Source organism: Trichoplusia ni, chromosome 26 (genome assembly GCF_003590095.1).
Source record: "Trichoplusia ni isolate ovarian cell line Hi5 chromosome 26, tn1, whole genome shotgun sequence".
NCBI classification, from domain to species: Eukaryota; Metazoa; Arthropoda; class Insecta; order Lepidoptera; family Noctuidae; genus Trichoplusia; species Trichoplusia ni.
This window is the reverse complement of record NC_039503.1, coordinates 4,380,946-4,442,344: the sequence shown is the minus strand read 5'-3', so window position 1 is coordinate 4,442,344 and position 61,399 is coordinate 4,380,946. Positions and strand designations below refer to the sequence as shown.

Here is a 61,399-nt window from a genome sequence, read left to right as displayed (position 1 = left end):
TATTTAAATAGTTAATCTAAGATTGTAGTTTTGTTGATTGTGAATACATTTCAATTTATTTTACTTTGCAGGTGATTCCGGATATGCCCAGAGGGAATACATGATGATACCTGTAGTAGATGCTCATCAAGGGTCCCCTGAGGAATTCACCAAGCTACACTGCACTGCACAGAATACCGTAGAACGTACTATTGGTGTCCGCAAAAACAGGTGCTCCTGATGTAGCAGCCAAAATAATTAATGCTTGTTGTGTTTTACACAACATATGTATTAATAGGATATATTTTGATCTAGATGAGAATACAGCAGAATCTGGGAATGATTACCCAACTGTAACTTCTCAAGAATCAACTAGCAGCACAGCTGCTGAACTAAGACAAGGCATCGAAAAGCGAAATGTTTTATACGTAGACCAATATTCTTCAATGTTCTTAATACGAGCTTCGATGTATCCCTTTGTTAAGCGTTGTTTCGGACATTTCTTGAGATTTAATTGGGTTTTTGCTAATAACATAGCCGTATCTTCTAACACATTTAACAATTGTTCCACTGAATTTGCCATATTTGTTGCAATACGCCTTCTTTTCGTTAAAAGCAGAACGTTTTAAAACTTATTACACCAATTTTATATTTATTTAATTTAAATTGTATTTTTTCACTAAATTCTTTTTTTTTCGAAAATTGTTCGACGTTCGATTGCCTCTTGTTTTGCGTTCGGTGCTTGAACGTCGTAAGTCGCACGAAGATATCCGGCTCGTTTGGACCATTGAAGAATATTGGTCTACGTATAAAAGCGCACATGTGGAACTAGTGAAATGTGTTCCTAAACCAAAACGACAGGACATTCCATACTTTGTTAATGAAGAATACTTTGTGCAGGAAGACTTATATACTTGTTTACTAGCCGATCTGAATGACTTATTGAGTGGTTTATCAAACACCACGTCGTTGCCCGTTTCTATGCAAGCTGCCCGTAACAACAGTGTTTCTATGGATATACAAGTCAAATTACCGAGAATTCAACTACCAACTTTCTCAGGTATTTACGATGAGTGGCCCGCTTATCAGGATCTTTATACATCATTAGTTCATGACAATCCAACATTGAGTAAAGTACAAAAGTTACATTATTTGAAAAGTAGTCTAACGGGAGAAGCCCTGTCGCTATTGAAGCACGTGCAAGTTACCGAGGATAAAGGGCATAAACTGCGTTACGCGTGCCTCTCACGTGTCCATACAAAAACGACCCGCGCGTGCCCATGCGCGTGCACACGCTCGTGAGCCCGTCGCGTGATACTTCCGTGCTATGGGGCACGCATGCACGCGACGTGATCACGCATCACGTTGGACGGGTCCACGCGCGAAGCCCGCTAGCGGGTGCACGCGCGTGCTTGTTCAGTTGACAGCGCTATCTCGAACCGACCGCACGCGCGTGCCCGGCCCATAACAAAAAATGACAAATTTTGATACAGAAAGGGTAATTGTTGAAGTTCAGTGTCGTCCTGCCATATGGGACCAGTCAAGCGAAATATTTAAAGACCGGGACGCTAAATCAAAAGCATGGCTAGACATTTGTAAAGTACTGTTTGAAAATTATGATGACTGGAGTGAAGCAGAAAAAAACATACAAGGTAAGTACCTACACTCTTTATTTATTTTATAATAACGTAGGTTAGGTAAACTATTCTTTGCGCCAAATTTTTATTTTTAATAATCTATGCAATTAGTTATATATAATTAGTTATTTCAATTTTATTTGTGTCAATTAAATGTTTTCAACAATTAATCCAACTATAAAATTAAAACTGGGAATATTTACCTATGTAAATATAAAATCATGCTTATATTCAAAAGTAGTGCACAGATACTGCGTATTTCTGAACATTGTGAAATTCGTGTGAACAATGTCCCATAATATTGGTATGGTTTATATTGAAAGAAAGAAAGAAAATATATTTATTTGTGCTAAAAAAGTGACGCATACACACAAAAACAAATAAATTACAATAGAAAATAGAAGGGGGAAAATATGCGTCATATTAACACAAAAACGATAGATTCCAAAGTTCTTGCTTTCGGCCACGCGGTCGCCGCCATTTTGCGCGTCACGTGACAACCAGTATGTTCACGACTGCGAGCTTCACACTACTTTACACTATCGGTGTATTTAGGGTTCAAAATCATTGTAGGGCAGAAACAGTGGATCGGTAGGTAAATAAATAAAACAATTATCACTAAAATATTTATTATATTGGTTTTAGAATTGGGCCAGTAACTTTGTAAAAATAAGCGTGCGTTTTGTAGTTTTGTAGGTTTTTCTTTGACATCTCTCACTTTAGTTTACAACAATCTAAGTTATTTTGGTTACATCCGATGAATTTAACAAATAAAATCATTAGGTATATTATTAAAATATGCCTGCTATGTTATAAAAAATGTGTGGTAAAAAACCGTGAAAATTCAATTATTGAATGTACATAAATTATAAAAAGCCAACTATCTTCAATAAATACTGCGATCTTGCCATGACAGCTGTCCGTCTGCAACGAAATAATCTGCGAAGTTATCGCGTAATGTATACGAATCTCTGTGGGTATTTCCAATTAACCCCGAACTGAACGTATATGGTCTGGTATAATGACAATATCATGAAAGTCATTAATTTGACTTCTTGATCTTATAAAATTATGCAAAATACAAATTGTTTTAAGAAAACAAATTGCTTTGTCTTTTCCAACGTTCAATGGACGATGGAGTATGCGAAATTTATTAGCCATGATACCAAATGTACACTCAATATAGCGTCCGCGCTCTCGTTAACCTATAATTGAATATTTTTTTTTTTGTAGTTTAAATCGAGAGCTCGAGCATATGGCCGCATGACATGGCTAGATAACCCAAATGCTTCATCTCCTACAATAATATAGGGCAAAGCTGCGGTTGCAGCAATGTTGGTTGGTTTATCATTGTGTATTAGGGGCAATGCTTTGGCAGGAGGAATATATATTAAGTCATTGTTGATTTGTTCGTACAATCGGCTTTGGTGTGAAAATTGCGGAGTCAGATTCTTTTACCCTGCACTCCCACGTTTATATAGGTAAACTCATAGTTGGCGTTACACATTGCAAGCAGTACAATAGAATAGTAATGCTTATAGTTGTAATAGAGGGAACCACTATGTGGAGGTCTTATAATGCGTATATGTTTTCCGTCTATTGCACCTATGCAGTTAGGAAACTGGGCTTGCGTTAAAAAACCTTTTTCAGTCTCTTCCCATAGCGCACGGGAAAATTTTGGTATACATTCTTCCTTTAACCTTTCAATTATAATTTGACAAACTTCTGTTACTATTTTTCTGACCGTGGTTAGTCCTGTATGATACGCCAGATGAATATCGACGAAGGTATGTCCACTAACTAAATATCTGTAATAAAATAAAATACCTGTGTTATTGTTTCAGTGAAAAAGCTGCAGCAAAGATGGAAAACTGCAAGAGACACTTATACATATAAGAGTGAGGTCTACTAAAAAAAACTTAAATCAGGCTCCGGTTCCAGGGCAAATAAAACATACATTTACTATGACATGCTGTCATTTTTAGATTCAACTCGAATACTCAAGGAGAAGAATCGGCAGACAACTTTAATCAGTCAGTAGAGCAAAACGCGTCACCGAGAACTTCACAAAATAATACGATTATTGAAGAAGATTTGATTAATGTACCTAGCACCAGCTCCAGCTTTACAAAGAAACACGATCTTCCAGAAACGTAAGTGCGAATCGCCAACTGATTTCGAATTAGAGTTGTTAAATTGCGTGAAGAATAACACTGCAGATACTATGGACGAAGACTTGAATTTTTTTAAGTCATTATTACCAACTGTAAAAAAATTGAGTTGCTTTAAAAAAATATTATTTCGTACGAAAGTATTAGAAGCTTTGATTGATATAGAAAAAGAAATGATTATTACCATTGATGACCTTTCATTAACGCAAAATACGGTAAAGAATGATTTAGAATCCTTAAATGTAAGATCAGATACGAACAATGAATAAATAGGTAACAAGAAAGACTGAAGATTTGATTAAGACTGTTTAATTATTAAGAACAAAAGAAAGAGAAGAACATGAAGAACTATTTAAGTTAGTAAAAAGCGCAATTTTTATTTATATTTTTCTGGTCTCATGTGCAATTATTATGATATGCAAGGGCATTCGACAAGCCTTGAGGTGTAATGTTCATAAGGAAAGAAACGGGGTCGATTCGGACACTTTTATCTTAAACCCTATTTTGGGGTCAAATAAAAAAGTGTATCAATAGACCCCTTTTTTACTTAATGGACCTTTTTCTTGAACCTACTCATAACATTGCTCCTTCATATGTCCTCTTCTTAAATTTAATCTTTTATGTAATAAACTGTGATTATGATTGTGATGATAAATAAGAATTTAAAATAATATTAGTACCCGATCTAGTAATAGAAGGGAAATAATTAATAAGGGAAATATTCATATGTAAAAACTTGCAATCAATATGCGTCATTATAATTAATACTTTGTAAGGTAGGTATATTAATATAATTAAGACATTTTGACTTATTGTACTGTTTTAACTGTTATTGTGTTTTTTTATTTTAAACTTGAACCTGTGATTTTATTAGTGTATTTCAAATGATTAATCAAAAACTAATTGTAACGTAGCGTTTATGCAAGACACTGTGATGACTGATGTGATTAAGTATATAAAAAATTAGTGAATAAGTAGGTATAGATAAAAAAAAAACGAAAACGATAAAACTGTGTAATTTAGAAATAACAAAATATAATTAATAAATGTAAGAAACTGTGATTAATATGATGATTAATAAGTGTGCGGTTATGTGTTTCGGTCCTAAGAACAGAGTGAACCACATCAAGAAAAACATTTTAAGCCATATTCAGGTGTCACTGCCGAAACAATAAGAACTTCTTCTTCTTTCTTGCTTGATGTGGCTAAACAGTAATGTGACTTACATAAATTGGCAAAAAAATATGAGTGTTCTAAACTTTTGTTAAATAATGACTGTTTTTTTACATGAATAAAGATGATTATTAATATCGAAATGTCTTTACTTACCGCAATGTCATTGCAAATCGTTCCATTGGTGATACGATTGACGTAGATTTCAATCGTAGATTGTTAGTCCTCAAATAGGGCTCCAGTTTTGAATATAATTCATCATAGACTTGTAATGAAACTTTAAAATATTTGAAAAAAAAACCTTTCATTTTCTCTTAATATACCAAACTTCACCACGAATTCCCCGCACAGTAACCTAGATTCAACGTACGGGCTTACTGGCTGGCGTCCATTTTTGGCAATTCGTCGTCGCCGTCGTCTTGATAAATAATACAACATTAATTTATCCATAATTACTCGACTGTACACCTCCAACGTCAAAATTGTACTGAGAAAACTGCGTTACGCGGATGCACGCGCCCGATGCCCGCGCATAAGCACGCGAACGTGCTCACGTGCGTGCACCAGAAGCGTGGCCCGCGACGTGCTCACGTGCGTACACACGCGTAACGCAGTTTATGCCCAAAGGCGCGGGCCCACCGCGGCGCATGCTGTGCACGGGCACGCGGCGCATTTTAGCTGCGTGTATTAATTTGTTTGACAACGTGGGTCTACGTTTCCACTGGAGTACATGAATATGACCCACGACTATGTATAGCGTGGCACGGCGCACGGAGAGGCTACGCACGTGCCACTGCAATCCACGGACACGGGCGTCACTGCGGGAGGTGTGGGGAGGTGGGACGGGCGGGAAAGCGAGCGACGCCTGCGCCATTTTGCCAATTGCTAGGTTTCGTGGCGCGTGCGTGCATTTGATGACCACGACAGGCGGCTTTATTTTTATTTAGTCAATAATATTTGGTTTAATTATGGAGTTGTTTATTGAAAAAGTAAAGCTACACCCCTGTTTATGGAAAACGAGCGATATATCGTACAGAGACATCGGTAAAAAGGATTTGGCTTGGGACAAGATTGCGAGGGAATGCGAAATGGCGAACGGTGAGTAAATACTTGTTATTTTTTTGTTGCTAATTTAATGTTATAAAAATGTTACTTTTAAATCTACAAACTTAATATTTATTTATTACACACAATGATATTATATAAATAAAAAGAGGTAGATATGGCACTAGCGTGCAAAAATTGTTGCGAACGAATTCTGACAATTGTCGTAATTACTACAAATAGCTATCGCTTTCTGTACCATACGTTCCGTATTATCTATCGCAGTCGTAGTTGAAAATGACTAAACTACATGTAAGTACAGTAGCGTCCAAAAGTCCATAGGCAAACTCACAAAGCAATAGCTTGACGTTTATTTTGACATACGACCTTTTATTGTCGAGAAAGAAAGAACTACTAATTGTATAATAGTTTATAATTTTAACATTGTAATTTAAGTTTAGATGGCGTAGCGGTTAAGCGCGTTTTATTATATATGCATTATATTCGATTTCAATAACCTCTGACAAAACCAGATTACCATGGTCTCGCTTTGTATGATCTTAACGCACATTCAACGGTCAGTTTATACTGGTTTTGTATAGCTTGATGTGTAGCCGTGTGTACTGTTTAAATTGTGCAATAACTGGCATATTAAATCGAGAAGTTTATTCCATTTTAATACTGAAATCGTTACTAATACGTAGCTGAATTGTACATCACTATATTTAAAAAAAAAAAACAGTGGTGCCAACCTTACGAAAAAAAAATTGACACTTTGTAAAAAAAAGTTCCCGCTTTTCGTCTAAATCCATTTTTCTATGGTGGCTATATATATGCCACTATCAACTTGTAACTACCTACATGGTGGCAATATAATGTACACTGCCAGTTAGAGGTAAAGTATTTTTGTCTTTCGTATTCTTTTAGATAATCTACAATGAGCCGGAATAAACCCATATCAGATGATCTTATTGCCCAGGAGTTGGAAGAAATGTTCGGAATTCCAGATGGTATGATTTCTGAAGATGATTTGGAAGAATCGGATTCAGAACAAGGTGCAGAAGAAGATTTGGTAAGGGTACTAACAGGTGATGATGTTCTACTTAGTTCAACGGCAATATCGTCTCCATCCTCATCAACTTGTCAAAGTCCTTCACTCCCCAGACTCCAAAGCGCTTCAAGATCTACACCAGCAGTCCCACATCAAAGTCCTTCAGCTTCAAGACTTCAAAGTGCTTCAAGATCTGCACCACTACCTCCACAACAACAAAGCCCTTCAGTCGCAAGACTCCAGAGTGACGCAGCACCAATAGCATCACCATATCCGCCAGATAGGATTGATGGAGTGAGTGAATTATCGGATTTTTCGTCTTCAGATTCAGATTCGGACATAGATGAGACTGATTGGAAAAAACAAGAATGGACCCAGAATCCAGATCTCAGCTATTTCGATACTCCGCACATTCAGTCTTCAAAACAACTTCCAAACAGAACGAAACCTCTGACCTACTTTGGTTTATTTTTTAGTGATGATGTACTACAGATGATTGTAGACCAAACTAATTTATACGCTTCGCAAGTAGGTAACAGGAATTGGACACCAACCACTGTTGAAGAAATCAAGGCTTTTCTTGGCGTTCTCATTCAAATGGGTATTCATGTTTTGCCGAGTATTGAGGACTATTGGTCAAGTGACCCTGTACTACAAGTGCCAGAAATAGCTGAAACAATGACTCTAAAGAGATTTCAGCACATCATGAAGCATTTGCACCTCAACGATAATTCGCAGATGCCGGCCAGAGATAGTGATGATTATGATAAACTCTACAAGATAAGGCCTCTGCTTGAAAAATTGAATGAGAAGTGCCAAGAAAGTGCTATAACAACAAATTCTCAATCAATAGACGAGTGCATGATCAAATTCAAAGGCCGTAGTAGCCTAAAACAATACATGCCTATGAAGCCGGTGAAGCGTGGCTATAAGGTTTGGGTTAGGGCAGACAGCTCTACAGGTTACGTTTACATGTTTCGTATTTATACTGGAAAGACTGATACGACGGAGACAGGATTGGGAAGCAATGTGATCAAGTCATTGTGTGAGCCTTTGATCAGAGCAAATTATCGTGGTCATTTAGCATTTGATAACTTTTTTTCGAGTACTGATTTGTTACAGTATTTGTTCGATCATGAAATATATTCAACAGCAACGGTAAGAAGTGACAGGCAAGATTTACCTCTTTTAGTAAAGAAGCCGAAACTTACTGGAGACAAGGAGGCAGACAGCAAAACTGCAGAGGCTTCTAAAAGACAAAATGCACGGGTGAAAAAGATGAAGAGGGGTAAATGGAAGTGGAGAGTGAAAAGGAATGTTGCGTTTGCTGTATGGAGAGACACGAAACAAGTAACTGTTTTGAGTACTGCTTTTCACCCAAAACAAAGAAGGACTTGCTCGCGCACCCAAAAAGATGGGACAAAGAAAGCTTATAATTGTCCTCAAATGATACCTGAGTACACGAAGCGGATGGGTGGTGTGGACAGGTTTGATCAGAAAAGGACTCCTTATGCTGTGGGAAGGAAAAGTAAAAAATGGTGGAAGAGAATATTCTACTTTCTTATTGATCTCGCGATCACAAATGCTTATATACTATATAAGAGTAATTCACGAGTACATAACGTAATGACCCAAAAGTATTTCCGGATTGCACTATCAAAAGAACTGATCAATAACCTGTCATTTCGAAAGAGAAGCTTTCATTCAATGCCCAAATACAACATCAAGAAAAGTAAGCAGAGTAATGAGAGACAGAAAACAGTGCACAGTGTTCCAGATGGACTGAGGACTGAACAGTTGGGAGAACATTGGCCAGTGGAAATAGAAACATACAAACGTTGTAGATTATGCAGCACTAAGACAAATAACAAGAGATCAAAAATAATATGTGAAAGATGCGAAGTTCCTTTATGTATAAGTCCCTGTTTTCGACAATTTCATTTTGATTGAGTTGACTGATTGTAATTTTGCAGACTGATAATTTTTAGATTGATTTTGTAACTAAGATGTTATTATTACTAAGACTAATTTTTGATGTTCAAGCTAGTAATGTCCACTGATTATGCAGACTGATAATATTTAGATTGATTTTGTACCTACGATTTTATTATTACTAAGACAATTTTTTCTATTTATTGTTACTAAGACTAATTTTTGATGCCCAAGCTGGTAATGTCCAAGCCAGCAGTGGCAACCATATTGCCACCATGTTTTTTTTATAGTAAATGTTATTTTTTTTTAATTTTTTTTTTGTACTTAATTAAAGCTTAATTTTGGTAAACCATACCCCAAATTTTATTTTCCTGCTACACTTGGATCCTTCTGCTGGTAAAAGGGTTAAGTCAAAAAGTTGGTTCTCAACTGGAGTTGCTGCTATATCTTCATTTGTCACAGAATTGTAGTTGAGACTATGTTCCATTAAATAATTATGTAGCACACAAGTTGCCTTCACTATTTTTATGGCTGTATCTACTTTGCACTCAAAAGGTCGTTTGTAAACTCTCCAACGGACACTCAGAATTCCAAACGCATTTTCGACCACTCGTCTTGCTCGACAAAGACGATAATTATAAATTCTTTTATTTTGTGTAATGTTGTTTTCTCTGGGAAATGGTCTCATCAAATTACATAATAAAGGGAATGCTTCATCCCCGATAAAGACATATGGAACCTCGATGCCACCTTCTACAAGTGCTTCATCAGGCGGAAGATTTAGATTACCAGCAAATAACTTCTGACCAAAGTTGCTTTCTCGTAATATTCCCCCATCACTAAATTTGCCTTTTGATCCAATATCTATCATTATAATTTTTTTTTTACTATCAGTAACCGCTAAAAGCACTATTGAGTGATCTTTAAGATAGTTGAAATAATCTGATCCACAGTTTGGAGGTGCTTTTATTGTGACATGCTTGCCGTCAATAGCTCCAACGCAATGAGGGAAGTCACATGAAGTTTTAAAATTTTCAGCAATATTTCTCCACTTATGTTCATCTTTAATTTCTTCTAAATATAGAGGCGCTAAGCAATCCCATATAGCATCGGCAACTTCATCGATTATCCTTGCTACAGAGGTTTTTCCTACTCTATAACTGTAAGCTATGGTGTGGTATGAATCTCCTGTTGCCATATATCTGTAACATACAATTATTATGTTTTTTTTTTGTTCTAGGTAAGGAAGCTAAATCTCATTGGAAAAAATTAAGAGATAGTCATAGAGAAGCTCTTCGAAGACGTAAGACTTACTACAGGACAGGCAGCACAAAATATGAAACCGTGGAAATATGAGAATTTAATGGAATTTTTACTGCCACACAGAGAAAATAACGAGACTTTTTCAAATTTTTCGAATCCTACACAAGGACACGACACTGAAAACACATCTGATACAATAATTACGGATATTGATATTGTTGGATCACCTCCCCCACCGGCTGAATATTCACTCTCAACAACATCTACAATTCAATCTGGGAAGAAGAACAGCAAGCAACTGGAAATTACTGAGATTATTCAGCGCCGAGAGAAAAATCGAGAGCAAAGACGAGCTGAAAGAGATGAAATAAGAAAGCATATTACTGATGCTAATCGACCACAAGATGCATTATCTCATTTATTTGAAAGTTTCTGTCAAAAGACACGTGATCTACCAAAGTACTTACAACTACGAGTCCAAAGAGAAATTTTTGAAACAATTACTCGTGCTGAAGAAGAAGCATTGTCCTATGACTCAATGAATACTTACTACTCCTCCACACCTTCCAATTCGTCTTCTTATGGCTATAGAAGCGCCACAAATTATCAAACCAGCCCTTTGCTTGATGCCAGCCCCTTGCCTGATTGCAACCCCCTGCCTGATGTGAGACCCGTGCTTGACGCCAGCCCCTTGCCTGGTTGCAGCCCCCTGCCTGGTTGCAGCCCCCTGCCTGATGTGAGACCCGTGTCTGACGCCAACCCCTTGCCTCAACCTCGAGATACATTTCCAGCTGTTTGAATCTCGAACCATTCAAAAATAATTAATAAAAAAAACATACCTAATGGCGATGGCGAGTCTTTCAGCAGAACTTATAGATTCCCGATAATTAGTATTCCTTTTTTCTATTTTACTTTTAATCATTTCATGAATAATCTGGAAGTCTTTTCGTGATAGTCGATAGTAATTTTCAAACTTTTCATCACTTAATGTCATAAATAATGTTTTGTATTCTCCATGTTTATTTCTGAATTTAATATGATTTTCAATCCAGAACCGGTGTTTTCTTTTCTTTTGCAATTCACCCAAGACTAGATCATCAATCTCACTTTCGGATTCATCGTCAGAAGAACTGTCTAGCAAAGTCAGTGTCAATGCCATTCTATCAGTACCTCGATACGATTTATACGAGAAACATGAAATGCGTCCGTTCCACAAGGTGTATGACTGAAAACTGCGCTGCGATAAGCAAGCTGTACATAGTCGTGGGTCATATTCGTGTACTCCAGTGGAAACGTAGACCCACGTTGACAGCGTTGAGCTATGTAACCGCCTATTCGAGCAAGCCACGCATGTATCAATGACGTCAATTCATGCGTAGCCTCTCCGTGGGTTGCAGTGGACACAACCACATACATTTTCTTACAAAGCGAAGCTTAATACACGTGCGTAGCCTCTCCGTGCGCCGCGGTGGGCCCGCGCCTTAACTACAACGACGCATTTGCTATGCTAAAGGCACGTTTTGGTAACAAACGCATTATTGCCAACTCAATATTGAAACGATTGTTTACACAAAAGAAGATAACCTTGCAAACGGCTAGTAACATCAAAGCGATATTGGATACGACGACTGAATGTCTGAACGCACTGACAAACCTAAAACTGTCAACCAGCTCACTGGATCCACTCGCACACTCTCTCATTGTATTTTTAGTCGTTCATAAATTGGATCCAGAGACGCATCGTGAATGGGAAGAAGTTGCGTATGATGCCACTAACGACGAGTTACCTAAATGGGACGCATTGAGCAAGTTTCTACAGTCAAAGTTCCGCACGCTCGAGCTTATTACATCTGCAAGTAAAGAAAAGCCTTCATCTAGAGGAAAAGAATACGCTGTGCACGTGTCTACGTCAAGTACATCAAAACCGAGATGCTGCGTTATGTGTGAAAAGGATCACACGTTATGCCATTGTGAGGAGTTCATAAAACTGAGTCCAGCAGAGAGATGTGAGTACCTAAAACAAAACAAACTATGCTACAATTGTCTGGCCCCAGGACATTCCGCATACAAATGTCGCCTGCGGATGTTCTGCCGAAAATGTCACAAACGTCATCACACGCTCACGCATCAATCAATACCAATGACGTCACTAAATCAACCAGACAACATGAATCAACAAGACAAGTTTGAAACCCATCAAGATTCTGCAAAACCAAATAAAACAGTATGGAGAAATCACGTCTTTTTCTTACCATCGAACTCCTACAAGCAAATCTGAACTTTAAAATCTGATCAGCAGTTGTGGGCAAGCAGAAGGTAACTTAAAACTTTATAAGGTACAATGTGATAAAATACACATCACAGTAAAACAGCAGGCAGTGCTTAATTTTAAATTACTTACAAAAGGTGAAACAATACGGTATGCAGCTCAATGTCTACCGCTAAATTTGCATTTACCTTCAGATTCTTACGTTTTTAGAGCTCTTTTTATAAATACAAAAGATTAAGTAGAAAGCTAAGTAGGTAGGTATATAACATGTTATTATAGCTGTAAAAGTATTGTTTCATACTATTTTTGCAAGGTAGTATTAAAATAAAATTAGATTAAAATATTACTATACACGGTGATATTATAGTCGTCTTACAAAAGCAGCCTAGTTCATGTATCCAATGACTAGAAAACATTCATAATAAAAAAAATGTTATTTATGAGGTTTGGATAAATTTACAATGCAATTTTTATTCAATATTATAACGCAAGGCGTACTTTTCGAAACACTGTTGCCAGCGCGGTCCAAGCCGTAACAATGGAGAGGGGCGCGGGCGGCGGCAAGCGGCCGCGAGCGGCTTCTTTATCACAGTTCATTAGCCCTAGCGCAGAATAGTTATTCTTTCTTATCATTGTAATCTTGATTTTCTCTCTAACATACGTAGGAGGCAGCAGTAGATACTTACAGTGCCGAAAGTCTAGCAGCAACCGTACTATACCCTATTCAACGAGCCATGAGCCAAAAGGTAAACAAACTATAAAAAGGGTTCTTTATATGTCACGATTGATGTACTGAACTTAATTTATAAAAATAACTACAGAAGCATACACAGACAACATAAGAAATTATATTTTAGTACGAAGTCTATAAAACGTTTGTAATCCGTTCAGACTTATTTGAAATCAAATATCATAAATGCCTTAAATTATTTTCTTAATTTTAATTAATTATGAATTAAATAGTTTACACGTAAAAGAACCTAAAAAAAAGACTATTCTCAAACTTGGAACGCATTTTAATACGACTAAATGAAGACCACAGATACTGCGAACATTTTACATCAAAATGTGACGTTTTTTCATCGGTCGGGTCATATCCGCCATCTTTACTATCGAACAACTTGTTGATGTGAGAAATCCCACTGCAGACATTTTCGTTAAATTCATGTTATTTCGTTGTTACTTTTATTGTTTTCATTAGGTTTATTATTTTGTTACGTTTAAAGTTATTTGTTAATTGTTTTGTTTTAGTTATAATGACGTTTTCGTGTAATAACATAAGTGAACCTGAACCTGGGCTAAGCAATGTTTGTACTTTTTCTTAGATTTTTTTTCTTATTTTTTATTATCCTCATAGTTGAGTACCTCCTAACAAAACTTGAGCATTTATTTGAACATGTGAACTATGTAAGATAAACTGAAACATAAATAAAATCATATAGAGATTGTTAAATTAAAATAAAAACTAAAATAAAAGTTTGGGGAACATTGATTTCTTTGTTTACACTTTGGCTCAAGCCCCGATGAATAGGGTATAGGTACAATGACGCGGGTGTAGTTCGAAGTAATACGTTCTCTTCGAGACCAGCTGGGCTGCGAAACTTGTTGTGACCAAGCAGCTGTTGCGTTGCTGCTGAAATTGCTGGCAGTTCTGGCATTTGCGGGTGGATCACTCCTCAGTTGTGTAAAATTTCGAGATGGTTAGGAGCAGAGTACCTATAATCTTTGTGCTTCGCGTAAATTGTCACCACTTTTTGCGTATATACATTTGAGAAGCGATAGTTCCTTGATCACTTATTAGTAGGTAGGTTCACTCGGCGCGTCACTAAATATCAATCGCGGACAACGCTTGACAACCGAAAGCGCGCGCGCACTTCCGCTTTCGGTGTTTGGACACAACTAAGATACTTCACCTTTTTTTTTTTTTTTTTTTTTCCGGGGTGACACGCTAATGTCTTCAACCCACGTCGAGGGCACGGCGTGGGGATATGTCGGACTTCCACCGACTAAAAACACCCCGAGCTCCTTCTACTGCTTTAGCCAGAGTCACGGGATCGCTCGCGCATACTCTGCGCGACTCTGGCTGGCTCTAGTCCTTTGGACTCCTTCTCAAGGGATGGGTGTAAAAAGCCCACCCCTCACTTCTCATAAAAACGGGTGCGCAGGACGACGCGCCCGTCTCCTTCTTGGCCTGCTGGCTGATCGAGTGTCAGGGTGCCCTCCCTGCCACCCGCAGGCCAAGATACTTCACCTAGTTCAAGTAAAAGGGGCGGGGCGTCGCGTGCGCCGAGAAGGAATATTAATAGCGTTAGGCAATCTGATTGGGCAACAGTCCACGTGGACTGTGCTAGATTGGTTTATTTGGTTTGCAATATTTTGTCAAGTAAAAAATGGAGATGGAATGATCTGCTCGACTCGTTCGGTGCGTAGGTATACTCTACAGTTTGAAACGTAAACATTTTTAACAGCATGTTTCAGATTTCTCGCGTATTATTATTTTTTCTTCGTACCTATTAGCTTAGTTGATGATAAAAATATAATAATAGCGCCTAGGGGTATTTTATGTCGGATAAATGACCTGGGCTGCTTTTGTAAGACGACTAAAAAATCACCGTGTATATGCATAATTAATAATAACACTAATTATATTTCCGTAGTGGCTTCTTTTCATAAAAAATGAAATTTGTTTGCAAAACATGGGTCATGTTTCTGTATGAGGATTTCTCTGCCTAACAAAAAAGAATGGATCACCTTTCTGTAAAATCATAATTTGAATAGTACAGTTTTCCTGTTTTACAATAGCAACATAATGAAAATGCAAAGTTGTCACAAGGTTGGTTTTATATAATTTTGCATTTCTCTTTCCACACTACCGTATACCGTACAACATAGTTAGCTCGTTTTAACATTATAGTGGTTTTTGCTGCATGGTAATATTATATATATGTATTCCAGCAACTGTTCAACAAGTTGCAACTGGTGAGGAACTTGCACACTGCAGGAGAAACATGGTGGGTGTCCTTTACTAAGTGTTATTTCCATTCATTAGTAATAGCCCATATATGACAATGCTGATATTATTGAATATTATTTAATTGAACTTGACTGTACTTCATATACAATGTTTATATAATAATGCCAAACTTACCTTGTTTGCTAATAGCTTTATTTTATTTTTAGGTTCAAACTCTACTGAAAGAGTAGTTAAAAATATAAAAATGAATAAAAAGGAGCATCAGTTGTATGAAAAATTGATAAAAATGCGAGTAAAACTTTCAAAGTGCAGAAATAGAGCGCAGAAGCAATTATTGCAATTGAAAGCAGCCAAAAATTTTATGAACAATAGCAGCTTTATAGCTACTGTAAACAATTTGCCAAGTGCTGCAAAAATTTTGACCTTGTTGCAGTTCAGAGAACACAAAAAAAAACAAAAAGACAGAAAATTTTTAACCCACGAAAAAATATTAGCGTTGGCAATGTGAAAACAAAGCCCGAAAGGTTATCGCTTTCTACGAAGAATGTTAGTTTTGCCCTCACAGCAAATACCGACATTTTTTTTAAATCAGGCTAATGTATAACCTGCGATCAATCCTTATATATTTAGTCAGCTAAAAACAAGAGCAAATAAAATGAAACCAGCTGACTGACAAACTCTGCATATTACTGTTTGACGAAATGTCTTTAAAACTGAACATTACATACAATGAAAGAAATGTATGTAACTTAGAAGATAATATGGCAAGGTGTGTTAGACTACAACATCCAGAAACGTTAAAAAAGGCTTTAGAAATAACGTTAGAAGAGGAAAATTTCCAGCAACAATATCGTGCAAGGAATACAACATATTGTAAATATATTCCTAAACGGCCTCAACAAACAATTAATCAAAATTATCGGTATAAAAATTACAACAATCGTACAAACGAAGATAAATCAAATCTTCCTAATAATAATTATAATAAATTATTATCAAATATATAAAATTCCCGTGTCACGATGTTAGTTACCGTACTCCTCCGAAACGGTTCGACCGATTTTTATGAAATTTTGTATACATATTGGGTAGGTCTGAGAATAGAACAACATCTATTTTTCGTACCCCTAAGAGCGCTTGTAGACGTCCGTTTTTTTCACCGGATAACGGACCGTGTTTTTTGCCGGATTCGCGGTGGTGTATGAATTATAATGAATGTGTGTACATGCACCGGACATCGGTCCGGCGAACAATTTACGCCGGATGCACCACCCCTTCCCCTCGGCGCGACGGACACCGGTCCGGTGTAAGAAATGGCGGTCATCCACGCCAGTGTATTGGTGCGTGTTGATGCTGCCGGACGTATTGTTTTCTGTTAATTGAGTGCCGTCTACCTGCGTTCTTTTAAAAATGGGTAATATTGACATGGAATTGTTAATAAGTTTGGTTGAAAATAGGCCTGTACTGTGGGACAAAACCCAAGAGTGCTATAAAAATAGACAGTCGTCTTTTGCCGCTTGGAGAGAAATTTGTCTTGCGTTAAATGAAGGTTTTGAAACGATGTCCGAGAAAGAAAAAAATGATTTTGGTAAGTAACATTTTATTTTCATTATTTTTATGCATGTTGATTTTGCCATGGTACACGCCCTACTGGTGACATGAAATACTCTGCATATTTGTTACGAATCATATTTGCTGTTACATTACCTCGTGTTGAATGGGAACGAGGCAAATGGCATAGAGTAGACACCATGTGTGAACTAGCAGTGTCAGTAGCATTATTAGCAATACCCTCTACTTTATGAATTATGTTTTGTAATAAGCAGCATGTTTTTACAATGTTAACAGCAGTATCTGTTGAAACATTTAATGGTCTATGCAAAATCCTCCATTTATTGGATAAAATACCAAATGCGCATTCGACGTAGCGTCGCGCTCTTGTGAGACGATAATTGAATTTTTTTTTTATTGAGTCAAGTTGATGCCCACCGTAAGGACGAAGTACGTGTTGATGTAAAGCGAAAGCTTCATCAGCAACAAATACATAAGGTAACTCACTGCCTGCACCTGGCAACTGCTTAGGTCGAGGAATATTTAATTTTTCGCCTACTATTCTTTTCCAAAATTCTGTTTCTTTAAATACTGCTGAATCGCATTCTTTGCCGTAGGCTCCAACATCAATAAAAACAAAATTATAGTTTGTGTCTACCACGGCCATTAATACTATTGAGAAATAGTGCTTGTAGTTGAAAAACATTGATCCACTTTCTTCTGGCTTGATGATTCTAATATGTTTTCCGTCAATGGCTCCCAAGCAATGAGGAAAATTTGCATTGGTCTCGAAATTTTTTGCTATTGTTAACCATTCGTCTTCCGATGGTAGTTTCATATAAATTGGAGAAGGGGTTTCCCACAATGCTTCAAATACTTCTTGTACAATACAGCTGATAGTTTTTATACCCATTCTGAAACTGTAATGTAGATCACTAAATGTGTTCCCTGCAGCTAAATATCTGTAACAATTTTTTCTTTTTTAGGCAAAGATATAATAAAAAAATGGAACGATGCAAGAGATAACTGGATGAAATATCACAAAAAAGTTAAGGAATGTAAATCCGGCTCTGGTGCAAAAAGTCTACGAAAATATAAATTCTACGATCAAATGCTCTTTTTGTGTAAAATTGTGACTCGCCGAACAACGGAAGCAAGTATTACATCAGAAAAAAACATCACACAATCTCACAACAAAGAAACTGACTCACAAACCAATAATGACCCTACCGCACCAGCCAATACTACCGATTTAACAAAAACAAGCAAGAAGAGAAAGACAGACTGTAGCGAAGTTGATCGACAAATGCTTGCTTTAATTAAATCAGTTGAAGATGAAGACAAGAGTAAGAGTATGTGTTTTTTCAAAGGTATTGCTCCGATTGTAGACAAGTATAGTGATGACGATTATGTTGAATTCCAATATGAAGTCATTAAAGTTATGAGAAATTTAACTCGGAGAAATCAAGCGTCCATGCAGCAGCAAAATTACAATTACAATATTAATCGAGGCTACACTACGGCTACACCCGACTACAGGATACATGAATATCAACCAACACAACCCATTCCATCGACATCCAGGATGCCCTATGAATATCAGCCAACACAACTCATTCCATCCACATCCAGGATGCCTCAAGAACTCATGCAGCAAGATGATTCCCAATCTTCAATTATTACTGAATTAAGTTCAATCACATCGCCTGATTACGATTTCGATTTTTCTAAAACTCCTTAATTTAATTTTTGAGTATAATAAAACAATTACTACCTACTAAATTTTGTTTTAATTAATACAGGTAATCAATCCCCTTTTCTATAATTTGAAATTGAACATCTCTTTAACATACCTTATCGTAACGGCTAATCTCTCTGCCGGGGAAATAGATTTACGCATGTCAGTATCCTCGTGTCTTATTTTATCATATATGGCTGTTAATAATAGTTGAAAGGTTTCTTTCTTCATCCGAAAATAATTGTAAAATTTAGTTTCATCTTCTTCCAACTGCGTAAAAAGAGTTTGAAATGCACCATATTTTTCCCTTTCCAATAATATGGGATGCACCCACGATGACCTTTTACGTTTTTCTATTTCTTTTTGTTTCTTCTTGTACAAATAGTAGGCCAATACGAGTTTTTTTTTCTTATTATTCGACATTTCACACGTGTGTAATCTCTGACTACCAGTTCAAAACTAACGCATATAGACGGCAGCCCATCCATCCGGTAAAAAAAATATGTATACAAGGATAGCCGTTTATTCACGGTCCGTTACAGCCCTTTCACACGGCAGTCCAGTTTTCTGCAGGATCCCGTTTTCTGCAGGATCCCGTTTGATCGCAAAAGAGATTATATGCTAGTGTTCACACGAGCAAACCGCATGCAGGATCCTGCAAAATGCTGATCCCGTCGATTTGTGCAGTTCGGTTTTGTCACCAGAAACTGGATCTGTCGTCCAGTAAAAAGCGGGATCCCGTTTAATGACACATATATTTCTATAGCAGTGTTCACACGGCTTCCTGCGTGCGGTTTTTTGCTGGACACTGTTTTTTGCGGGATAGTGGAGTGGTGGCAGCCCCCGCCCCGCGCCCGCCCTCCCTCCCCCGCGCCCGCTACGCGCGTGTGTAGCGCTCCGCTCGCGCTGTCTTAATTTGCGCAGCGCCGAGGAAGGTTGTGTTTTGTCGAAAAATGACGAAAACAAATATTGACCTCGAACTTCTTATTACACTAATTGAAAGTAAGCCTATAATATGGGATAAAACTCTGGAAAATTATAAAGATACCAACTTGCGAACTGCAGCATGGCGCGAAGTTTGTACTGTTTTGAGAGAAGACTTTCAAGAAATGGAGGAAAAAGAACGACAAAGCTATGGTAAGTTTTTATTTATTTCGTTTATATTACATCATCTTGCCACGGTACAGCTCCCACTTCAGAAACAAAATAATTTGTGAACTCTGTTCGTATTGTGTTAGCACAGCGTCCACCTCGCGTATTTTGCTCATTACGTACATTTTCCAGAGATATCGTTGAATCGTTGCTGTCAATGTTTGCATATGACATTTCATTGTTGTGCATGATATAGTTATGAAGCACAGCGCAAGTTTTAACTATCGAGGTAGCTGTACTGGTGTTTACGTGGAAACAGTGGACGATGAAATATTCGCCATTTATTTGCCAATATTCCGAATGCGCACTCCACATAACGTCTGGCTCTTGTTAATCGATAGTTAAATATCCTTTTATTTTTATCTAAATGAGTTCCTCCATAGGGTCTCAATAGATTGTAATGCAAACCAAATCCTTCATCACCCACTATCACAAATGGAACACGTGATTCCAAACCTGTAGAGAGAGGACGAGCTTCTGGTAAATCTAAACTGCCATCATTTAATCTTTTCCAGAAAGTACATTCTTTGAATATAGAGGAGTCACATTCTTTGCCATAAGAGCCTACGCTGATATAGATGAATCTATAGTTTGAATCCACTACCGCTAGCAATACAATGGAAAAAAAATTCTTGTAATTAATGTACATAGAACCGCTTTGATTTGATTTCTTCAATCTTATGTGCTTCCCATCAACTGCACCAATGCAATGAGGAAAATTAGCTTTAGTATTAAATGCGTCAGCAATTTGTTCCCACTCATATTTTGTGTCGGGCAACTTCATAAACTCTTGATGCAAATTATTCCAAATGACATTTGTTACTTCTACTATTATTGAGTTAATTGTTGAGACTCCCACTCGGTATGTATAATGTAATTCCATGAATGAACACCCAGATGCCAAGTACCTGCAAATTAAAAATTTATTTTATTAAAAAAAACTATGTCTATCAACTCATTACATCGGATACAACACGCTCCTTTTGGGTACAGCGTCTTCATTCCGGCTCTGAAAGTGTACATGAAAATCCTGGCAGGACGGGTTTATTCTAAAATGTCAAGATCTTGACAGTGGCCAAGATTTAGGGGACCTAAATGGCGCTGAGAAAGTATATATCAGCTGTTATTTATTTTTACGACCAGCTAAAAAAATGCGTGCGAAGCCGCGGGCAACAGCTAGTAATAAAATATAAATAATTGTTAAAATTCGAAAAAATAGCAGAACACCTATACCTACTGGAGCCTGTTGATGGTTTTTTCTCTGCCCTCATAAGGTTATTTTTTATTTATTTTTTATTTTTCAGCTAAAATAGTCGTTAAAAAGTGGAATCAAATAAGAGACAGCTGGAAGAGAAGTTTAAACGCGAAAAAGAAAACAAATAAATCTGGATCTGCTGCAGTTAATACAAAAAAATACTGTTATCACGACCAGTTGTTGTTTTTAAAAAAAGTTATAGATCCGGCTGTAACACAAGACAGTGGCGGTAAGAAAGCTACCGATATTGAAGAGGGTGATACGGAAAATCCTATCCAAAATGAAGAAGAACAGGAACCTACTATTGTACCTGAAAGTCCAGGACAAGAAAATCCCTCGGGTGATGCTAAACGACTCAAGAGAAGTGTACTACCAAGGCAGAGGCTTACGGTAATGGATCAAAAAATGGCGGCTTTTATTGATCGTAATCGTAATCGTGAAGATCGTAACTTATCATTTTTCAAAAGTTTACTTCCAACGCTAGCTTCACTCAACGACGATCAAATATTACAATTTCAAGGGGGTGTTATAAATTTGTTGCAAAATATAAAAAGCCGCAATTTAAACCAATGGTCTTCTCAACAACCATCTACTTCAAACTATTCTTATCAATCACCAGGTTATTTCACACCACATTACAGCGTTCAGTCATCGCCAGGTCAAAGTTCTGCACAATCAGTGGAATCGGAGTGCTCTGATTTTCCGGATTTCACTAATATTTAATTAATGTTAACGAATTGTGTGAAAATGTCCTACATACATAAGTCAATGTTTTTGGTAATAAATATGAAACTTTAAATATGTGCATCATTACGGTACGTTCACACGGCGTCGAGTGTTTCTCTACCGAATCGGTTTTTTGCAGGATTCGGTTTAGTGGCATAAGTATTTCAATGAAGGAGTTCACACATGCATTCGGTTTCAAGACACGACAAAAAAGCCGAATCTTGCTGAAGTTGACATCCGATTTTGCGACTACAAACCGATCCGGCGATACTGCAAAATGCAGATCCGATACAGTGGTATAGGGCATTCAATACAGGCGTTCATACGATACACGCAGGGGTAGATTCGGTTTTTTGTCGGACCTTGAAACCGAATGCGTCGCACAAGCTGGGAAGGAGGGGTGGGCGGGAGGGGCACACTGCACGTGCGCTTGCCAGTCGCCAGTTCTTTTCGCCCGCTTTGACTGACCGCTCGCTATGACGACGAAAAATATAAACGTTGAAAATTTAATTTCTCTTGTCCAAAATCGGCCAGTTTTATGGGACAAAACTCTCGAAATATACAAGGATAAAAACTTGAGAACTGCTGGCTGGCGAGAAATATGTATAAATTTAAATGAAGATTTTGAAGAAATGGAGGAGAAAAACAGGCAGGATTATGGTAAGTTTGTAATTTTTTAAAGTAAACAGGTTAAGTATTTGTACATTAGCAGTGTGTTACAAAATTAACGTTAGATTGATTCGTCTTGCCAAGGCACAGCTCCTGCTGTAGAAATAAAATAATTTGTGAATTCAGATCGTATAACATTAGCACATCGTCCACCTCGTGTACTATTTTGTTCATTGGGTGCATCTGTGAACACGTTAACCACTGATGATACATTGCTTGTTGTTTCTATGTTCGACTGTACACCTTCCATATCTATTATAAAATTATGAAGTACAGTGCAAGCCTTTACAATCGATATTGCTGTGCTGGTATCAACATCCAGTGGACGATGAAATATTCGCCACTTGTTAGCTAATATCCCAAAGGCGCACTCAACATAGCGTCGAGCTCTGGTTAATCTGTAGTTATATATTCTTTTGTTTCTATCCAAATGGTTTCCGCCGTAAGGTCTCATCAAATGTTGATGCAAGCCAAAACCTTCATCGCCTATTACTACAAACGGAATCGATAAATCGGAATCGTTTGTCAGTGGACATGCTGCCGGTAATTGCAAATCACCATCTATTAGTTTTTTCCAAAAAGTACACTCCTTGAATATTGTCGAATCGCATTCTTTTCCATACGAGCCCACACAGATGTATGTAAATTTATAATATGAATCAACCACTGCTAATAATACGATGGAAAAGAAATCTTTGTAATTCATAAACATGGAACCACTGTTGTTTGGCTTTTTTATCCTAATATGTTTACCGTCCACTGCACCAATGCAATGGGGAAAGTTTGCTCTAGTATTAAATCCATTGGCGATATATTCCCAGTCAGATATTGTGTTGGGTAATGTCATAAACTCCCCATGCAAATTGTTCCAAATAGCATTCGTTACTTCCTTAATAATGTTACTGATCGTAGACACTCCGACTCGGTAGGCGTAATGTAAATCCTTGTATGAACACCCAGAAGCCATATATCTGCAAGTAAATTTAATTATATTTTTCAGCTAAATCGATCGTAAAGAAGTGGACTAATATTAGAGACAGCTGGATGAGGAGTATTAATGAGAAAAAGAAATCAAAAAAATCAGGATCGTCTGCGACATGTCCGAGAGCCTACGTTTATCATCGTCAAATGTTGTTCTTAAAAAAAATTGTGTCGCCAGCTGACACACATGATAGTGCAACTATTGTTACACCAAACCCAGCAGACGATAGTACAGCCGCTACAGTTACATCAGATGTTACCCATGACAGTGCGATGGCTCAGGACAATTTATTCGGTGAAGATGTCGCAAATAATCAAGATGCTACAGATGAAAGTCAACAAGAAAGTAATAATGAAAATTTAGTAGGTGGTTCGAAAAGAAAAAAAAGCAGACTATCGAGGCAGAATTTAAACGTGTTTGATAAGAAAATGAGTGAGTTTATAGATTATCAAATGGAATGCAAGAAGAAAGAAGAAATGAAAGAAGACCGTAATTTGTTTTTCTTTAAAAGTCTACTTCCATCATTGGCAACGCTAAACGATAATCAAACATTAGAATTTCAATCAGGCGTCTTAAATTTATTGCAAAATATAAAGAACCGAAATGAATGGTCTCCTGCACACTCATCAACATACAACTATCAACCAAATGTGGCACAATCACAAGGCTATTTTACATCGCAGTACCAAGCATCACCAGAGTCTCAAAGTATTCAATCGAATGCTTCTGATTTACCAGACTTTCATAATATGTAGTTGGGAAACTTCAAACTGTGTACCTACCAAGCGATTGTCTATAATATCTTAATCATATTTTTAATAAATAATTTAATTATAATAAAATACAGTATTTCAATCTTACCTTATACATATCGCTAATTTTTCTTCTGGTCTAATGCTTTTCCTCATATTTGTATCACGCTTTTTCAAATCTTTTTCCACTTTTTTCAAAAGATTATCAAATGTAGGTATAGTCATTCTAAAGTAGTTAAAAAAAATTTGTGGATCATTTCTTAACTGCTGCATTAGGGCGCTTTCAATTTATGCGTTTCGTGTCGGACCGCTGCGGTGCCGAAGCAGTGCGTTTGTCGTATTGTGTACGTACGGTCGTTTGTTTTCATACAAATCGAGCGGCTCGGCAACAGTGCGGCGTCGGTACCGCGAACGCACGACAACAGGACGGCAACGTCGCAAACTACACGTGTTCATTTCGCTGTTGAATAGTGCGGTGCATAGACGTGAGAGCTAATTTAATCGAAGTGTCGTTTTTTTATTTGTTTGTTTAAAATGGACGATATAAACATGGAAGAGTTTATAAATGAAATTGAAATACGTCCTGCTATATGGAACTCTAAAAGCGACAAATATAGTAATCGCACGGAAACAAAAAATGCTTGGGAAGGTATCTGCCAAAAATTTATTGAGGATTTTCAAAATAAAACTACTAGTGAAAAAAACTCAGCAGGTAACTATTTATTTAAATCAGATTTTGTTATTTTGCCATGATAATTGTCCTTCGTTAACAAAATATTCTGCAAATTTATCGCGAACTGTTGTTGCTGGCAAATTTTGTTCATTTCGAACCACCTCATCGATCTGTCTGTCGTGAATAAATAGATCACAGTCACGTTGTAAGAAATTATGTAAAATACAGATAGCTTTAACAATGTCTGTCGCAAACGATATATCTACATTTATTGGTCGATGTAATATTCGCCATTTATTAGTCATAATTCCGAATGTACACTCTATGTATCTTCGAGCACGTGACAAGCGGTAGTTATAATTTTTTTGTTGTAAATTCAAATAATTGCCACTATAGGGGCGTTGTATGAAATTACTGATGCCGAATGCTTCATCACCGACAAAAACAAACGGTAGTGGTGAACCATTTTCTGTTATTGCCCTAGAACTTGGTATGTTTAGACTGTTGTCTTCAAGTTTCTTGAAAAAAACACTGTTTCTAAAAATTTGTGAATCTGATGCTTTGCCATATGATCCAACATCGATGAAAATGAATTTGTAATTAGAATCACAAATGGCCAATAATACAATAGAGAAAAACTTTTTATAGTTGTAATAAAGCGAACCGCTTTTAGGGGGCTTGATTATTCTTACATGTTTACCATCTACAGCTCCCAAACAATTAGGGAAGTTTGCTTTAGTTGCAAAACCTTCTGCGATTCTTAACCAATCTTCTTTCTTCAGTTCAGGCAAATAAATTTCTCGTAGAGTTTTGTAAATCTGTTTACACGTATCTTTCACAATTCCAGAAATAGTTGAGATTCCATGTTGATAAGAATGATGCAATTCAGTCATACTGCAACCAGCGGATAAGTACCTGTAATAAAAATATTTTTATTTTGATTTCAGCAATGGTACTTCAAAAAAAATTGAGACATATAAGAGATGCTTATGCAAGAGACTTGAAAAAGCAGCGAGAATCAAAAAGTGGATCCGAATCGAAAAGACAACGAAAATATGTTTATTTTGATCGGCTGCAGTTTTTGTCGGAACTGTATGAAATAAAACCAGATGCAAAAGGAAAAAATAATCAGACTCGTGACGACGCTACTGCGTCAACATCGAAAAGTAAGACTAAAAATTCATCTGCCAATGATAACGATGAAACTAACACACTTTTAAAAATACTCGCAGAAAGATTGCAAAACAAAAGAAATTCAAGTGAAGATGTGTCCGAAGATGGAGACAGATATTTTTTATTGTCTTTACTAAACGACTTTAAAAGGATCCCGGAAAGTCGTAAAATGGATGCCAAATACGATATTATTGGAATTATCCGCAAATACGCGGCACCACAATCATACACTCGGGATTATTATAACTTAGATTCGGAATTTTATGAACAACGAGGCTATTTTACTAATAAATCTCCAGGATCTGAAACACAGATTTCTAATAATCAGCTTCAGCCCACATCAGGCGAAATTGCAGCAATCTCATCCGTATCTAATTTGAGTGGAGATTCAAATGCTTCCATATATAATGAACTTTTTACAGACGATGTTCCTACATAATAAATTTTTAATTGTAATTTTCACAAAAATACAGAGTGCAAAAGTTAGTCTGACCCACACCAAAATGTTTAAGTAAGTAACAAAAATAATATTAAGAAAAATTAGGTTAATCAATATATTTTACTAATCTGTACAGTAAGTATAACCAATGAACAAAATCGAGATAATCTTTTGAAATAAACTGACCCACAGAAAACGGAAATTCATATTTTGTATCAGTAATTATACTAATTATATATTGATTAAACTAATTCTTGTTAATGTTATCTTTGTTACTAAAAGATAAAAACCAATGAAAATAATTATAATAAGTACCTAATAAACAATATTACAAATATAAAATATAAGTTGTTTTACTTACCTCAATGTTATCACAAGTCTTTCTTCAGCTGAGATTTTTGAAAATAGTTTCTTGCCTCTGAATTTTACTTTTAACTAATTCAAATAATTCGTAGAAACATTCTCTAGACATTCTTAAATAATTAAAAAATTTGCTTGGATCTTGTTTTAACCGAGGGTAAAGATTATGGAAATCACCAAAATTACATGTTAATGAAAACATCGGTGATGCTCTTTTGCGAGGGGGTCGTTTTTGTTTTTGTTTCTGTTTGATGTTTTTTAACAAGAGCAGCAACAGTAATGTTTCTTCGTCGGAGTCCATGGCTTAACTGCTGTCAGATATGTTTAAAACATCTCTAGCATACAAACGCACGGCAGTCAGAAACGCTTTCAATTTAGGCGTTTGGTGTCGGACTGCTAACGCACTGCAGCGGTCCGACAGCTGGTTATAACCAGCAGCACCGCAAACGTGCGGCAGCGGTCCGACACGAAACGCATAAATTGAAAGCGCCCTTAGAGTTGTAAAGGCACCAACTGTTGATCTTCTTTGTACTATTGGGTTTAACCACAATCTTTTTCTACGACGCTGACGGCGATAAAGGCGCGGGCCCACCGCGGCGCATGCTGTGCACGGGCACGCGGCGCATTTTAGCTGCGTGTATTAATTTGTTTGACAACGTGGGTCTACGTTTCCACTGGAGTACATGAATATGACCCACGACTATGCACGGCGCACGGAGAGGCTACGCACGTGCCACTGCAATCCACGGACACGGGCGTCACTGCGGGAGGTGTGGGGAGGTGGGACGGGCGGGAAAGCGAGCGACGCCTGCGCCATTTTGTCAATTGCTAGGTTTCGTGGCGCGTGCGTGCATTTGATGACCACGACAGGCGGCTTTATTTTTATTTAGTCAATAATATTTGGTTTAATTATGGAGTTGTTTATTGAAAAAGTAAAGCTACACCCCTGTTTATGGAAAACGAGCGATATATCGTACAGAGACATCGGTAAAAAGGATTTGGCTTGGGACAAGATTGCGAGGGAATGCGAAATGGCGAACGGTGAGTAAATACTTGTTATTTTTTTGTTGCTAATTTAATGTTATAAAAATGTTACTTTTAAATCTACAAACTTAATATTTATTTATTACACACAATGATATTATATAAATAAAAAGAGGTAGATATGGCACTAGCGTGCAAAAATTGTTGCGAACGAATTCTGACAATTGTCGTAATTACTACAAATAGCTATCGCTTTCTGTACCATACGTTCCGTATTATCTATCGCAGTCGTAGTTGAAAATGACTAAACTACATGTAAGTACAGTAGCGTCCAAAAGTCCATAGGCAAACTCACAAAGCAATAGCTTGACGTTTATTTTGACATACGACCTTTTATTGTCGAGAAAGAAAGAACTACTAATTGTATAATAGTTTATAATTTTAACATTGTAATTTAAGTTTAGATGGCGTAGCGGTTAAGCGTGTTTTATTATATATGCATTATATTCGATTTCAATAACCTCTGACAAAACCAGATTACCATGGTCTCGCTTTGTATGATCTTAACGCACATTCAACGGTCAGTTTATACTGGTTTTGTATAGCTTGATGTGTAGCCGTGTGTACTGTTTAAATTGTGACACGGGCATTTTGCCAGCTCAAAACATGCGTATGATTAAAATAATTGCAAAATTCTTCCCTGATAAAGAAACTGTCATTAGAACTTCTAAATCCCGAATGTGTTAAGTCAAAAAGTTGGTTCTCAACTGGAGTTGCTGCTATATCTTCATTTGTCACAGAATTGTAGTTGAGACTATGTTCCATTAAATAATTATGTAGCACACAAGTTGCCTTCACTATTTTTATGGCTGTATCTACTTTGCACTCAAAAGGTCGTTTGTAAACTCTCCAACGGACACTCAGAATTCCAAACGCATTTTCGACCACTCGTCTTGCTCGACAAAGACGATAATTATAAATTCTTTTATTTTGTGTAATGTTGTTTTCTCTGGGAAATGGTCTCATCAAATTACATAATAAAGGGAATGCTTCATCCCCGATAAAGACATATGGAACCTCGATGCCACCTTCTACAAGTGCTTCATCAGGCGGAAGATTTAGATTACCAGCAAATAACTTCTGACCAAAGTTGCTTTCTCGTAATATTCCCCCATCACTAAATTTGCCTTTTGATCCAATATCTATCATTATAAATTTTTTTTTACTATCAGTAACCGCTAAAAGCACTATTGAGTGATCTTTAAGATAGTTGAAATAATCTGATCCACAGTTTGGAGGTGCTTTTATTGTGACATGCTTGCCGTCAATAGCTCCAACGCAATGAGGGAAGTCACATGAAGTTTTAAAATTTTCAGCAATATTTCTCCACTTGTGTTCATCTTTAATTTCTTCTAAATATAGAGGCGCTAAGCAATCCCATATAGCATCGGCAACTTCATCGATTATCCTTGCTACAGAGGTTTTTCCTACTCTATAACTGTAAGCTATGGTGTGGTATGAATCTCCTGTTGCCATATATCTGTAACATACAATTATTATGTTTTTTTTTTGTTCTAGGTAAGGAAGCTAAATCTCATTGGAAAAAATTAAGAGATAGTCATAGAGAAGCTCTTCGAAGACGTAAGACTACTACAGGACAGGCAGCACAAAATATGAAACCGTGGAAATATGAGAATTTAATGGAATTTTTACTGCCACACAGAGAAAATAACGAGACTTTTTCAAATTTTTCGAATCCTACACAAGGACACGACACTGAAAACACATCTGATACAATAATTACGGATATTGATATTGTTGGATCACCTCCCCCACCGGCTGAATATTCACTCTCAACAACATCTACAATTCAATCTGGGAAGAAGAACAGCAAGCAACTGGAAATTACTGAGATTATTCAGCGCCGAGAGAAAAATCGAGAGCAAAGACGAGCTGAAAGAGATGAAATAAGAAAGCATATTACTGATGCTAATCGACCACAAGATGCATTATCTCATTTATTTGAAAGTTTCTGTCAAAAGACACGTGATCTACCAAAGTACTTACAACTACGAGTCCAAAGAGAAATTTTTGAAACAATTACTCGTGCTGAAGAAGAAGCATTGTCCTATGACTCAATGAATACTTACTACTCCTCCACACCTTCCAATTCGTCTTCTTATGGCTATAGAAGCGCCACAAATTATCAAACCAGCCCTTTGCTTGATGCCAGCCCCTTGCCTGATTGCAACCCCCTGCCTGATGTGAGACCCGTGCTTGACGCCAGCCCCTTGCCTGGTTGCAGCCCCCTGCCTGGTTGCAGCCCCCTGCCTGATGTGAGACCCGTGTCTGACGCCAACCCCTTGCCTCAACCTCGAGATACATTTCCAGCTGTTTGAATCTCGAACCATTCAAAACTAATTAATAAAAAAAACATACCTAATGGCGATGGCGAGTCTTTCAGCAGAACTTATAGATTCCCGATAATTAGTATTCCTTTTTTCTATTTTACTTTTAATCATTTCATGAATAATCTGGAAGTCTTTTCGTGATAGTCGATAGTAATTTTCAAACTTTTCATCACTTAATGTCATAAATAATGTTTTGTATTCTCCATGTTTATTTCTGAATTTAATATGATTTTCAATCCAGAACCGGTGTTTTCTTTTCTTTTGCAATTCACCCAAGACTAGATCATCAATCTCACTTTCGGATTCATCGTCAGAAGAACTGTCTAGCAAAGTCAGTGTCAATGCCATTCTATCAGTACCTCGATACGATTTATACGAGAAACATGAAATGCGTCCGTTCCACAAGGTGTATGACTGAAAACTGCGCTGCGATAAGCAAGCTGTACATAGTCGTGGGTCATATTCGTCTACTCCAGTGGAAACGTAGACCCACGTTGACAGCGTTGAGCTATGTAACCGCCTATTCGAGCAAGCCACGCATGTATCAATGACGTCAATTCATGCGTAGCCTCTCCGTGGGTTGCAGTGGACACAACCACATACATTTTCTTACAAAGCGAAGCTTAATACACGTGCGTAGCCTCTCCGTGCGCCGCGGTGGGCCCGCGCCTTAATACCAGTATAGTATAGCAAGACTGTTCACGTCCATCGCTTCCAAATCAACGTGAGGAACTGTGCGCGCTCTTGCTAATAAAAGCCGGATGGTGAGTTCACACGAGATCCCGATACGAGGCCGTCGGATACGGCCAAGCAAGATGTGCTGTGTGAATACAACATTCGGTTTTTCCAGATCTGATGAAAATAAGATTCGGCAAATCGTGTCTCCGTGTGAACGTACCGTAAGTCGCCGGGCTGTGCCGCCGGGTCAGCGGCTTTGGTGTGTAGACCGCTTAATAACCGTTTAAAACCAGCCCATAGAGGCGCGGTGGCGGCGCGGTTCGGCGCGGCGGCGGCATCGTGTACAGGAGCGCTGACGCTTCGATGCGCTTCGATGCGCTTCGACTCTGCGCTAGTATGAATTGACCCTTACTTGGGCTTTAACTGGCAACCCTAGACGTGAATCAATTAAGGTGTGAGAGCTCATTCACACGAAGACGAATCACGAATCGTGTTTTTTCACGATTCGTTATTTTTTTTGACGGGAGCAATGCTTTTTATATACCCATGTTCACACGCTTCACGAATCGTGAAAAAAGACGTAGACGGATACGTCGGTCACTACGGTCATTAGAATGACGATTCGTTAAAAATCTCGAATCGTGATTGGCGCTCGCGCCCCGCGCGCCTGCCTGCTCCGCCCGCCTGTCTGCCCCCCCGCCGCGCGCCCTCTCAATCCAGTACATTCCTTTGACTTGTTAAGACGTGTAGCGCTGCGCTTCAATAAAATCATGTCGAAAAAAGAAAAAGAAAAATTGTATGACCAACAAATAAATCGCGAAGTTTTGATTGCTGCAATCAAAGACAGGCCAGTTTTATGGAATAAATTTTTGGAAATTTATAAGGACAAAACCGCTAAAACAGCAGCATGGCGGGAAATATGCATAATTTTGAAAGAAGATTTTGAAGAAATGGATCAAAAGGACCGACAGTTGTTTGGTAAGTTTTTATTGAGAAAATTTAAATACAAATCTATACTGCCTATATTTTGTTGTCTTGCCATGGTACTGATCCAGTTTCTGATAGAAAGTAGGTCATAAATTCATTTCTCATTGAATTGCCAGTTCCGACACTCGGTGATACTTCCTGGGGTAGTAAATTTTCAAAATTAAATTCTTTTTCTAATTCAATTCCCTCCTTTTTTATAATCAAATTGTGGAGGACAGTACAAGCTTTCACTACTGAAATAGCTGTTTCTCGTTTAAGGTCTATGGGTCTATGTAAAATTCTCCACTTATTTGCTAGAATGCCAAACGCACATTCAACGTATCTTCTCGCTCTGGTTAAACGATAATTAAATATTCGTTTACCTCTGTCAAGATGCGTTCCACCAAAAGGTCTTAATAAATGTGTGTGTAAACCAAATCCCTCGTCGCCAATAATTACGTAAGGAACTTGAACTTCTGATTCTGTAAATAAAGGCCTTGGTTCGGGTATATTCAAACGGCCTTCTGTCAACATTTTCCAAAAACTTGACTCTTTAAATATTGATGAGTCGCATTCTTTTCCATAGGAACCTACACTGACGTAAACGAATCGATAATCTGAATCTACGACTGCTAATAACACTATTGAAAAGAAATCTTTGTAGTTCATATATACTGAACCACTATTTGATGGCTTTCGAAGCCTAATATGCTTCCCGTCAACTGCTCCAAGGCAGTGAGGGAAATTGGCCTTTTCGTTAAATCCACTTGCTATCTTTAACCACTCTTCTTCCTTATTAGGAAGTGGCATAAATTCTTCATATAAATTATTCCATATACTTTGCGTCACTTCTACTACGATGGTGGAAATGGTTGATTTGCCAATTCGATAACTAAAATGAAGATCTTCATAGGAAAGTCCTGACGCCAAATACCTAAAAAAATATTTCATTAAAACCAAATTAGTGGGATGAAGAAGTCGTATTTTCATTCAGAATAAGCGTTCCCACTAGGCACCCAAACGATTTCATATGTTTGACTGGCTGCCTAGTGGGATAGATTAGTCTAAATGAAAATACAACTTCTTCAAGCGCTTCTTCAATTATACAAATTCAGCTTACTAAGCATCCTCTTTTTACGAAAGCAAAAACCGTTATAAAACGTATGGGGCGTAGCCCGTACAAAACAACCACAGATCAGGTCCCTGTATATTTTATTTATGTATAATAATTCATAAATACACAGACGGACAGCGAACGGCGTTTGTGAATAGATATTCGCCCGACAACAGACCGCTCGTCTTGTCGTGACGTGTTTCGAAACCGTGTCCTTATTATTACAGTTGTTTTCTTGTATATATATATTCATCTGTGGTTGTTTTGTAATATTGGGAATAATGCGATGTAAATAAAAATCTTCTTATAAAACCGTTCATACAGTTTTATGAATTATTGTTTCAGGAAGTTCAGTGATGAAAAGGTGGACACAATTGAGAGACACTTGGAGGAAATCATTAGATGAAAACAAAGAAACAAAAAAATCTGGGTCTGGTACAAAATCTAAGCCCTACAAATATAATCAAGAGATGAGCTTTTTGAAGCCAATTATTAAGCCAGGTGAAACATATGACAATAATCCAAATACAAGAGATGAAGCCCAAAGAGAAAATGCAGATCAACAAGAAAATCAGAAAGAGAAACACTTAGAATCATCATCAAAAAAGAAAAGAATGGATAGTGGCAGCGTATTGGATGATAAAATGATGAAACTTGTTGATCATCAATTAAACACAATTGGAAGTGATGACCGTAACATGAATTTTTTTAAGGGGGTTCTGCCATCCCTTCGGCATTTTGATGATGATCAAATACTGGAATTCCAATCTGGGGTCATTAACCTAATACAGAGTATTAAAACTGGACGAAACTATTCGAATTGGCATCAAAATTATTACAATTCACATCATCACAACTATAATAGTGGTGGTTATTATACTAAGGGCCCTCGCCCACGGGCGACTTTTTGTAGCGATGCAGTCGCGATGCTCTCGCGCGTAGCATCGATACAGACGCGAAGCAGTCGCTAGCTGTGTGCGCCCGCGCCCACGGGACCAGATTCAGTCGCGATGCAAACGCGATTCGGTCGCGATGCAAACGCGATTCGGTCGCGATGCAGTTACGATACAAAAATACCTTGGATCAGTACAGTTGCAAGATGGACTCCGTTGAGGCAACATTAGTCACGTTGTCTTTGGTGCTGCTTTTACGTAAGCAGCCGAAGCGTAGGCAACGGAAGCAGCGTCAATATTGGATGCATCCATTTAATACCCAGAGATTACTTTGTGGACATCATGTAACAACATTCAAACAACTCAAAAAATATGATTTTAAATTCAAAAGTTGTTATAGAATGTCATATTCGACGTTTTGTGAATTGCTTTCCATTGTAAAACCAGAGTTGACACGCAGAAATACAATGATGAGACAATGTATATCAGCTGAAGAACGACTAACCATCACTTTAAGGTAAGAAAAACCAAATATTATATTAATTATCTTTTAATGGTTCATTCAAAGGCACAGTGGTACTGAAAGTTGTATTATATAATGTAATATGTGGTGTTGTCCACATTTAAAAAATAAATCTTAAACAGGTTTGTAATTTCTTAATTTTTACTTTACGGTGAATATAGATTTGTGATAATAGAATCTTGTGTAGAATCATCATTAATATAATTATATTCATCATCATTATATTGCAACGAAGCTGCAGTATTGATGTTGGTACTAGCAGGCGTTGGCAGTGTGTTGTTACTTATTAGTTGCGATTGCGACACGCTACTTTCAGTACTTGTACGAGCTGTTGTGTCGTAGCTTTGATATCCAGACTGATATCCATAGTGACTGACGTATGCAGACGTCTGTGCCCTATTGTTATATTTTCGAAGCAAATTTATCATTTCGGCTTTTGCATCGAGTTTATATTCTTCCTTTATGGAATGAAAATGTGGAAAAAGAGAAAGTAAAAAATGTTGATCTGGATGTTGAATGGTTGGCGTGACTTTGTTCAATTTTTCAGTCAGAATTTCGTATAATTTATTTTCTGCATCATCACTTGTTTTAAGCTTCTTTGATTTTGGCATTACAAAAGATTCCGAACAATCTTCGGAGTCGGTTCCCTCAGTAACTGTAGGTCGACTTGGCGGTCTGATTTCGGTCAAAGGTTGTAAAAATGACAAATATTTATAGTACACATATTGTTTTCTCGGTTTAGCCCCGGACCCACTAGAACAGTTCTTTGCCTTTGCCCGTTCTCTGTTGTAGGAATCTTTTAAACTTTTCCATTTTTTCTGGAGTTCCACAGCTGAAAAAATATATACAAGTTTAACAGGACCTCATTTGATGAAAGTAACAAACTACAACTGTAAAGTGCCAACACAGTTATATCAGCCAATCGCGTTGCAGGACCGCACGACGTGATTGGCTGATATGACAGTATTGCCACTTTACACTTGTAGTTTTGTAGCATGTAACTTTCGTGAAATTAGACCAAGGCCATAAATATAATGTAATCTTTAGTAATTTATATTCTTTTTCAGGTACTTAGCAACTGGATGTAATTTCACAGATCTTCATATAGATTTTAAATGTGGACATACTACTGCACGCAGAATTGTTAAAGAAACCGTAGAAGTAATATGGAATAAATTAAAAGTCATATCCATGCCAGAACCAATAGAAGAATCACATTTAAAAACCGCTGAAGGATTTATGAAACATGCAAATTTTCCTAACATAATTGGAGCAATAGATGGAAAACATATAAGAATTATAAAACCATGTCATACCGGCTCAGAATATTACAATTACAAACATTTTTTTTCCATCGTGTTGCTAGCAATATGTGACGCTAATTATAATTTCATAGCTATCGATGTCGGATGCTATGGAAAGAGCTCCGATTCAACAATACATGACAGCAGCGAATGGGTTAAGAAAATACGAGAAGGAAATTTTAAAATACCTCAACCGAGACCTATATGTAACAATGGAATACCTATACCGTTTTCATTTATTGGCGATGAAGGATTTGCCTTATCCGAACACTTGCAAAGACCATACGCTGGTAAACATTTACCACGAAATAAGAGAATATACAATTACCGCTTGACACGCGCAAGGCGTTATATTGAATGTACGTTTGGTATATTGAGTAACAAATTTAAAATTTTCAACAGGCCCATAAACGTTAATGTTGATTTTGCTACGAACATTGTTAAAGCGTGTTGCGTATTGCACAATTTCATACGTAAGCGAGATGGATACCAATTTGATCACACTCTGAGTATAATTGGATTCCAAGATTCACCTGCCAGTGAAAATTTACATTTAATAAGAAGACGAAGATCTGAACTAAGTGGTACTGCAATTCGAAATATATATACTGACTATTTCACCGGTGAAGGTTCTGTACCGTGGCAAGATTCAAAAATTTGAAAAAAGTAACCAATAAAATAACCAGCAAAGGAGATCATCTTGTTTATATTTTTACTATAGGTACTAATTATTATCTCCTAAACGCGTGAACCAATTTGCATGATTCAAACGAATAAAATGGTTTTAGACCTAGACCTTTCGTTTGACACCAAAATCGTTAAGATATCTCAACAAACAAAAAATCACATTTTCAAGTTGCTCTCGTAATTATCTAACATGTTTGTGAAACGCGTACAAACAATTCTTTTAAAAACTATCTTATTAAACGTTCACAATTAGCGCAGTATTACTATTAAATTAATGAAGTGAAATTAATGAATGAGTTAAATAACTTACCACAATCATTCTTTTCTTTGTTAGTTTTTTCTCCAAATTCTGCATTAAATAATTCATTTATCTCTTCCCATGCCTTCCTTTTTGCAATCTTATTCGAATACTCAGGAAGACGTGAGTCCCATATTACAGGACGCTCCTGAATTGCCGTAATAAACGTTTCAGTGTCAAATGACTCCATTTTACGCCTGTGACGGACAATAGCATGCACTCTGGACCTGTCTGTGTTGCACGTTGCAATGATGCCGATTCCCAATCACGCGCCGCGCCACACTCCCTCCCCCCTCCGTTCTCTCTACCGATGTCGTCCGACACGGTCGCGCGTTTGTATCGATACAATCGTGATGCAGTAGCGCGTTGCAAATGCGACTAACACGCGTTAGAAGTGATGCAGTCGCGCGTTTGCTAAACGCGCGACTGCATCGCTACAAAAAGTCGCCGTGGGCGAGGGCCCTAAGCCTCAAGAATCACCGGGAGGAACCTCTAATAATAATAATACTCGGCCTCTTCCTGAAAGTTCATCGATAGTAAATGCAGAAGTGTCTGCAGAAACGCCCACCCCTCTACAACCTGGAACATCGCTGATCCATCCCGATGATCCAAGTGCATCACCGGCACTATCTACAGCTCTAAGTCAATTAAGTGATTATCTGGATCTATCAAATTTCTAAAAACATGTTCTAAATTATCATAAATATAACCAATAAATAAGAATAATAAATAATATAATTAGTTTTTCTTGCCTTATAGTTATCGCCAACTTTTCTTCAGGGCTAATGGCCTTTCTCATACATGTATCCTGTTTTCTCAAATCCGTATCCAACCTTTGGAGAAGGAAGTCAAAGGTATCTTTAGACATTCTAAAATAAGTGTAAAATTTGGTATCATCTTCTCGTAACGAGCTCATCAAAGTATAAAAATCCCCAACACTTTGTCTTTGCCTTAAAATTGGATGCACCCAGTGTATTCTTCTTGTTTTTCTTTTTTTAGATCGACGATAATACCAGTACAAAATTAAAGTATTCACGTCCATTGTCTTTGGTAGTTACTCTCAAGGAGTCTACACACCAAACCCGCCGACCCGCCGACACAGCCCGGCGGCTTGGTGTCGGCGACTTTGCTTCAAGAATCATGTCGGCGACTCGTACCCGCGCGTGCAAGTCGGCGGCATGGCCGGCGACTTGCGTACGCGCACGCTCAGTTGCCCGCCGACACTCCAGCGATAGTGACGTGCTTGTGTTTTTTTTTGCGATTTTCTGCAATAATGGAATGGGACGAAGAAACCACTCTAAAGTTAATAAATTTGTATCATATAAAGGAATTATTATGGAATCCAAAACACTTGGATCACAAATGTAGACCTAAACGTTTTGATGCACTAAATGAGATGGCAAACGAATTAAATACAAATGTCACAGAAATAGAACGGAAGATAAAAAATTTGACGAGCCAATATTATAGAGAAAGAAAAAAGACGATTGAATCAAAAAAGTCTGGAACCAGCGCAGATTCTGTTCATGAGAGCAAGTGGTTTGCCTTTAAATCTTTGAATTTCTTGCTCAATAAAAATAAACCTACTGGAACAATCGATACGGTATGTAACATTTCAGTGATGTTGTATTATTTTATTTCTAACCTAATTATTAGAGCACACAAGAATAATATGTAAGCTTGGCCCGAGTGAAGAGAGGCGCGCGGTAAATAAAGACATAGGTACTTATTTTATCTGCCTTTGTTGTTGCGCTGCCGCTATTGTTATTGCACCGAAATATTTCTAAACAAATTATTTCTTGGAATGGCATGTGCACAGATATAAAAGTCATTGCAAATGTATTTTTTAAAAACTAACAACTCTTTTCTCAACAATCTTTTGATTTCGCCGAATTTCTATTATAAACCGAGAGATTCCGTACCATTTTCTTTTTTTTTCTTTTTAGGTTGTTTTAGAAATATTATTATTAATTATTATTAGTATTAGGTATGATACAATTAGTATTAGGTATGATTTATGACCATTGTCTTTTTTTTCATATATATCATTGATAGTAATTATCAATGTAAATAATAATTAATGATAATATTTCTAAAACAATTAGTATTAGGTATGATTTATGACCATTGTCTTTTTTTTCATATATTCCGTGCGGTGTACCTACTCGCGGGTAAAAGCTAGTGTATAATACATTTCATAAGTAAACTGTTGGTGATTCAAATAAAATATTATTTCAGGAGATAACAGCAACTGACAATAATGCCCAACATGCGGACAATGATGCTCAACATGGGGAAAACGATTCACCTCAAACGTCAAACATCATTCCCCAAGCGAATAAACGTTATAAACCTAATCCAAGTAATGAGATGGTGTCGGAAGCATTAAATTTAATGAGAACAGTCAGTCAACGGACAAATCAAAAAATAAAAGATGAGGACGATTTGTTTGGCGAATATATTGCGACACAACTTAGAAAATTTGATAAAACAACAAAGGCAATAATAAAACATCGGATTAACAATATCTTTTTTGAAACCGAAACTGGATATCGTTCAGACATGTTCGAAGCTTCGCCAAGACCTTCTACTTCCCATAGTCATCCAGGATATTATACAATGGATCAATGTGATGTAAATTCCTACTACTCATCATCCAACTCTGCCGTAACAAACCCTGTTTCACCGCCTCTTGGTGAACCTTCAACATCTTCAATTGAACCTTCGTTACGTGTGTCGCTTCAAGAGAGTGGTGATATTGAGAACATATTATCATCTATTGAGTCAGATAAATAGGTTTATTCCACAAATCCCCACCGTATGCACTCTGAGAATAACCCTATCACCTGATGCGAGATAACGTTATGTAGGCACAAGTATTTCGTCTTAATGTTGTTATCATAGAATCGTCATAGTATACTCAAAATGCATAAAAACATCAGTGGGGATTTCACGGTGGGGATTTATAGAATAACTCGGTAAATAAAACCACTTATAAATGAACAAAAACAAGTGATTTACGAAGTTTTTAATACAAATTATAATAAAAATAAAAGTACTAATACAAGTATGAGTTTCATTAAAACTTACGAGTTAGTCATTGATCATTCTGCCATGGTAATCTCCCGACATCGGAAAGAAAATATTGAACCAATTCTGTCCTTATAACCTCAGGAGATTGTGTCCTTGTAACCTCAAGGGAATGTGTATTGTCTTGTCTAGGCAAGTCAGCAAACAAATTATTTTCACGTGGTTCCCTGCGCCAATCTCCTGGATTGATTTCTCCCCTACTATTTTCAGTATCATATTCATTTTGTTGTATTATACCATGTCGTTTTACATAATTGAACAAATGAATACATGCCAATGTTACAATAGTAACTTTTTGTGGATTTAGCTGGATGGGTTTGTTAAATATCTTAAATTGTTTTGTTAACTGTCCAAATACGTTTTCAACTACTCTTCGACCTCGACACATGCGATAGTTGTACACTCTCTTGGGAGACCCTTTCGCATGATTACCATCATAAGGTTTTAAAATATTGGTTTGTAAAGGAAACGCATCGTCGCCCAAAAAAAAATAGGGTACTGGCATAATTCTTCCAGGTAGAGGTTTTTTATCTGGCAAATTTAAATCATTATTATATAACATTCTGCATAATGAAGAGTTAGCAAATACACCACCATCGGAAATGCGACCCTGGCACCCCACATTAGCGTATAAAAACTTATAATCTGCATCCACTAATGCAAACAGTACAATACTGAAATACATTTTATAATTAAAATAATCGCTTCCACTTCGTGCTGGACATTCAATTCTAATGTGCTTTCCATCCATAGATCCAACACAATTAGGTACATTCCATCTACTCAGATATCCATCTGCAACTTTTGTCCATTCGTTTGATGTTCGTGGAATCTGAAATCGGAAATGTGCTCGGTGATAGGATAGCCATTTGCCTACTTATATAGTAATTTTTCGGAACATAGTTTTTCTGGAAGATTAAAGAAAGTTAAACGCCCATATATGTACATACCTTCACATAATCCGAAAGTCCATCTACGATAGCTTGGCACACTTCTGGAATAATGTAGGAAATAAGTTGAGGAGATACTTTAACCTTTTAACCGCCTACGTCGGATTAATCCGACAAATATTTTCGGGCCCATTTCGCCAGAGTCGTATATTTACGACCAAAATATCACTGCTCGTTTAATCAGCTTTTTTATTTAATTACGCTGTATTCTATCAAAAATATGTTTATATTAGGCAAATAGTTAACTAAGTAATCATTTACAGTTTAATACACTTTAGTCTCTTAATTAGAAGTCCTAAAAATAATGTCCAAAGTTAGATGAATTACTAACATTATTTTTAGAAAATTGTATTGATGTGCAACGCCCATGACGACAAAATCCGACATGAGGGACGGGACATATGCCAAGATTTACCGATACAAAAATAAACATAAATCAAAATATTTCTCGTTATACTGACTAATTAACTTTAAAACAAATACAGCAATTGTTAATAAAACATTTGTTTACAAATATTTGTGAGTATTTCATTTAATTCCTTTAAAATTAAGTAAATTTACATATGAAATGTCAGCGATTCAATTGATGGTTCCCATCCCTAGCCTACATGTTCCGAAACTTACTTCGTTAGTACGCCCTGCGCTACGGTCGGATAAAGACGACCGCTTCTTACGTCATAAACGAGTGCCGACTTCTGGAAATTTCCATCAGTGTTGTGCTTGTGCATGAAGTTTTACGTTCGTATGTCGATAAATGTACATGATAGAAATGTATCATGACGACTACTGAAGAGTTAATACGAATTCTAGAAGGCGATGAAAATGAAGAATTTTTATCAGACGAAGAGTTTGACATTGATGTAGAGGTAATTATTTTTTTTATTACATATCTAGATAAATGTATTTTAATTTATTGTGTAGTATGGTGGTGATGTCTGAATGGAAATTTTAAACTTAGAGTGAGTGAGATGGCGAGAGCGCGCCGTGCGATGAGAATGCGCGCGCGGCCACTCTGGAACGGTGATTCTGATTGGTTGGAGCGCGAGTCACGTGTGGGCGCACTGACTCGCTCGTAGATACATAGGTAGAGTTTATTTTGTGCGTGCCGCCGCGCTGCCACACACCGCACTGAATCGCACTGCTAATTTTGCTTTTGTAGGCTATTCAAATTTCCTACCTTGGAGACCGATGTATTTTTATTACTCTACAATTATTTTTTGTATTATTTCAGATTCAAGGAAACAATGTCACAACCACTAATTGGACAACGCAAATTGCTACCCCAATATTAGAAGAATTCGACGACTTTGTTTGTGGACTGTCGCCTGCTGTCAAATTAGATGATACCTCCACTGAATTCGAATTTTTCGAACATTTTTGTAGCAAAGACTTGTTACAGAAAATAGCCAATTGTACGAATAAATATCATCAACACTTCGTAAGACATACTGATCTCAGAATATATTCAAGACTGCAACAATGGCGCGACGTGACTATTGACGACCTTTACATTTTCCTAGCAGTAACAATGCTTTTCACTAGAAACAAAAGAATAACAATTGAAGAACACTGGTCTACAGACCCGTTATTACATAGTACGGTGTTCAGTAATACTATGTTTCGAAATAGATATTGCTCAATTCTTGCAATGTTATCTTTTTGTGAAGCACCTGCAGGGACAAGTAGTGTACCGAGATTGCACAAAATAAAAATGATGATTGACCACGCTCGTGAAACTTTCAAAACAACATTTATCCCGGGTAAAAAAATGTGCATTGATGAAAGTATTGTGCCTTTTAAAGGTCGTCTAATTATAAAACAATATTTACCTAAAAAACGTAATAGATTTGGCATTAAGTTATTTGTTTTATGTGATGTCGAAACCGGTTATATCGTGGATTTTATAGTGTACTGTGGATCGGAAACAGAAATAGAGACCGTACCAAATTTAGGCTTATCTGGATCAGTTGTGACTGAACTTTTGAAAGACTACTATTTTTGCAACCGAGAGTTGTATGTAGATAACTGGTATTCCAGTCCTCAGCTTTTTATATATTTAAAAGAAAGGGCGACTTATGCATGTGGTACCGTAAGATCAAATAGGAAAGGGATGCCGAAATTCCAAAAACTGAAACGTGGACAAATAGCCGCTTACTCGTCTCCTCCCCTCTTAGCCCTAAAATGGCAAGATAAGAAACCGGTCTTAATGTTGTCTACAATGCACGATGACAAAATGATACCATCAGACAATGTAGACTACTCAACTGGGCTACCCAAAATGAAACCACAGTGTGTCGTAGACTACACAAAAAATATGGGGTCGGTTGACACTTCTGATATGATGACTAGCTCATTGGGCTGTATAAGAAAATCAAAAAAATGGCATAAAAAGCTTGGGTTTCACATATTTGACATGTTTTTACTTAATGCATTCTATTTGATTAAAGTGATTAAAAATAAACAAAATTATAGTTTAGCTGATTTCCAATTAAACGTTATCAGACAAATAATAGAAAAATACAAACAATGTTCTTTAACTCAACAGTCAACTTCGCGCGGCGTCCTTGACCCTAACCGTTTTTTACATAATAGTGCCTTAGAGCATTTTCCTGTTAGAATACTAACCGGCAAAAGTCAGCGATGCAAAATGTGCGCAGCAAAAAGAAAACGGTCTGAGACTCGTTTTATGTGCCAAAAATGCAAAGTTTATCTCTGCATAGATCCATGTGCTGTTGAGTACCACAATTCTACAAAACAATCGGTATCGTAATCCCACATCACTATTTTTGCGTTTAGTCTATTATGTCTATGGTCAGCTAGACGTTGTCGATACTCGACAATATCCATTATTCCGTATTCGACAGTGACGACTGTTAGTGGCACGACGTTTGTAAAATCAAGTGAACATTTTACAATTTTTTAATATCAAGATGGGGTCCAAAAGTAAGTGGTCTTCGAAACGTATTGCATGTAAATGGTGATATCATTACAAAAACTCATGTTTGATTTGTTTTATAGGGAAGTTTGAAGAGAGCCAGTCAATTTTGGCTCCCTTTGACTATAGCCAAGATAAAGTAGACATAGACTGTAGCCAAGATGTTAACCTTCCATCAACGCTGACCAACGACGAGTATATGGTTTATTTAAATGAGGGTCAGTCGCATTTAAGAAGTTCTGATAGTACGCCAGATTTATATAGATCTACGGCGACACAAACTTTAGTCAAAACAACAAATGCAAGTACACAATACGAGCAAATTGATAATCCAATCAAAGAAAGTGCCAAAATTTTAGCGGACAGTTATTTTGTTGGCGATGAAACTCGTAAAAATAAGTTTATCGAATGTTACACAAATGTGGTCTCGTCAATAATTCGCCTCGTCGATAGCGAGCATAAATAATTTTTCGACGGATCATACTATTATTGAAAAATCTTACCTCTGATTGTTAGACTGATTTTAGTAATAAGAAATTATATCTGTGATTATTTGACTGATTTTATTGAAATTAGTGTTATACAAATTTTATTGTGATTGTGATATATCGTTACATCTAAGTCAATAGGTAAACTGATAATGACATTGTCAAGTAAAATTTTTATTTTTATGTTTGTTGTTAATTAGTGTGATACAAATTATTGTGATTGTGATAAATATCGTTACAGATAGTTCAATTCATCTGTGCACGAAGCGCCATGTGTGCGTGCGCTTATTTATACAGCTTTCATTTGTGTGGCAGCGTAAGCGGCAGTCGTCGTCCGAGCAAAACGTGTCCTTACCACTTTACCCACACATAGCGCCGCGCGCACAGATGAGTTGAATTATCTACAGGGTTATTGGTAAATCATTAACAACCTCTTAAGAGGTTGTACTCATCATTATGAACAACTTTTACTATGGGACCAAACCTAAAATCGTGAAAAAAAAATCAGCTGTTCCCTACATTTATGTTCGTATAACTCGCCAAACTCTTCTCTGGACTGATTTTATTGTGAATAGTTTAAGTAATAATTAATAAATCGTTCAAATTTTTAAACACTTTTTGTTTTACTGACTTGCGAAAAATGTCGAATAATTTCGTAAGGTACCTAAGTAGTATTCAAGTAGGTAGGTACCTATATCTCCACCAAGCTAAGTTTACACCTCGCTGGAATGCGGCATGTACCCGTGTACCTACGTATAATATAATGTTAAAAACAACAAATGCAAAGTAAAATCTAAAAAACATTTGTTTACTTTTTTAAAGTCATAGCGAATCCTTTTTTACAGCCCGTACCTAAGCCTCAGTGTGACGTAAACGACGCGAGGTGCAAACTTAGTTTGGTGAGATGTAGTTGTTACTTAACCACGCTCGCAAATGCAAATGTCGTTATTAAAACGAAATATCGACATCACAAAGTTAAGTATTGCACATCCCTCTTTCTTTTAGGTATTTAATTTTCGATTCACTGTGCCGGGCGCTAGGGACACGCCAACTGTTCTGAAGTCGGGCGGTTAAAAGGTTAAAGGTGTCACAAAGACTGTTGAATGAATCTCCCGTAGTCAGGTATTTTAATGTTAATGATAATCTGTCCGTTGGTGAAATTGCACTTCTGTAATTTGTATTTTTTTTAACTATTGTGGGTCCAACAATGCTTAGTAAATATTCAAAGTCGGTAAACGTTAACGACATAAATGTCTTAAAATGTAAGGGTCTTTTTACAATCAAATCGTCTGTTCTTAAATCTTTTATTCTATCACTGTTACTGTAACGACTGCGACTCATTAAGCTTGGTCTAACCCAACACTGTCGTTTTCTCTTCAGGGACCCAGCTAAAATTATTCCACATGCTGCTATTATTAGATCAGCATCAGTATCCATGTTTATTGTAGGCTGCAATATTCGAGAAAAACAACACGTCACGTTCGTACACACTGCAATCACTAACTAAAAAAGTTGTACTGATTTCTTGCCGCCGACTAACTCACCGACACAGCCCCATGACACATGTTGGCGGGTTGGCGGGTTTGGGTCGCCGACACCAAGCCGCCGGGCTGTGTCGGCGGGTCGGCGGGTTTGGTGTGTAGACTCCTTCAACTGAACACAATCACGAAACAACATGTGAACATCAATTCGGATATTTTGACGAATCGTGAAAAAACACGATTCCGTATTCAATGTGAACATCTATCCGTCAAGGCGAATCGTGTTTTATACCGAATCGTCAAAGACGTATCCCGTGTGAATGCGCCCTTACTCTCAACTGAACACAATCACGAAACAACATGTGAACATCAATTCGGATATTTTGACGAATCGTGAAAAAACACGATTCCGTATTCAATGTGAACATCTATCCGTCAAGGCGAATCGTGTTTTATACCGAATCGTCAAAGACGTATCCCGTGTGAATGCGCCCTGACAGTTCCATTATGCTTCCGTTAAATTTTGATCAATCAAGACCCAGCGACCCATGAAAGGCGGCGTTCAGTAACACACGTAAACTTACGAGTGCCTGAAAAACGGCCTATTTGAAAATAAAATTTGATTTTGTAACAAGAAAACTGAGTGTAAAAACGTGGAAATAAAACTTCAGACGAGTGCCCCCCCCCCCCTTTGTTTTTTCCTGATGATTTATTACAAAGCAGTGAAAAATTAACATAGACAGCAAATTTGCAAACAGCCTTCAAGATTTGGAGCAGATATATAATTCACGCTTGGCTAAATACGAAGAGAGGCTGACCGAGGCGTCGGGTACGGGAAATCGCTTAGCGGCTGTCAGCATATTTTCTTCAATAAGCAGCAAGTTTGGCAATTTTAAGAAGTTTGTCTGGCAGGCTCTTTCAAAATTAAAATCCTTGATTAAAATCCAAGATTCAGTTGCTTGGAGTTGGTTTTACCGTCATGACACCTTTATGCGAAAGAAAGTGGTACTACTCCATTGTATTCCTGAAAAACCAGAAAAGAAGTTGCATGAAATAGTCACTGACATCATAAAATTAAAATGAGGGTTAAAGGAAACAAACAATACCTTGCACATTTGACACCGGCTAGGCTTCAGGGCAGAATATTCTGCCAATTCTGGTGCGATTCTTTAAAGTAAGCGACCTTCAGCTAGTGTGGGAAGCCAAGAAGCAAGGTACCGGCATCACTATCTCGGAATTCCTGACCCAGAATCGGCATCAAACTTTCCTTGCTGCTAGGAAAGACTTCAGCATGAAGAACCGTTGGACTACTGAAGGTAGAATGTGTAGTGATTCTTCGTCCTAATAAAACCAGACGTTAGATTGAGACGATGGGTGAGGTCTATATCAATTAGATTGTGCGTTCACCCACCGGCGCCATCGAGACTGCAGGCACCGATCCTGGATCACCCAGGGACCAGGAAGTATCCAAAGTACAGCGTAAAACTGGACGTCGGATCTGTCAGCTGCGCACCCTTCAGTTTTAACGTAGTTTTCGCTTCAATCTCGTCGGTGCCTTAAATTGAAACATCTTGGCTTATCTTCTCGATTGCGACACCTTCATCATGATCATCATCATCATAAACAGCCTTTATCCTCCCACTGCTGGGCATAGGCCTCATCCAGACTCGACCCGAGACCTTTATTATGTCATCGACCCATCCTGCTCCCTTATACCTTAGACTTATTTAATCTTGTGTAACTTATGTAAATGCTTCGAAATCATTGAACCTCATTGTAATTTTCTTTGATTTGTATAAATTAGCTGGTAGCCTGATGGATTAGAAATAAAATGAAGAATTTTTTATATCCAAACGCGGTTTCAAAGTTTCAAATATTAAACTGTTAGCCTTAAATGACAGCTTTCATCTGTCATTGAAATAATGCGTTTAGTCATAGACATCAATTGGATTCCTGCCTTTTCATATCTTGTTTAATGGACGATTAACTTTTGTGTTTTATAGTGTGCTTTTTCTGTTTTATTAATTTATAATTCTTCTTTCTCTTCAACACCAGCGAGAAGGGGGTGTCCTTGGTGAATCTGAAAAGATCTGAACTCCATGCACGTACGAACAGAACATATTATTCCTGCCATAAAAACTTGCCGCATGCACCCCCCCAAAACAAGACAAGTTAGTGATAATGAGGGTAGCGATTTTGATTGATAATTGAGCTGTTAAAGATTTAAAGATCTATTTTAACGAATGTTGGTATACAGAGATTTGATTTTATTTGATAACTCATAATTAGGCTCGTAAGATCCGGCGACCTCATATGATGAAATAATCGAATCGAGTTTGGCACGCAAAGAACACTGGTGGTTAAATTTTAGTAGTCACATATTGGCTGCAGATATTGTTTTTTTATTGTTTTCATAGAAAAGAATTGTCAATCCTACTTAATGGAAGTGGTGGAATCAGATGCACATCAGTTCGAGGTGACCGATTTATTGGCTTAGAAATCCTAAGAAATCTGTTTCTCATCGCGGTTGAGATACGGCAGCGCCTACAAACAGCAAGAGGGATTAACGTGAGTGAACAAACAGTAAGAAGGAGGATGGAGGAACGTAATTTACGCGCTAGAAGACCAGAACGAGGGCCAGAATTGCTCTGACAACATCGAGTATGCCGATTGCGGTTTGCACAGGAACACGTGAATTGGGATCACGAGCAGTAGAGCAAAGTGTTGTGGACTGATGAGCGCAGAGTAAGATTAAGAGCTTCAAATGGCCGAAAACGTGTGTGGAGAATACGTGGAGAGCGACTTCTGCCAATCACTACCAGACAAACGGTAAGTTTCCATGGCGGGTCTGTTATGGTTGGGGGTGGAGTAAGTTCAGAGGACCGTACAGAGTTAGTCATCATTGAAAACCGATTAACAGCAGAGCGATACATCAAACACATCCTTCAAGACCACGTTTTACCTTACATGGGGTTCATTGGTGATACAGATTTTCTGTTAATGCAGGATAACGCTCTACCATACACAGCGCATTGCTTTTCCGATTACCTTTCGGAGGTCGGTATACAAAAAATGCAGTGGCCTGCTAGAAGTCCTGACCTGAACCCCATTGAACATGTCTGGGACAAGAAGTATCGCAAACGGACATAAAAAAACATAATACACAGCATGCCCGATCACATGCGAGCCGCCATCGGGGCTAGGGTGGTTAAACTTTTTTCTTAAATTTGTGTTATGGGTATTGTTTTCTAAAACTGAAAATTTGGAAAAAAAACCCTTAAATTAAACTTGGGCCACATTCCGTGCCGCTGAGTGTACTACATTAGTAATAAAGAGTGGGGGGATTAACTCTAGATTGGGGAGAATTATTTGACGAAGAGCCTACAAGAACAAATCAGTTGACTGTCTGGCTTGTGTACGCGAGTTTCTTTATTCCGACAATGGTCGTCAAATACTATAGGACATTCTCGGCCCGGAACATATTGAAACTTTTCAGTGCGCCGACCATTATTGTGGATTGGTCAGCCAAAATCAATGGAAAACACAAACATAATTGTGCCGAGGGGGCAGATACAATATTTCGACTTGAAGGCGTTTCAATACAAAAATAACACGACGGATTGGTGGGCACAACTGTTCAATCTAATGACGGTCAGGAAGGAATGTCCGGACATCAAATTCCAGGCAAAAAAAATAAACTTTTGGATGGATGGGAAAACGATACCAACAACAATGAACACGGAGAAAATCAGTTGGTTAATAGTAGAAATACAGATATTATTGTACTTTTATGTGAGAGAGGTGCTTTCACAGAATCAGAAGTGTTTGCTAAATCAAATCAAGGGATTAACCTTATGTGCACCAACCAATACAACGAAAAATCCGTAATTGGTTTCACATCGCAAATGTTTGGGTATTTCAACAATCATTAAAACCGGAAGAACCGTCAAGATTTGAACGGGCGAGGAGAGAGTTTGAGTTGGAGAATGAAACCTTTATATACAACGACACACAAGAACATAAAATGATGTTAAAGGAAATTTTATACGAAATAAAATCGGCCTGGAAGAATTCTTCACAAACACAAACAGTTAACAAGAAGTGAAAATATTTTTTTATTTCTTGGCCCGCCATCAACAATGATTATGTATAAAAAGTTTTTTGAGCGTTGCGGTACATTTTTTAGAGAAAACACTTCTTACCAGTTCGAATATCGCAATGGTTCAAAAAATCTCTTGGGGCGCAAAACATTTGCCGTGTTTTCCACATACAATCAATTTGATTGTGGATTCATCGTTAAAAAATACTTCGACTATTTATACAATCAGACAAATTAAGAAAAAATCAGATTGATAGTGGAGTATCTGAAGGAACCACAAAAAAATATTGTTGATGTTAAGACGCGTTGAAATTCATTATACTTCATTGTTGATTGGTTTTCAGAAATGTCTAAAATTGTTTCACAACTTTAACTCGATGCTACAGACGGTCCTGAATTAGTGAATGGACAGGAAATATGGAATATATTATTGTTAAATCCTTTCGAATATGTTACACTCTGACTCACTGATGACTCTCATCAGGCCAAAATTATGTAACCTTATCTAAAATCACACCCATGATAAACTGTCCCACATCGCAGCTAACTAACTTAACATCTTCAATAGAATGTGTGACACAGTTGCAAATGAAACTTATAGCTGAAGGCAAGAAAAGATTTGGTTTCATTGAATTTAATACACTTGCAGCGTAGGCAACAATGTTAGATCTACGGTTCAAAAATCTTCTTTTCCAAGACGCAAGTCGCAGTTGGCCAGAAGCGAAAACGTTTCTCGAACGCCGATGAAGTATCAATTTATTTGGCAAATAAGCGCGCTTTAAAATCTAACTCACTGGAGGTATGGGAAGATTTAAAGCCCATATTCCCAGCTTCATAGGAACAAACACCCACACCCCACAACACACATTTATTTAAATATAGTAGGTACCTCTGTACCTTGCGAAAGGCACTTTTCCAAAGCTGGCGCAACAATAACAACCTCAAGAAATCGCCTAACAATATCGTCCTACAATATAATATAAATAATATATAGGGTGACTGGAAATTAGTGGCGGAGCCGTTAAGGGGAGGTAGTCTAGGGTTATTCCGAAAGATATCACTATGAGACCTACCGTCCTTACTTAACCCTTTCCAAGATATTCCTACTTAAAGAGTGTAACCCAAAAATTCGTCCAAAAAATTTTCAAATAGTAATAAATCCTAAAAAAAAGTGATTTTGGCCTACTTTTTTTTGTTTTGCAACAAAGATATTCTAAATAAGTAATATTAATTGTAAAATTTCCGCAACTGTCATTATTTTATGCAAAAACTGCTAAACAAAAACGAAAAATGTAAAAAAAATTCTTTGATGGCTGATAAAACATCAATTTTCTTTAAAAAGTCACCCTTTATTATTACGTACAAAATAATTAAAAAACTTCTACGTTTTGTTCCCTTTCGAACTAGATATTAAAGTCCAAAATCGGTTGAGGAACAATGAAGATATGGTCAATGGAAAAAAACCCGTCGAACCCGTGTAGAGCCCTTTGTTCTGAGAACAAAGGACTCGGTCGACGCGCACGAGTCGAGCTTGCCCCTCCCTCTTGCTCAGTCCGCTCTTACGGTTTACTGTGTTCGGATGTGCTTACTTTTTCTCAGCTTTGATTTTTCTAACGACTTGGCTTTTTCCTGGACTTTTGTATTTGATTCTCTTCCCGACAACTTGGACTGTGACTCCTTACGATTTGGCTGTGTGGTTTATCGGACCAATAATGGCAGGAAGAACATCGTTTAGTAACGAAGAATACGCAGATATTCTTTTTTATTACGGAGCTGCCAGAGGAAATGCTGAACAAGCTCGTCGTGAATATGGCGAAGTATTCCCTAATCGTCGACTGCCTGATGCCCGCGTATTCTCTCGAACCTTCCGGCGGGTGCGAGAGCGCGGTACCGTCGTAAGATACCAAGGTAAGAGAAAGTTATTAATAATAAAGCATGTTCAAACCAGAGATTTCTCCAAACAAAATGTAGTTCCTTCCTGTACAGGCCGCTCTACATTACTGCGCCGCCGCTAGTTTCCATACATGCGCTATAAAAATGTTTTGTTCTAGCGCTTTCGATAATTGTCCAGCTATAAAAATAAACCTTTCCTATCATTCTTATTAACGTGTCCTTTAAATTGTAAGATTGCAAAACAAATGTCGCTGTCCAAATTAGTCAGTGCAAAGACTCGCAGAGATGGGTGCCATAAATCATACAAGTAAAATAACGGATAACACTTCCTCTCTCGCACTTACGCGTCTTATGAGTGACGTCAACAAGTTGTAGTGAAGCGCGCTATTATTGTTTACTATTTTTTGTCAAAGTCGATCGACGCTAGGGTTTGGGTCCCGGGACGTCTCGTGTCTCGAAGTCCCGGGACTTTTTGTAAATTTCGTTGTCTCGTGTCCCGGGACTTTTGGGTCGAGACTCGAGACGAGGCACGATAGTCGTATCTATTGTATTAATTTTTATTTTCAAGGCATTGCATGAGCCTAGCTAGCGCCATCTGTTACTGTAATGAATAATTACTTGGTCTACATACTGAGTTTGCCGCGCCGCCATTTTGTTTATCCTGCCTGACACAAGCTCAGTCGCAAATTTCATTGAGTGTGGTGGGGTGCTTTTGTTGCAGTAGCGATTATAAAAATTCAACGACGGCCATCGATCTCATGTAAGTTCTTAATTTTGTTTACTTCAATGGTAAATTAAGTAGGTAAGACGTTTACATAGGTTTCATGATAGTGACTTGACAAATAATCTTCATATCTGCTATCATGTATTAATTATGTTTAAGTTATGTCTGTTATGGTTTTTTTTATAAAATACATAATAAAGTGATAAGTACTCACTCAGTGTATAAACTTATGAAATTAATTTTCGATTATTATTATTTTTACAGATACTTTAAACAAAAATAGATCTTTTAATATGGAGCGTACAGCAAAAGTATGGAAACATTTTAAAAAGATAAATGAATCAACAGCACAGTGTTCGTTATGTCCAAAACAAATTTCATGCAAAGGGTCGAATACTACGGGCCTTGACAGACACCTCCAAAGAGTCCACAATATTTCTGTGAATCAACCGCCACCGGATGAATCAAAATCAGTTGTACAACCTGGGACATCTTGCGAACCGGAATCAAAAAGAATTAAACGTGAAAATCAGTCTGAAATTACACGATACGTTGCTAGAAAGTCTTTGTCTGAAATAATTTCTCGTTTGGCGACAGAGGATGGCCTTACTATAAGAGCAATCACAAAGAGTAAATTTATTCGTGAGAGTATTACCCAGCGAGGTTATAAAATGCCTAAAAACGAAACTGAAATTATGAAAATTATATTAAATTATTATGAAGAAAAAAAATCAGAAATGATTCAGAAATTTAAAAACTTGGTCGCTTCTGGTACACGTTTCAGCCTTTCAGTAGACGAGTGGACCAGCGTCCGAAACCGAAGGTACTTTAATTTGTGTTTGTATGTTGAGGACGGAGAAGTTTTCAATTTGGGATTAATCTATATACCAGGTAAATGCGGTGCTGAAGAAACCAAAAAAATGGTTGAAGATACATTAAAAAGATTTCAATTGGATTTCGAAAAACATATTGTAGCCACCACCAGCGATGGCCCAAATGTAATGAAAAAGTTTGGCAGGGAAAGCCCCAGCGAGATGATCCTATGCTTGAACCACGCAATCCATCTAGGAGTTGTAGATACATTTTATAAAAAGAGACAGGCTACATCCGCAGTTTCGAGCTCCGAAGATACCGATGATAGTGACGATGAAATAATGGAGAACAAAAACTCTTCTGATGACGAAGCGGACGACAATGCCAGCTACGATACAAACTTCCGATTACAACCCATTGATGAAATTAAACGAGTGCTCGACGAAACAAGGTCCTTAGTGAAATTATTTAGAAAGAGTCCACTGAAAAATAGCCAATTACAGAATTATGTGAAAGCTGAATTTGGGAAAGAATTCAGTTTACTACTGGATGTCAAAACAAGGTGGAATTCCATCATTGTGATGGCAGAACGGTTTCTGAAGCTCAAAAATTGCGTGAAGAAAGCTTTGATTGATTTAAACATGTTAGACAAGTGGAATGAAGACAATCTTCTTCTTTTGCAGTCGATTGTTGATTTGTTGCAGCCAGTCAAGATAGCTGTGGAAGCCTTAGGGAGACAAAACGCTACGTTACTAACAGCTGAAGCAATAATTGATGTATTACTGAAAAAAATTCAATCGACAACGACAAATGATGATTTATCGAGTCAGTTCTTAGAAACTTTAAAAGCTCGTCTAGAAGAGAGAAGACCACAACGAGTTATCTGTTTATTAAAATATTTACACACTGGTCATCACACCTCACAGTCTCAAAACACGGACTTTTTTACTTCAAATTTAAGTAAAACTGCCCTAATTGGCTTTGCGGAAGAACTGTATTGCAGGCTTTTTGAAAATATACCTCACATCCCGACACCAGATATGGAAATAATAAGCGCTGAACCTAGTACTAGTAGCTCTCAAGTACACAACGAGCCGGATGAGTCGTTTGTAAATCAAATGGAACAAGCAATAAAAAAAATCAAAGAAAATGTACCCGAGGTTCAAAAAACAACAACAAGAGCAACATTGAAAAAGGAGTTTCAGTTGTTCGAAGCAACCGGAAAACGTACAGAAAATTTAGAACTACTTTATAAAGCCTTAAACTCAATTAAACCGACTTCTGTTGAAAATGAGAGAGTGTTTTCCTTGTCCGGTGGCGTTATTACAAAAATCAGAAGCAGATTGTCGGACAAAGCTGTTAATGCTCTGATTTTTTTAAAAGCCTATTTTATAAAATCAAAGTAATTTTATTTTTTTAACTGATTAATAATTTGAAAGACTGATTCAAAAGTCTGTTTTACAGATAAGGAAACAAATCTGTGATTATAAATATTACCAAATTATGATTAATATGATTATGACATGATATTAATTAAATAATTAAAGAAACTTAGTAACAATCATACTAACTTTTAGTATGATTGTTACTAAGTTTCTTTTATTATAATAATATTTAATAATTGTTTTAAATTAAAAGTTAATCTGTGATTATAGGAATAAACATACCAATTATTTGACATATTAAAGTTAAAACTATTGTGATTATATTTTATGTTTAATAAATGTTGATTTAACCAATAATTAATGTTGATTTTTAAAAAAATCCCTTTTTATTAATACGTTTCACCAGAAATCAAAGTTCAAATTTTATAATTAAAAAAAGTCTCGAAGTCCCGGGAAGTCCCGGGACTTTGATCGTAGCCTGTCTCGTGTCCCGGGACGTTGAAATTGTCGAGAATTCCCAAACCCTAATCGACGCTCATTGCACTATGTTGACAGACGCATTCCTACAAGCGAAGTGATTTATGTTATGGTCCAACCGACGTGAGTCTTTGCGCGGAGCCACACCAACCTAAACAGATGGTAGTAATACTTAATTAAAAAAACTTTTTTGTTTTTAGGTGACGCAGGTAGACCTCGACTGGATGTCAGGGACGACGAAGAGGAAATTTTAAATTATTTCCAAAGAGACCCTACGCTGTCTACACGAAAGCGCCGTATGGGACGCTCTCAATGGAAGGTGTGGTACACTCTTCACGAAAATGACCTCCATCCTTACCATTACACACCTGTTCAGGCCATAGAAGAAGGGGACCCATTAAGAAGAGTGCAGTTTTGCAGATTTTTAATAAATGCGGACGTTGAAGATGGAATTATCTCAGAAAAATTTTATGGACTGACGAGTCCAAGTTTGATAAGGACAGCATTACGAATTATCATAATGCTCATTACTGGAGTGAACGAGCCATGGGTAATCCACAGCCACACCTAAAAAGACAAAAAGGTTCACAGAGAAGGTTTAATTTAAATGTGTGGATGGGTATAATTAATAACCGCTTGATTGGACCACATTTTCTACCACAAAACCTCGATGGGGTTGAATATGAAAATTTACTGAGGAATGTATTTTTTGAATTAACACGTTCAATGCCGCCGACACGCCTAGCGTGTTCTTGCTAATTTCTATAACTACGCCTCGAACACGCCAGGCGTGTCCTAAATGTTTTAGAGATATTACGAAAATTTGCCTAAATTGCCTTTTGAAATTTTCAGTACATAATCCTCTAGCAATAACCTAAGTATAAATGAGGTGGCCTCCGGAAAAACTCTTTTAATTTTTGCATTAAAAAAAAAGTGATTATGTAATGCCGAGAACACGCCGGGCGTGTCCACCTTTTCAACTTATCAGAAGTTGTCAACAGTTTCTTTCTTTCGTTTTTATACTTCCGTTATATTATATAGGTGTATTCCCACAAATGAAAACACGCGTAAAGTGTATGGTATATGGTATCACTGTCGTAAATAGGGAGATTTTGTGTTCCCAGTTAGTGCGACTAAAGTAATTGAAAGGGATGTAACATTGCCGCACAACTCGTTATCGTTATAGGGATGCCGCACAGCTGCAAAATATTGTGCATTATTTAGTTACTCCTTAATTACCTGCTTTTGACTTACAACAAATCCCTTCTTTGCTATTACACACAATACTTGAAGTGCGAACGAGAGTACCGATATGCCTACAAGTGTGAACGAGAGATCTGATAACAATGATTTATGACGCAGTTCGCACATTTGTAAAGGATTTAAAAGTTGCCGACACACATTGTTTAAGGATTTAAATCCTTAAACAATGTGTGTCGGCAAATTTTTGTAGTGTGGGAAAATTATTTTTAAAAGAATAAGTGCAGAAAATCATAAATTATAATAAAACAATGACAGAGCGAGTACGCGAGATACGCATGCTAAGTGCGTTAGAAAGGATTCAACAAAACAGCGGGATCGCACGTGTTGTTATTGTTAACTTAGCTTTGACTAAAGTTTTGGAATTTGAACTTTAAAATAAGAGCAATAAGTAACATTTTGTGTCATTTAATGTGTATAGCTTTTGTTAACTAATATTTTCTTACGCCGGCAGTCGGCAGTCGGCACTTGTTAAGTGCAGTGCTCGAAGCTTTCGACATCGCGTGTGTGTGACGGTTCCTTCCGTAACTTACGATTTACTAAGTATTGTTTGATCGCTCTATTGACGACTTCGGCTAGTGTTCCTGGACTTTTGATTGCTCTCTTGACAACTCCGGCTCGTATTTTAGGACTGTTTGATTGCTCTTACGAAGACATCGGCTAATGTTTCTGGACTTCTCCATAACATCAAATCCAGTGAACTCTACAAATTGGGTGAGTACAATTTATTTCAAACATTGTTACAAAATCATGATTTACAAGTGTAAATGTCATAAGTCAACTCATAACAGCATTGTAAATCCAAGGCAATAGAAAAAGTGGAAGTTGGTTGTGCATAGGTAGGTAGGTACCCACCTAGCGAACTAGTGATAAAAGGTAACATAATTTATCTATACATATAATAAAATTGTAGAAAAGTGGTGTCTGTACAATGGAAATATATATAAAAAAAGTAGCAGGGGTTGTTATTATATCGATGCCGAAGCCGTATTTGTAATATATGTATAATTTTTTTGTCTGTTTGTCTGTGTGTTTGTGCACGCTAATATCAGAAACGGCTCATTCGATTTAGATGCTGTTTTCAGTAATATATTGTAGTAAGCTTCACTTAACATTTAGTGTTTATTTCATTTCAATCGGTTCATAAATAAAAAAGTTATGTCATATAACGTTCTACACAAATAGCATTTTACACAAAAAACTCATTGATACGTTTCGGCATCCATGCGAACGAAGTCGCGGGCACAGCTAGTCACTAATATTATTAGATATGTATATTCAAATCATATTATTATATATCAATGGTGGTTGTTACTACAAGTGGTATAAGTGTGTAATTTGAAACACGTTTAAGACATAGGTGTAAGTTTATAAAACTAAATTGTTATATTGACCAGTCACCTAAACTTTTATTCAGCTTCTTTTTAGAACATATTTTTATTACTAGCTGTGCCCGCGACTTCGGTCGCATGGATCCCGAAACGTATCAATGAGTTTTTTTGTGTAAAGTGCTATTTGTGTAGAACGCGGTTATATGACATAACTTTTTTATTTATGAACCGATTGACATGAAATAAACACTAAATGTTAAGTGAAGCTTACTACAATATATTAGTGAAAACCGCGTGTAAATCGAATAAGCCGTTTCTGATATTAGCGTGCACAAACACACAGACAAACAGACAAAAAAAAATATTTTTACAAATTCGGGTTCGGCTTCGATATAATAACAACCCCTGCTACTTTTTTTATATATATTTCCATTGTACAGACACCACATTTCTACAATTTTATTATATGTATAGATAGTGCACCCAGAAACACTCAGAACCTTGAATAAGAAATTAAGAGAATTCATTTTCACAGTTTAGTTTTGTTTTTAACGCAAAAGTAAACTAATGTGGCTCCAAAAACATTAAAATAGAGCGTGCTATATTGAATACTTTTGTGGCTAAGCCACGATAAAATATTGTGCTAGCTGGGTAGGGGATACCTCAGATACCTGCCTTTTGTGGTTTCAATCACTCAACGTGGAGCAAATATTTTTGTGATGAACTGGGGAGCACAAGTACTTGTATGTACCATGTCTGGGTGTACAAAATATTTAAATAATCTGCGGTCAAAACTGAACGTGTGCAATTGCGTCCTACCTATTCTGTCAATAAAATAGCGCGACGTAACTTTCAAGCCTTACCTGCCTAATCTAGCGTAAATTAAATTGTCCCAGGCTATTTTTTATTTTTACTTTTTTTTTTAGGTTATGGATCCCTACGAAAATCCACTACCATCCTGCTCTTGGAGAGCCCTCCTTGGGATTTCCCTGGGATCGAAGAAAGTCTAGGAGCCATGGAATCTTTGAATTCAACTCCGCCTTTGAACCAGCCACCTTTAGCTTTAACTGACTCCGAGCTTTTGGGAATCCTGTCTGAAAATTTGTCGACGACGAGACGAGATGGATACAGTTTACGAAGACGACGACGACTGCGAAATAAATTTAGATGAGCGAGAAGAAATGGTACCTCTCGACACATTTATTGATGAATGGCAACCAGGGAATCCTGATCAGTTTATGGAACTGCCTTTTACCAGGACAACAGGTCTTCAAGAAGATATAGGTGACACACCTATAAGTTATTTTAATGCTTTATGCAATGATGAATTACTGAGTTTATTAACTCGCTCTACCAATGAGTATGGGGAACGTGAAAAAGCTACAAGCAGAAGTGCACAAAGCAGAGCCAGGTTTTGGAAACCTGTAAGTTGCAGCGATATAAAATTATTTTTTGGGCTTTTATTCCACATGGGATTCATCAAAATTAATAGACTGTCCGACTATTGGAAAACCGACACATTTTTTAACCAACCAATATTTGCAAAAGCAATGTCGCGTAATACTTTTTTATTAATTTTAAGAATGTTGTGTGTGAATGTAGGAGGAACTACAAGTAATTGTAAAATTAAACCAATAATTGATTATTTCAACAAAAGGATGTTAGAAATTTATTACCCTACGAAAGCCATAGTAATTGACGAATCAATGATGTTATGGAGAGGAAGATTAAGAATACGACAGTATATGAAAGGAAAGAAAAATAAGTATGGTCTAAAGTTTTATGCACTTGCTGATCAGCTGGGGGTTGTGCTAAAATTGCATTTGTACGGTGGTGCCACTGATACGCTTGTTGGTGGAACAAACCATGTTAAAAAAGTTGTAAAGCATTTAATGGATGCATATATAAATGCGGGACATCATTTGTTCATGGATAATTTTTATACAAGCGTGGATCTGGTGGATGAGTTATATTATAAAGATACTTATTGTACAGGAACACTAAGAAAAATGAGGAAAAGCAATCCTAAAACAGTTTTAAATACTAAATTAAAAAAGGGTGAATTATGCATACAACATAAAAATAACATTTGCGTAATTAAATGGATGGATTAAAGGGAGGTGTTGGCTATCTCAACAAAATACAATGGCACTTTAGAAATTACTAAAAATCGCAGGGGTCAAATAAAACTTAAACCCCAAATAGTTAAATATTATAACGAAAATATGAGTGCCATTGATCGACATGACCAAATGCTAGCGTATTACTCATGTGAGCATAAGAGTCTCAGATGGTACAAAAAAGTAATAATCCACATTATGCAAGTAATAATGGTAAATTCTTTCTTCCTGTACAATAAGTACTCAACATGTAACAAAATATCTTTATATGATTACAGATTATACGTAATTAAATCTATATTAGAGCCTCATTTACCACCGGATTTGCCACGTACATTACAGACAAAAGTTCATTGTCTCATGAAATTAGAAAAAGACGCAAAAGGCAAAACCAAGCGAAGAAGATGCGTTCATTGCTGGAGAACGAAAAAAAAAAGGGTCGCAACATTGTTAGCTTGCGAGGATTGTTTCCAACATCCAGGCTTGTGCATAGAATGCTTCAGGGCATATCACAAATATTAATTACTAAGTTTTAATTTCAAAGTATGTTTAATGAAAAAGAGCAGTTAAAGTTTTATAAATGTTCACTACATAAATCAGTCTAATTATTTTGTAGTGGACCACAACATGATTGTTGATAATTTCAATAAATGTGTTTGTAACGCAAATCAGTTAGATTATTATGTAGTGGACCACAATATGATTGTTGATAATGTTAATAAAAGTTGACTTGTAACCAAAACATTTATTAACATAACCAATAATCATATTATTTGAGCTGTGAGACTAAGCGGACGTACTTATTGTTGTGATTATAATGAGACATTTTTAATTACAAATATTAATTAGTAATATTTCTTTTTTTGCAAACCTGCAAAAATTAAGTGTGTCGCGTGTATGCATCTTTATACACTGTACAAGATGAAGCACTTTTATTAAGTACTAAAGAGTGTTTTCTGTGTTAGTATGTCTAACCCAGGAATAAGCCCTTTTGGGCGTAGCCAATTATTACGGCGTAGTCCACCGCCGACGCCTTCGCCGTCTGAACAACACCAGACTCTTGGAGACCGAGAGCCGCCAGCGTCCACTGAGCCTGAGGTGGAATACGTTTCTACGCCGGAGATCCAGAAATGGTTGACCTCTATCGACTCCATTATGTCGGAAGTTTGTGGTATCGTAGCTGAAGGTAAAATGAATAACGACCAGAAACTCCGTGTCACCAACCTATGCCGTAAGGTCTCTCATGGGACATCTCAGATGGCGGTACTATACCAGTCCCTGAAGCAGAAGGCAATCCAGGCCCATGTTACTATACGACAACTGCAAGGAGAACAGGACATCGCGTACTCCCTCCAAGAACTAAGACAGGTTGTAGCAGCTGAACGCCAGTCAGGTTCTACTTCATATGCCAATATGGTAAAAAAAGGAGAGGACAAATTTGTACGCCCAGCCAATCTCAGCTCTCTTGCTATTTACCCAAATGACAAGACGCAGAGCAGTGATGATACCAAGACCCTTGTCCAGAAAATTAT

At 37.2% G+C, this 61,399-nt stretch overlaps 9 protein-coding genes and 1 long non-coding RNA gene across 12 annotated transcripts; 6 read left to right on the top strand and 4 right to left on the bottom strand.

The window, feature by feature from the left end:
• Nucleotides 1-9,381: 9,381 nt before the first annotated feature.
• LOC113505676 lies at nucleotides 9,382-12,714 on the top strand. Its single transcript, XM_026888478.1, has one exon. It carries the CDS (start codon nucleotides 10,324-10,326, stop codon nucleotides 11,047-11,049), a length of 726 nt encoding a protein of 241 aa, XP_026744279.1. The 5' UTR covers nucleotides 9,382-10,323; the 3' UTR covers nucleotides 11,050-12,714.
• A 6,954-nt stretch (nucleotides 12,715-19,668) lies between these two features.
• Nucleotides 19,669-31,089, bottom strand: LOC113505672 (protein ALP1-like). Its single transcript, XM_026888472.1, has 4 exons — nucleotides 31,033-31,089; nucleotides 27,460-27,541; nucleotides 24,428-24,594; nucleotides 19,669-20,842 (listed from the first exon to the last, which is right to left on the bottom strand). Exons 1-4 carry the CDS (start codon nucleotides 31,065-31,067, stop codon nucleotides 20,152-20,154), a joined length of 975 nt encoding a protein of 324 aa, XP_026744273.1. The 5' UTR covers nucleotides 31,068-31,089; the 3' UTR covers nucleotides 19,669-20,151.
• LOC113505674 (protein ALP1-like) lies at nucleotides 21,917-24,434 on the bottom strand. The gene has a single exon (XM_026888476.1). It carries the CDS (start codon nucleotides 23,549-23,551, stop codon nucleotides 22,646-22,648), a length of 906 nt encoding a protein of 301 aa, XP_026744277.1. The 5' UTR covers nucleotides 23,552-24,434; the 3' UTR covers nucleotides 21,917-22,645.
• On the top strand, nucleotides 27,532-37,554 carry LOC113505673. Of its 2 annotated transcripts, none has more exons than XM_026888474.1 (3): nucleotides 27,532-28,004; nucleotides 33,462-34,000; nucleotides 37,289-37,554. In XM_026888474.1, exons 1-3 carry the CDS (start codon nucleotides 27,875-27,877, stop codon nucleotides 37,499-37,501), a joined length of 882 nt encoding a protein of 293 aa, XP_026744275.1. In that variant the 5' UTR covers nucleotides 27,532-27,874; the 3' UTR covers nucleotides 37,502-37,554. The 2 variants fall into 2 exon arrangements, with proteins under 2 accessions (XP_026744275.1, XP_026744274.1); XM_026888473.1 differs by lacking the exon at nucleotides 27,532-28,004 and adding an exon at nucleotides 31,790-32,014.
• Nucleotides 32,006-37,874, bottom strand: LOC113505671 (protein ANTAGONIST OF LIKE HETEROCHROMATIN PROTEIN 1-like). Its single transcript, XM_026888471.1, has 2 exons — nucleotides 37,574-37,874; nucleotides 32,006-32,936 (listed from the first exon to the last, which is right to left on the bottom strand). Exons 1-2 carry the CDS (start codon nucleotides 37,861-37,863, stop codon nucleotides 32,057-32,059), a joined length of 1,170 nt encoding a protein of 389 aa, XP_026744272.1. The 5' UTR covers nucleotides 37,864-37,874; the 3' UTR covers nucleotides 32,006-32,056.
• Nucleotides 33,998-37,285, top strand: LOC113505669 (protein ALP1-like). Its single transcript, XM_026888470.1, has 2 exons — nucleotides 33,998-34,526; nucleotides 35,600-37,285. The coding sequence occupies exons 1-2, from the start codon at nucleotides 34,171-34,173 to the stop codon at nucleotides 36,495-36,497; spliced, it is 1,254 nt and encodes a 417-aa protein (XP_026744271.1). The 5' UTR covers nucleotides 33,998-34,170; the 3' UTR covers nucleotides 36,498-37,285.
• Nucleotides 37,875-38,073: 199 nt separating the features above from the next.
• LOC113505675 lies at nucleotides 38,074-39,888 on the top strand. Its single transcript, XM_026888477.1, has 2 exons — nucleotides 38,074-38,424; nucleotides 39,060-39,888. The coding sequence occupies exons 1-2, from the start codon at nucleotides 38,095-38,097 to the stop codon at nucleotides 39,615-39,617; spliced, it is 888 nt and encodes a 295-aa protein (XP_026744278.1). The 5' UTR covers nucleotides 38,074-38,094; the 3' UTR covers nucleotides 39,618-39,888.
• Nucleotides 39,889-41,345: 1,457 nt separating this feature from the next.
• On the top strand, nucleotides 41,346-44,898 carry LOC113505668 (piggyBac transposable element-derived protein 4-like). 2 transcript variants are annotated; one of them, XR_003401652.1, is made up of 3 exons: nucleotides 41,346-41,727; nucleotides 42,093-43,804; nucleotides 43,880-44,898. XR_003401652.1 is itself a non-coding variant. In XM_026888469.1 (2 exons), the coding sequence occupies exons 1-2, from the start codon at nucleotides 41,638-41,640 to the stop codon at nucleotides 43,629-43,631; spliced, it is 1,629 nt and encodes a 542-aa protein (XP_026744270.1). In that variant the 5' UTR covers nucleotides 41,346-41,637; the 3' UTR covers nucleotides 43,632-44,898. The 2 variants fall into 2 exon arrangements, 1 of the variants encoding a protein (XP_026744270.1); XM_026888469.1 differs by having other exon boundaries at nucleotides 42,093-44,898.
• Nucleotides 44,899-46,467: 1,569 nt separating this feature from the next.
• Nucleotides 46,468-51,045, bottom strand: LOC113505677. Its single transcript, XR_003401653.1, has 2 exons — nucleotides 46,872-51,045; nucleotides 46,468-46,789 (listed from the first exon to the last, which is right to left on the bottom strand). It is a non-coding gene; the product is annotated as an uncharacterized LOC113505677 (long non-coding RNA).
• A 5,557-nt stretch (nucleotides 51,046-56,602) lies between these two features.
• LOC113505517 (piggyBac transposable element-derived protein 4-like) lies at nucleotides 56,603-59,882 on the top strand. Its single transcript, XM_026888265.1, has one exon. The coding sequence runs from the start codon at nucleotides 58,869-58,871 to the stop codon at nucleotides 59,859-59,861; it is 993 nt and encodes a 330-aa protein (XP_026744066.1). The 5' UTR covers nucleotides 56,603-58,868; the 3' UTR covers nucleotides 59,862-59,882.
• Nucleotides 59,883-61,399: the final 1,517 nt, after the last annotated feature.

Excerpts from the sequence above, each read along its gene's own strand:
- LOC113505676 (XM_026888478.1), top strand. The coding sequence starts at position 10,324 with ATGAAACCGTGGAAATATGAGAATTTAATGGAATTTTTACTGCCACAC.
- LOC113505674 (XM_026888476.1), bottom strand. The coding sequence starts at position 23,551 with ATGGCTTCTGGGTGTTCATACAAGGATTTACATTACGCCTACCGAGTC.
- LOC113505672 (XM_026888472.1), bottom strand. The coding sequence starts at position 31,067 with ATGGACGTGAACAGTCTTGCTATACTATACTGGTA. Across the intron at positions 24,595-27,459 it reads CAGTTGGTGCCTTTACAACT|CTAATGCAGCAGTTAAGAAA; the intron begins CTAAGGGCGCTT and ends ATTGAAAGCGCC. Across the intron at positions 20,843-24,427 it reads AAATTAGCGATATGTATAAG|GTACTTGGCATCTGGGTGTT; the intron begins GTAAGATTGAAA and ends TTTAATTTGCAG.
- LOC113505673 (XM_026888473.1), top strand. The coding sequence starts at position 31,807 with ATGTCGAAAAAAGAAAAAGAAAAATTGTATGACCAACAAATAAATCGC. Across the intron at positions 32,015-33,461 it reads AAAGGACCGACAGTTGTTTG|GAAGTTCAGTGATGAAAAGG; the intron begins GTAAGTTTTTAT and ends TTATTGTTTCAG. Across the intron at positions 34,001-37,288 it reads GTGGTGGTTATTATACTAAG|CCTCAAGAATCACCGGGAGG; the intron begins GGCCCTCGCCCA and ends GAGGGCCCTAAG.
- LOC113505669 (XM_026888470.1), top strand. The coding sequence starts at position 34,171 with ATGCAGTTACGATACAAAAATACCTTGGATCAGTACAGTTGCAAGATG. Across the intron at positions 34,527-35,599 it reads CGACTAACCATCACTTTAAG|GTACTTAGCAACTGGATGTA; the intron begins GTAAGAAAAACC and ends ATTCTTTTTCAG.
- LOC113505671 (XM_026888471.1), bottom strand. The coding sequence starts at position 37,863 with ATGGACGTGAATACTTTAATTTTGTACTGGTATTATCGTCGATCTAAA. Across the intron at positions 32,937-37,573 it reads AAGTTGGCGATAACTATAAG|GTATTTGGCGTCAGGACTTT; the intron begins GCAAGAAAAACT and ends ATATTTTTTTAG.
- LOC113505675 (XM_026888477.1), top strand. The coding sequence starts at position 38,095 with ATGGAATGGGACGAAGAAACCACTCTAAAGTTAATAAATTTGTATCAT. Across the intron at positions 38,425-39,059 it reads CTACTGGAACAATCGATACG|GAGATAACAGCAACTGACAA; the intron begins GTATGTAACATT and ends ATATTATTTCAG.
- LOC113505668 (XM_026888469.1), top strand. The coding sequence starts at position 41,638 with ATGACGACTACTGAAGAGTTAATACGAATTCTAGAAGGCGATGAAAAT. Across the intron at positions 41,728-42,092 it reads AGTTTGACATTGATGTAGAG|ATTCAAGGAAACAATGTCAC; the intron begins GTAATTATTTTT and ends GTATTATTTCAG.
- LOC113505517 (XM_026888265.1), top strand. The coding sequence starts at position 58,869 with ATGGATACAGTTTACGAAGACGACGACGACTGCGAAATAAATTTAGAT.